The sequence below is a fragment of the Lissotriton helveticus genome, chromosome 4_2 (genome assembly GCF_964261635.1).
Source record: "Lissotriton helveticus chromosome 4_2, aLisHel1.1, whole genome shotgun sequence".
Taxonomy (NCBI): Eukaryota; Metazoa; Chordata; class Amphibia; order Caudata; family Salamandridae; genus Lissotriton; species Lissotriton helveticus.
In genome coordinates, this window is record NC_136064.1 from 121,231,464 (window position 1) to 121,303,552 (window position 72,089).

Consider the following 72,089-nt stretch of genomic DNA (forward strand, 5'->3'; position numbering starts at 1 on the left):
TTTGGTTTGGTGGGGGTATTACTTACCGCACACATGCATGAATGGGTGACTCACTGTATGTATGTGTTTTGAAGACAGCATGTGTGAAAGACTGTATGGGTGGATGAGTGTGTGTATGGGTGTGTTAGTGATTCAATCACTGTCTCAATGGTATCTTTATGAGTAACTACACATGTTTTAAACTAGTATATGTGACTATTGATGTATATACGTGAGTATATATGAGAGAAAGAGATTGTAAGAGTTCCTGTATAAATACGTATGTGTCTCTATAAGTGATTCTTTAAGAGAGTATGTATGTGTACGATTCTGTAGAAGTAAGTTTAGAGGTGGGTGTATAGCTGTATATGCAAGTAAATGGATGTTTGATAGTTTATTTGCATGTGTGAATTTGTGTGTGAGTAACTCTATAGATGAGTGTTGGTGTGTAATAAAATGTATAGGTGTGTGTGTACATATGATGAGTGAGTACATGTATGAGTGCCTATATAGAACTGTTAGTGAATGACTGGATGTGTATGTAGATTTTGGAATTACTGAATAGGTTGTTCTAACTGGAATTGGTATCTTCATTTTTTTGAAAATTTTAGTTTCTATTTTTGAATGTGTGTATCAAAGGTTATATTTGGGTGAGAGGAGGTCTTCCACTCTGTCACAAGGATGATGTCATCAGTGATGTCATGAGTGATGTCATGAGTGATGTCACTGACCATGTCATGAATGATGTAATATGTGACATCATCAGCAGTGCATTGCGGGCGTGCGAGTTATAGTTAGCTGAATTAACTATAACAGGGGAATTTCAATGGTTTTGTATGAGTGAAATGTCCAGCTAACATGTGTGAAAACTATGTTTTTTTCTGTGAATTTCTAAGTTTTTTTATATGATAATTCCTAACTATAACTTGTGTGAAACCTATGTTTTTTTTTAATGAATTTCTAAGGTTTTTTAAATGCTATTTTTTAACTATAACGTGGCTGAAACCTATGGTTCTTTCAGTGAATTTCTAAGGTTTTTTAAATGCTAATTTTTAACTATAATGTGGCTGAAACCTATGTTTTTTTCAGGTGAATTTCAAAGGTTTTGTAAATGATAATTTTTAAATGTATTAATTGTTATATTTTTTTATACTGATTTGCTACATTATTTTAAAATATTTATTTTTAGATATTTCATGTTTTAAATTACATTACATATTATTAATATAAATTGAAAACAAATGTTTTTAAAAATATTAAAATTGTAATATTATTTTTTTGTATTTAATATTTTTTTAATTTATATATATTTTATATAGCAGGAAATTATATCCTATGGAAGGAAATTCAAGTTACTGGTAAGTACAGTTACATTTACTTTTCAGGAATAGTAGTGAGCTAAATAGGGGAATTAATTTCTCTTCAACCCTGAGGTCCCCTGTGAGCCAACTAGCCCACCAGGTACCTCCGGTATGCGTCAGGCAGCTGTGTTGCAGAGAGGTGTTCAAAGGGCACGCCCCCTTTTTACAACACTCTGCAACACAGCTCCGTGGCACTTACTGGAGATGCCTGTTGGACTAGTTGCCCCCTAGGGGACCTCTGGATTGAACAGGAACGTGCCTCAGGGCATGTTTGCACTCACATCACCTCAAGCCCCGCCCCCTACCTTCACCACTGTGCTAACGCACCCTGTAGAGTGTTCTAAGTTGGGGGATTAAGTCCCCTTGCATACTGGGGATCCCTGGGGGCCAACAGGCCCACCGGGAACCTCCAGTATGCACCAGGAGGCTGCGTTGCAGAGAGGTGTAATGAGGCCATGCCCCTTTTTACACCTCTCTGAAACGCAGCCCCTGGGCGTGTTTGCAGAGGGGGAACTAATTCCCCTTGCATACTGGGGGTCCATGGGGGCCAACTAGCCCACCAGGAACGGCCAGTATGCGCCAGGGGGCTGCATTGCAGAGAGGTGTAATGAGGCCACGCCCCTTTTTACACCTCTCTGCAACGCGGCCCCCTGTAATGTTTTCAGAGGGGGAACCAATTCTTCTTGCATACTGGGGGTCCATGGGGGCCAGCTAGCCCACCTAGAACCTCCAGTATGCTCCAGGGGGCTGCGTTGCTTTTCCCCGGGGGGAGGCGGTCCCCAGGGCAGTGTGGGGGGATTGGGGCCCCTCCACACTTCTTTTTTACTATGCCCCTGGGATTTGGTCCCCCGGGGGGGTTATTTGAAAAAAATCAGACTGGGTTTTTAAATTTTAGGGTGTTTCTACCCTGCCCCCTTTTTGCGTTCTACATGTTTGTTTTTCTGCTTTCTTGTACCTCAGTCCACCGAGGCACGAGATGGCTGCCAACACTTTCTGGTTTGGAGTGTTGACAGACCGTTGACAGCCAATCAGCATGCAGCTCGTGCTCGGAAAGGTACGCGTACGTACGCGGACCCGTATGCATACTGTACGCGTACGGTAAGCGCCTATAGATATACTTATGATTTTGCTTATGATTTTGTCAGGAACTACTGAATGGATTTACACCATTTATCCAAAAGCATATTCTGTGAACCAAACGTGATCTTTTTGCCAAATTTGGTGTAATTCCATTCAGCCATTCGGGCTGTAGCCCTGGCTAAAGGTCCTATGGAAAAATGCATTGGGTAACCATGTTTTGGGACCCCCGTTATTTCTTGGCCCCCGCTTCACGAATCACCCCCCAAATTTCAGGTAAGGAGCGGAGCAGGCCATTTTCTGGGAGAAATTCACGAAGATTCGTCCACCGGCGCCAAAGTAATTCCAAATAGAATGTTGCAGATTTCCTATGGAAACTAGGTTTTAACTATAACTACCTACTGGCGGCCGCCAGTAGGTAATATATATTTACCTGGTGTGGTTCTCCTTTCATTTGGTCATTCACAAGATTATAGACTGGTAAAACAAGCTGCTTTACATTCCTTCAAGACTTCAAGACTTAGCCTGAAGGCTGCTCTCCACAGCTACCACTAGGATAGCTTTCTATTAAGGTTGTCTTTAACCTACCATCAATAAGGGTCATTTGGACTGGTGCAAGGTGCCCACTAGAATAGTGGACAGCATATACCAAGCCAACTTCTCACACCAGGGCAAAGTGCAGAGTATATCCATGAGAAGCTGCAGAGGTAAGGGGCACACATCAAGGCCAGTGGCCAGTCAAATGTTCAGAGTTGATGTATGAGATCCTGCACAGGAAATGTGTGTGACTGTACCCTGCCATGGTCAGCAACACAGTCAGGTTGGTAACAATGGGCAGTACAGGCACTGCTGTCGGAAAGTCAGGTGTGTGAGGGGGACTTCCACTCAGACCCCCTGATTCCCCACTCAGTCCAATTATTTTCAAAACCTATATGATGCCTCTCAATCAATCAATCAATCAATCAGGGAATTGTAAGCATGTTACTCACCCGTGAGGGTCTCAAGGGACTGAGGGGGGGTCAGCAGATCTGTTTAGCCATAGAGCCAGGTCTTGAGGATCTTCCTGAAGGTGTTCAGGGAGGGGGCACATCTGATGTCTGCGGTAGCTCGTTGCAGGTCTTGGCTGCAATGCGAGAGAAGGATCTTCCAGATGCACTGGCTCTGTAGATGGGCGGGGTTTTGGCCAGTACGAGGTTGGAAGATCGGAGGTTTCTTTTGGATACGTGGAAGTTGATTCTGTCATTGAGGTATTTGGGTCCATTGTTGTGTAGGCATTTGTAGGCATGAGTGAGGATTTTGAAAGAGACTCTTTTCCCCATGGGGAGCCAGTGGAGACTTCGTAGGTGTTAGCTGATGTGTTTGTGTCGGGGGATGCTGAGGACGAGTCTGGTGGCGGTATTCCTTATTGTCTGTAGTTTGCGGAGTAGGGACTTGTCAATGTTGGTGTAGTGTGCATTCCCATAGTCCAGTCTGCTGGTAATGAGTGAATGGGTGACTGTCTTCCGTGACTCAGGGTGGATCCACTTGAATGTCTTGCAGACGATGCGGAGGGTGTTGAAGCAGCTGAAGGTGATGGTGTTGACCTGTCAGTTCATGGTGAGTGATGAGACGAGTATGATGCCAAGGTTCTTGGCATGGTCTGAAGGGGTAGGTTGGCTTCCGAGGGCGGTCGGCATACAGGTGCTGTCCCATGCAGAAGGGGTGCTACAGAGGATGAGGACTTCTGTCTTCTAGGCGTTGAGCTTCAGGCAGCCGTTGGGCATCCAGACTGTGATGTCTTGCATTCCGTTCTGGAAGTTGAGTTTGGCAGTGGTGGGGTCTTTGGTGAGTGAGAGGATGAGCTGGGTGTCTTCGGCATAGGATACGATGTTGAGGCCATGTTGTCGGACGATGTCTGCAAGGGGGGCCATTCAGATGTTGAAGAGGGTGGAGCTTCACAGGTGCTTTTTGTGGGGTCAGAGAAATGTCAATCACGCACACAACATTAACATACTCGCCTACACTATAACAAACACAGCTGGTTTGTCCCTCTCATACAAAACAACAAATAGCAGGAGCAACTTCAACTCACACATGATGAATTCCTACTGCCTCAAACTCACCTTGACCATGACAGAAGTGGTGCTTTTTTAGAAATGATACCTCACCATGGGACCCTCCCTGGTGGACAATGGACCTAGGACCACTCTGAACACAAGCAAGAAAACAGGGGGTCATCAATAACAGCAAGTTGGACATGTCTGCCTACATCAATGCTCTCATCCCAACCTGCTTCCATACCTTGAGAATGCTGAAAAGGATATTCAAGTTGCTACCTAAGAACACCAGACAACCTGTCACCCAGGCCCTCATTGTCATCTAATTAGAACATGGAATACCTCTATGAAGCACCAAACAACTTACAAAAATATTTCAGACTCTCTAAACTGAAGCAACCAAATGGATCCTGTACCTCTCATGATGGTCAGCATCACATCTCATCTAAGGGGACTACACTGGCTCCCTATACATCACTGTGCACAATTTAAGCTCCACAATCACACATACAAAGCACTAGATGAAACGGGCTCAGCTTAGGTGACCTCTCCCCTAAATCTGAAAGGAAAAGATTTGAATGACTGCAGCCACTATTTGCTCATTTTATTTCAGCCTGATATTGCATCTATGTCAGTTTAACCCCAACCGTGACAATTTCTAGGCTTTTTTATGCTACAGGTATAGAAAACTCATATCTCTAGTTCTATTTGTTCTATACTGATTATTTTGAAGTATTTCTGCTCACTAACATTTTATTTATTATTCTATCTACATTGTTTTGAAACTGTTATTGGGTGTGTTATTTCATTTGAAATTGTTGGTGCTGCTTGAAGTTATAACACATTTCTTGGGGACTACCTACCAGGAGATTTTCTCAGCACTATATTTTGAAATAAGGTGTTTCAGTGATTTGGTAAGGGTACCCTCCCAATTATTAATCATATTTTTAAAGAAATATTCACAACTTGGTAATTTACTATATTGGAACATTCAGTGGATTATGAGTGACACTCATAAGAAGCACAAGATTACACTTTGATGCTAATTAGTTCATTGCTTTAAAAAAAACTGAAAAACTAAAATCGGAAAACAAAGCTTTTTTCATAAAATAGCAAGTGCATGTCTTTTTTGTTAATTTTTCCAAATGTCCTATTCACTGTAGTAGCAGAATTGTGACATTGTGTTGTTGTTTCTATTTGGCTCAATACTATGTTTGGCAAACAGGTTGAAAAATATTCAGGGGATTAACTCAGATGACATAAAAAAAATTGAATTTGGAATGAGTGTTGGAGCATCTGCGTATCACATTGGCTTCTATACAACAATCATTTAGATCAGTTAGTATAAGAATAGGTGCACGCACAGAAGAATTTGAGCCTAAGAAGATTTGCGTAGTTGAAAATGGCATCGTTCTCTGCTCTGAAAGAGCTCCACGATCGATACTTAGATGCAAATATAGTGATGGATACATATACTGCAAAGGATTCTGCCTTCTTTGATAATGTAATTACACTGATATTACCTCTTTTCAACAAAATCTTCACATCAGGTAATATTGATATTCATTTATGTATTTAGACATGTTCTGTTTTCTACTAATCCTGTTACCGAATTTAAAAGGCATGGAGAATCATTTTAATCTTACAAATATATTGTCTATGTTTATGCGTTGAAATCTGAAAATTATTGTAAGATCTTCTTTACTCTTGATGAGTTGGTTGTTTAATCAAATCTGGTCATTTCAACTATGAACAAAGTGTTTAGTACTAGTTGATGTTAGTGTAATCATAAGCAGAAAGAGAGTATTGACAAAATGATCAATTGTTAATGATTGTGCTTTTTGCAAAAGCACATTGATAATGATATGGTAAAACATATTGTCATTATTTACCAAATACCCGCAGCTGCTTCCACATTGTGTAGTGATTGGCCAGATGAGTGGCAATGATACAACAAGTTTTCTCTGATCTTGTACTGAATAGTAGAGATGTTGAGATTAGACAATGGATTAAAGCACAGTAGTCACTATAAAGAATGCATTAGAGACTTAGTTGGAATCAATTATAAGGCAGATGGTGAAACCCTCACGACTTTCTGTGCTATCAAAATATTTCATTGATTGGTCTCATTATATACAAGTGACATTGAAATTCTGCAGATTCACAAATTCCCTAATTGTTTTTTTATCAAAAAAAAATATATTCGACAATTTTATGATGATGCCACCATACCAGAGTATAGGTGTACAGTATATGTGTACAGTTCCAGGTCTTCTCCAATGGATTATACAAAGTAGCATTAATCACATATCAGACATAAAACGTAACCCCCATTCTCTATAGTTTGCCTCCCTAGTATACATAGTGCACATTCAGGGGTTGAATTGAAAAGGAAATCTGCCCACCACATTTCTGTAGACTGCGATTGAATTTCTATTTTCACAAATTTTAATTTTGTAGTTAATTGGGATCCTTTCAGGGCTACTCACATGTGTGAACATAGATTTAACTTGTAAATGTACTCTTCTAGTTTTGAATGATTTTAAAGTTTGGGCTACACACAATATCCGAGTTTAGAGGTACTCAAAAGTGCAGACTTGTAAGTCTCCATCTCCTGAAACAAGGGGTTGAGACACATTTTCAAGTTTATTGTTTAAAGAGGAGTAGTAAGCTGAGCATCATATATGACCAATCACTGATACTGCAACACCCTCCAATAGGAGATACTGACTGTAGAGTATTAAAATAAAAACGCATAATAACTAAAGCTGAGTGAATCTACATTATTTCATTAAAAAATAAAGAATTTTATTTTGATGATATAACCATCTACGAATCAAACATATTTTGCATTTTATTCCAAAATATTGTATGGTTTAAAAATGATAGTAAGATTTTTTTATTAACATATAGATTGATTACTTTTAACTAATCTTATACCTTTAATAAATATTAATGCAACATATTTGTTTATGTTAGATTCAGGAAAATATTGCTAAATTACTTTCATGTATTTAAAATGAGGTAGTAGCCTGTCCAACAAACTGATGGTTTCTCCAACATATTCATGGTTGAGCAGATCCACAGCTTTGCATCAACCAGCCCTGCATTATCTGAAACCTGCCGCAACGGGTTGTCAGAAAAAGCACCTTACATAGTACAACTTACATAGGGTGGATTGTGTGATGCTTTTCATTTTGTTTCTCACTGCCAGCTAAATCTAATTGTAGAGAGTAGCAGCAAAAACAATAATGACCTCACATCTAGGGAAAACACATCCTGGATATTGAAGTAATTATTTTGTTTTTGTTATGCTCCAGGGCCACAACAGGTTGCAGGGTGCTGCGGTTCTGTCAAACATTGCACGTACTGGCATCGATCAATAGACCTTACGCTCTTAAACATTTGCAGATCCCACATTGACAGTAGACACACAAAGTTGATGGGATTAATGCTTGTAATTTGTGTAATCTTACCTTAGCCATAAGGGTATACTGAAGAGGTCTTATTTTAGGTGGAAAAATAGTCTGAGTGGGTTCAACCTGATTTAGTTCCTGACAAAGTCAAGGCTTGCTTAGATTACGTTGAGAGTTAGTGAACATCCTACATAGTCTATCTTTTTATTCATTTTGGAGTATTTATTCATACTCACTTTTAAAGCTTGCAGGAGCTCAGGATCTTAGACTTTGAGTATTAATCAATATCAATACGGTGGTTGAATGAACTCCTTAGTTTTTTTAAAGTAATGTTACAAAATACTGTTTTAATTGTATTTGACCTTTTCACAGCACCTGTAGAGTGAAAATTGCTTTTGGGCTGGAAACTGAAGGAACTTACTGCACTTAATTTCCTGCATGTTCCATGCTTAAATACTGGGCACAGTACATTGAGGGCTGCCAGGTCAGTGTGGGGTAAATCAGAAAAAAATTAAATAAAACATATACGTGGGCCGAGGTTTATGCTCAAAGGAGGAACTATAAGAAAACAACCAATGCGTCTTCAGAAGTGAGCATTGTGTCGGATAAAGGTTCAGATTCATACAGAGCATCAAATACAGATACTCAACAGAACAAGACATCTACAAGTCTAGCACCATCTGAATCAGCATCTACCATAGTGCAACCAAACTTTTTATCCATTCGTCATGATTCTGTTCAACAACCAAATATCACCACCGCAAATCCAACAATTAGAAAAGAAAAAATAAGTGTAGAGTAAAAGGAAAGACCTAGAAAAATTCAAAGAGCCAGGACTTTATGCATGAACATTTCATCTGTGACATTAACAGAACAACAATTGCCAGTTTTGAATAATGGTACCTGATTTGTTTTTACATATAAAGTGAAGTAGCTATTTTTTTATTCATGAGAACATTAAGGCTGAGACACTATTTCATCAATGTATTACCTCCCAAAGAGAATCTAAATAAAAGTGAATACATGGAGTTCAAACCGAAAAGTACATTCAAAGCACCAACATCTCATAAATTGTTGGATATTTTTGAATTATTAGCAATGTGAACCAATTACATTATAACCCCAACAAAAAACAGAATCTAAAAAAAGAGAAGAATATACTGAATTTTTTAGCAACTAATAAAAACTTGGTGTTTCAATCAGCAGACAAATGTGGCGCATTGGTTCTTATGGATGCAATATTCTACATATCTAAAGTTGACGAACATGTGAATAATCCCACTATTGAGTTGACACAGGTTCTGGCAACCATACTACAAAATGAATAAGGTTTGGAATGGATTAGTGCATCTACTAAATCATTTCTAACCACATGACACCGTAAAATACCACAGTTATACATGCTTCCTAAGGTACACACAAACACCATAGATCCACCATTTCAACCGATAGTATCAGGATGCAACTTATTTGAACCACTGGGGAAATATTTAGATGCTTTTCTACAACCGTTCTTGCAAGCATGGAACACATACATTCAATATATTACATATGTTCTCACTAAACTAGAACATCTTCCACCAGACAACATAAAAAATTGGATGTTATGTACAATCGATGTTTCATCATTGTACACCTCCATTCGCCATCAAGAAGTTCTAGAGACAGTGGAATAAGCACTATTGGAGCAACCATCCACAAAGGCGCATAAAGTGTTCTTATTAGAAATGTTACATTTCCGTTTTCACCACAGCCACTTTAAATGGAATAGGAAATTTTACTCTCAGCTCAGAGGATCTTCTATGGGATTTGTTGGGGCTCCAGCACATGCTAATACATTCATGGATTAGTTTGAATTATACATTTTTGGGGGAAATTGCGACATGGTAAGAACATTTGTCAATGTCCTGTCGATATATAGATGAAATTTATTTAATTTGGAAAGGTACACTAGATGAATTACATCATCACACCGAAAGATTGAATCAAATTGAAACAAGAATTAAATTAACTAGTAATATCAAGAACACTGAAATATCATTTTTAGAGACAGGATTAAACACCGGTGTTTACAACAAACCTACAGATAGGAACAATTCGTTATTGTACCATTGTTTTCTCCCTCCCAACTTGATTCAAAACGTACAGTTTTCCAAGGTTTTGAGAATCAGAATAAAATCTTCTGACTCAGAAATATGCAAAAACATCACGCAAGAATCCAAAGCAAATTCTTTGGAAATAAATTACCCTTCTGAATTACTTGAAGACACTGAAGAAAAGTTCATGAAAATAGACCAACAATGTTTGCTGAAAAAACAATCTAAAGTTGAATCCAACAGACTGTTGTTTTCCACAAAGTCATTTACCATCAAAAGGATTATCAATTAAAGATGTTAATTATTACAAAATTGATCAGACTGAAAGTATTATTCAGACAAAAATTACTATTTGTTTACACAAGGACAAAGAGTTTTAATGAAGAGCTTAGGTTGAGTAATACAACAATTTAAAACAAACGAGATAGGAACCAAGATATGTCATAATTACATCCACTGCAATAATGTAATTGTAAGAAGTACCATTCTGCACCCTTGATCAGTAGAAACCATCAAACTTCAACATTCAACAGATTGTAATACACAGAATGTGATTTGCAGCATTACATGTCCATGCAGCTTGCTTTACATCGGCAAAACTGAGAGAAACATTAAAATTAGAATTACTGAACACAAAAGCATGATCCGCAATCAAAATGTCAATTTAAATTTACTTTCACAATGATTAGAACTTTGACATACCATTTTACAATTATAATTCTAAACAGTGGAATCTGTAAAGATCCTCACTGGAGGCAACAATACTCAGGTTCTGTCGCAGACAGATGTGTATTGGATCAAATGTTTAGATACAATGGTTCCCAAAAGGTTAAATAACAAAATCAACATGAGTTGTGTTTTATAAAGATCATTCAGAATACAACATGTGACTGATTTGATTTATAACACTGAGTTCCTCCATATATAGGAACTAGCACTGTAACATACGCATTTAGGTATATGTTTTGCTCAATCTTTTTAATGTCATCTTTTGTTTCATATGTCAGGCATACAGGTATTACTACCTTGGGAATACAGGTTTAGTTCACCTGTTTATTTCTTACAAATTGTTAAGCAGTGATTGGAGGGTCAAAAGTTTTTTATGCATTGTTCACTCTGCAACATGCTGATTGTGGTTGATTAGTCTGAACATTTGCTTTACTTTAGTGAATTTTACATCAGTATGGGTATGAACATAATGCCTTCTGGTATTTTATGTATTATAATATGCCGATCGAGATTGGGTATCTATTAAAGTTTAATGAGAAGTCCTGTTTATATTTTTATAACACTGAATGCGTCGCCTGTGGGATGCATTGCACAATAGTTGATTGATGAAATACATTTTTGAGACATAGGTATAGCTTGCTGGATATGAGTACATCATTGTCAAGCAAAGTTCAGATGCATACAAAATAAGTTGCCTGTGTTTAGGTGTATTTTGGTGGTTACAAATACTGTAGCATGGCGACTATGATCTGGTATTTTCGGGTCTAATGTGTGGTTCTGCTTCAATTTTGATTTTATAGAACATTGTCACCACAGATCGGATATTAAATAAGGTTATTGTTTTATTCATAACACACCTTGGTGGCACCCAAAGCACCCACAACACGCACAAATAGGTTTTGAAAAGTATTGCGGTATGCATATTTCAATTTAGAAGGTTGCTATACTTTTTATGGTGTGAGCGATACCTAGTTGTCATTGTTTGCCTTATTCGTCAGGTTGAGAAGCTTGAACAAATGATTGCAGTCATGGAATGTTTACCACGAGGAGTTCATTACATAGTGGGTAGGTTTGAGCACCACTGAATATGCATTAGGTATATAAATGTATAAGTAATATTTCTCATTAAATAACGGAGATTCTTTACAGTTTACTTTCAGCTAAGTAAACTGGAGTATGTTGCCAGCACTTGAACTTAGTAAGTCTGTGATATATCTTACTCTTAGTGTTCAGTATTTTTTCAGGGTTTGTGCTTGAAACAATAAAATAAAATTGGGTATTTGGGTTTAACATGTTTTTTTGGGTAGTTTATGTGCTTTTAATTTCCTGTCATCAGCACACGGTGGTTTGATTCTATTCTTCATTTGAAATTACCACATGCATCACACACTTTGGAGTTTGATCACATTTCAACATAAACCCCAATCATTCACATAGTTTTTAAATCAAGCAAAAGAATATATACATAATAGTTGTTGCTGAGTCAAAGTTCAACTTTTTGCTACGTAGTTCGCAAGTTGTACCACACCCCCATGATGAAGCATGTCACCGTGGGGCAACCCTGGTGAGTGAGGGGACACTAAGAAAAAGAAAATGTTTTCCTTTTCTTCTACTATACACATTATTCCAACCCCAATGAGTGTTGTGAATGTGATTATAGTAACATAGCTAGGCTCTTGACCTCTTGTTCAGAGGTTTTCATGACTTCAACATTGGTTTCACCCAGCTGGTCACCAGCCCTACACACAGCCCAGCGACAGAGTCCACTACAGCCAGGTCACCAAGCTCAGCTGGACCGACTATGCATTTGTCCACTTTACCATCACAGGGACCCCCAGTACCACCACTAAGCCCCTGAGCTCCACTCACCACTACTGGAACAAAGTGACAGAGAACCAATTGATGGATATCTTCAACATCTCCAAGCCCAACACCACAACCCACCAGGAAAAGACTGTAAACACCAGATCACTCAACAGGCCTTTGTCACACAGGCCTTTGTCACTAGCCATGTGGACTATGGAAATGTTTAAACCAGTACTATCACCCTAATCCTCAAGAAACTCCAGACAATACAGAATGCAGAAGCTAGACTCATCCTCAACTTCCCTAAATATACCCCCATCACTCCTCACTTTAGGATCTTCCACTAGCTCCCTGTCTAAAAGAGATGTCAGTTCAAGATGCCAACACATGCCTATGGGGCCCTCCACAATCAAGGTACAGCATACGTCAACCACTGCGCGAATTTATACCTACCCACAATACATACCTGTTATGGCCTTTTTTTTAACCATTTTAGGGACACTCCTCTATATGATGTTGCAACATTGACCGTATCTTTACAACAAGTGTTGCATCTGTTCAAGTTTTTGATCATCTACGCTTTGATCCATACGGTATCCTTCCTCGTCCCTTTTTTTGTAATACATACCTGTGGAAAGCTGTTATCCTTTTATATCCTATACGCATGGATTGTGCCCAACTAATCTGAGTACAACATTCGGTGGTGGAACTCCTGATGAAGGCAGCTTGGTTGTCGAAACGCATGTAGAGTCTTTATTTGGAAACCACCTAAAAAGAACTATATGTTCAATAACCCACCATGTATTTGCTACATCAACTGTGAATTACATTAGATAATGTTAGGAAGATCGTATACATCAATATGATCTTCTGAATGTAGTATGTGTGTGTCAAGAATGAATGTAGTTAGAATGTTGGTTATGTGTCAGTCTCTGTAGGACTTTTGTCTTCAGGGTGACTTTCTCTGGGAAGGATGGTACATCTTGAAGTTAGCCAGCGGAGCTCTTCACAGCATAGAGTTAATGAGTGGTAGGAGAGGGGGCTGGTTCTGACTGTTACAGCAGGGTAAGTTAGTGTTCTTGAAATGTTTATTTTGCACCTTCAACTCATTCCTAAATTGGACCAGGGTTAGAGCTGTCCTGATGAATACACGCATGTTGTTCGAGATCATATCTGCATAAATGGAAAGGGATATGTTGTGCCTATGTTTTTGTTATGATTGAGATTCACAAAATGCTGAATAGTGCGTTAGGGGAAGGCTGATGGAGAACAAACCTACAGAGGACTTTACAAAATTTGTCATGCATTATATTGTGGAAAGATGGCCATTTATGAGGGTTTGGCTAGCAAAGAAAAGGTAAAAATGCATGTATGTGACGAATATTTAGAAATGCATGTTTTGGGATTGTTGGTTGGTCCAGAACTGTTCAGGACATAGGGTTTTGAGTCTTACTCATGAGCATTACATATAGACTAGAGCCATGAGGTAGAGAGTTAGGAACTATTTCTTGTATGGGCTTCTATGGGAATTCAGAAGGGCATATTATCAAGCCCATTATCGCCGCTTTAGTGGCAGTTTCCTGCATATAAAAGCGGCGATAATGTATTGCCCTTTCTTGATAATATGGCCCTTAATCTCTCCGTACCTAACACAAATGAATGAGTCTGTCTGCAACACAACTACTCAAGTAAAACACTATGATACCATTGGGTCTAGTTTGCACTATATAAAACTCTGGGGAAAAAAAGCTGCTGCACCACAGGAGAGGATGCTGCACGAATGACAAGTCAGACATAAAGAGAAATGGTTCATTTTAGCTACAATAAGAAACAACCATGTTAATACCTCTCCATTGTTTAAACAATTGATTTCCCTCCACAGAAGCCATTGAATAGGGTTTTCAAAGAGGTGGAGCTCATGTTAAAAGGAATCCAACACGCCGCCCAGCTACAGCGTAAGTGAGGGTACACACTCAGTAGGAAACATATGCCCATACACTCTAGCATCTGAAACTACAAATACATCGCTGGAATGCAAAGCTCACAAAACACATATTGCTTTCACACAAAATCGCATTTACAACATGTTTTCCCTCCTTAGTGTAGGAGAGTAGGATCTGCTTGCTATGGTTCCCCCCACTTTTTGCTGGTGTTTCATTGTGTTTCCACTTTAATCTGGCTGGAGCCCTGCTATCCAGGACCCCAGCCTAGCTGCTAACTCTTTAAATTGATTACATGTACTTTAGGTACACTCCAGATTGGTTACTGGGTTACCCGTGTGAGTCCCTAGTATATGGTACCTTAGGTGCAAAGGGCATAGGTACCCCATAGGCCTATCAGGGGCTGAAACATGTATTATGCCACCTCTGGGAAGCCTTCCAAAATGGCACCACAGGTCTACTACTGCAGCCTGGGTAAGGTGGTGCAAGCACCCCTTACTAAGATATAGTTTACCTATATCTACCTTTAATCACTGACACATATAAACCTAAAATTCACTCTTATAGCAGGCCTTATCAATCCTGAAGGCAGAGTGCTTGGTTCTGTTTGAGAGGGTGCCCAGGCATGAGCAGGACTCCTCTGCAGCTTTCGGAATCTATTCTCTGAGGCTGTTCTGTGATGCAGCCAGAACATATACTCTTATGTGCATTATAACTTTGTGGTAAATGCTAACTTTAGAATGGCTGCATTGAAAAATGTTTGGTGTCAAACACTTTGGAATCCTATCCACCCTGCCAGTCCTGGCGGTGGGGGTAGAATTCCATCCTTCTAGAGGGAGAAGACAAGTACACACTAACCTAAACGGAAATAGTTTAAAAGAGCCCCAGCATCACAAAATGGATGCTGCAGCCACAGAAACAAGTCTGACTTCCTGCTGATGGATGAAACTCCAGCAGAGGAGGCCTGGACAATAGGTTTCCTGTCACAGGGAGGTGTAACCACCTCCCAGACTGGCTTTAGTGTATTGGGGCTGGGTGGGTGCATTCATAGAATGCTTTTCAGGCAGTGCTGGAACCACACTTAGTGTCCCTGTGCATACCCCCGTTCAAACCAGTTGCAGGGGCACTCAGCCCCTGCTCTGGCAGAAAACTGGAAAAAGAGAATGGGTGTAACCACCCCTCTTCCCTGACCCTCCCATAGGTGGGTCCCCAGAGTATGTCCAACACCCTAAATTAGTATAGGTATGGGAATCCAGTCCTTAGGACTTCAGATTACACCTGGACGAAACTCTACAACACATATCCTGGAACTTTGACATTCTATTTCGACTAGAAGATGGAATAATCTCCCTTGGCATCAAGCAGTGACTCCCCTGTTCAAACAGGCACCAACAAAGCATCTTGCTGGTCTTCATTTCCCATGCTCCCTCTGGATCCGAGCGATGTGGAACCAGAACTCCTGGACACTATGCACATTTGCAAGTGCATAAAGTTTCTGAGCTTTCCCAAAGTTGTCCATTGGGTTATTTGTAGTCCAAGCCCCAAGCACCATTTGCACTGAAGATTGCGGGCCTACACTCCATGAGTCTTCCATGGGCCCACTTCTAGCATTTCCGCTCGAGGCCCCTTCGCGATCCCTGGTCCATCGACTGGTGGGTCCCCACAAAGGTAACTTTTCTATTTCTTGGGATGTCTTGGTTGTTCCAGATATATATTGACTCCCCACCAAGTGGCGAGTCCCTCAGACCTTGCTGTTCTGCACCAAAGCCAATCTTTGTTTTCTGCGTCGGTTGCTGTAAGGCATGTTGGTTCCAATCCGGATACCGATGCTGCAGCACTCAACATCCTTTGTGGGACAGCTCAAATCTAGCTCCTGGTTGTCGTCGACGCCTACTGGTCCTCCTGGCTGAAGAATCAAGCTTGACCTTCTTCATCTGAAAGCACCCGACATCAGTGGGCATGCGATCATCGCCTTTCTGGTCACTGGCTAGTGACCCAGACTCTGTCAACTCTGCTTTTAAGTTCTTCAGATCTTCGATCCATCCTTGGATCCACCCGGACACTTTCTACTTGGTCGCCAGCAGCACTTTGCAGCAGATAGCCATTGAAAACGACGATGAAACCCGACATCAACAGACACCTATTCACCCGGCTTTCCTGGGTGAGGTAACTCGAATACTCCAGTGGTCCCATGTGGATTGACTCTAGAACTGCCTAGTTCTATAGGGGTTTGCTCCAAGTCCTGTTCCAAGTGTCAATAATCTTTAAAATTCCAACCGCGACTTTCCCCATAGAAGTTAATGGTGATTTGCAGCTGTGTTTAGACACTGCACGTGTCCCCCATGGGTCCCCTGTGTCACTACCTTGGGTGGTTACTGGTGACCCCAGCGGTTCAAAAGGCTCTAGGTTTTGTATCTATGTCAGTTGTGGTTATTATACCACTTTCGTAATATATGGTTTGGTACGCCCCTAGGCTCAACGCATATTGTGCTAATTTACTGTGTGCAAAATACATTTACTGTATATACTTTTGCCACCAGCCTTATAAAGAGACTAGAGGGATGTGTTTAGAATAAATACATATATTTTATATATATATATATACCTGGTGTGGTTCTCCTTTCATTTGGTCATTCATGAGATTATAGACTGGTAAAACAAGCTGCTTTACATTCCTTCAAGACTTAGCCTGAAGGCTGCTCTCCACAGCCACCACTAGGATAGCTTTCTATAAAGGTTGTCTTTAAACCTACCATCAATAAGGGTAATTTGGACTGGTGCAAGGTGACCACTAGAATAATGGACAGCAGATTCCAGGCCAACTTCTCACACTTAGCACCAGGAGTGGATTGATTTCCAGCTCAGCCTTATGGCAACACAAATTTGGGGTGCCTACCATTTAAGGAGGACTTAAATATCTGGATGAAAATTAAGACTGTTTTGCTTATTATCCTAAAAAACTCCATGATTCAATGCCTCAATGAGTTTCTTCTTCTCTCCCCTCTGAGTTTAATTCTAATTAGTGGCTGAGCTCTACGCAGCACCTCACAGTATATGCAAACAGCTACGTTGTGGCATATTGAGTAACTAGTGAACTAAAGAAAGGTACATGATCATGCAGGGACAAATGTAGTTAATATTTACCATGACAAGCACTCTGGTTATTTAAATCTAGCCTTTCTCAATGTTCGACTTACAGTATTCCCTACAACTTCAAGCTCTGAGTAAGACTTCTATGAAAGTGATGGGCCCATCCAGAAAGTCAAAACAGATGAGCCTCATTTTAGGGATTTGAGGGCACACAGCATGTGCTGAAAGGAACACACATATATAGAAAATATAAAAAAATAAGAACATCTAGAACAGTTGGACTTTATAGTTCCTTAACCCCTTAAGCGCGGCGTGGAATCCACCGCCATGCATCGTTTCCGAACGCGGGCGGGGCCACATCGACCAACGGACTTGTGCAGCACTACGGAGGTAGTGCTCGCGACGGCCGTGGTCCGACGCATGCAACAAATGGGTTAAACGATGCGTGTGTGCCCCAATCCTGGGAGGGCCATACAGCTGTGGGTGAGAAGATCAAATAAAATATATAAACACTAGGGTATGAATTTATTGAAATTTTACTATGTATGGCATACCCTGTCTATATGTATGTTTGTTATTTAGTCACTAAGAAACAAAGTACAATATATACGTAAGAAAGAAAGAATAGTATATATGTTGGACACTTTTCTATGTTGTTATTGTTGAATAACTTGTAAATATTTATTAATTGTTACTCATTTGAGAGTCAAAGTCCTTAACCCGTTTTGAGTCATATCAGTTATATATGCGTATAATATTGCACTGTATTTCTGTATCAATATAATATTTGAGGACTGCATGTTTCTACATACACATTCAATGTGGTTCTGATTGCAAGAAAGTGCAGTAAACTAGTAAAAGGTGTTTATATACATACAAGATAGAGTAAACATCTTCATTAGAAGTTGGAATTGAGAGGTTTGAAAATATAACATAGCCTACTCAGAAAATGTATTGTATCTATATGGTGAGGGGTTTTCTTTGATTGTTGCTCAATAAATTATCCCACTCCTCATTTCCTGAACAGGATCGCTCCACGTTTTGTTACTGATCAATTGCAAGGAGGATTGCAAGGGAAGCATGAAATAGACCTGAGTGTCATTAGTGTACAGGTGGTCCTTGAGTCAGAGAAGGCGGCTATGGGCCATATTTATCAAGGGTTAGAGTTGCCCTTGCATCAAACAAGGTGACACGAGGGCAACGCAAGCACTTACGTTAGATGTGTTTTGCCATGCACGGTCTGCATGGTATAGTAAATCCAGAGTAACACAATGCAGTGCATTTCACTGCCTTGCATTACTCTGCTCTGGGAAGACATATTTGGTGCATTCCCAGACTTGTCAATGCAATTATTCCTGGGAAATACATCAAGCTGCTATGTCTTTCTAGCAGAGGCGTAACAAGGCGAAATATATCATATTTCCTCATTTGTTTCCTCTTTCAACGTGTGCAGCATTGTGCCTCAGAGGATTGTGTTTGGGCAGAAAAACAAACCAAGCTGTATCACAGGCAACCGTGTACCATGGGGCAAGAGTGGCTGCATTGGCTCCGAGCAGTCATAGGTGTGCCAGTGCAGAGGAGAGCTTAGGTGTTGTCTTGGTCTTTGAATTCTGCCAAATATTAGTAAATGTGCTCATATCTGACCAGGGAGAGGCACATACAAGAGGTCCCAGTGCTGAAGCTTACGGTAGACCCAGGGTAGATGCTGAGAGGGAGTGGTAAACCCTTTAGTCGCTGCTGGATTCTGATTATGCTCTTATTATTCCTTGCTTGGTGACACGTCAATCATTTACAATGTCCTAAACTCTTTATCAAGACATTCTGCATTGCAGTATCAAAGTACCATGAATACATTTATTTTTATTTATTTTCAGAGTTTTGTATAGCGCGAACTAGATCCTTGCAGATATCGGAGCGCTTTACATTCATATGAGAGAAGAACGCAATACAAAGGTCCTGTACAAATGAGCGGCAAACTTAGAGTAGAACTTAATAAAGCAATATGTGCAAGGAACGAACAATGTCAGGTAGTTCAGAATGATTATGTGGTCAAGTACGGCATTGAGATATAAGGGGGAGGCAAATAGGCAAACAGTAAATGGGTATTTGACGTTCAAGTGAATTTAGCCATAAGGATAGATTTTATTTCTTTTTTGAAGGATGCAGTGGATGAGATGAGTCTCTTTTCTGGCGGGAGGGCATCCTGGGGGACATCCCTGAGAAGGAGCGCTTGTAAGTTTTTTTCTTGTGGAATGTTTGTGGTTTCAAAAGGAGAGTTTCTGTGCTTCTTGTAGATCTTGATCCTCCTGAGAGTGTCAGTTTCTGAGCAATGTAGCTGGGCGAGCTGTGATGTAAGGCTTTGTGCGTAATGCATGCGATTTTCAGGTGTATTCTGGCTTCGAGTGGTAGCCAATTCAGAGATTTTAAGTCCGGAGAGATGTGTGAGCGTTTTTTTGATCCAGTTATGAGTCTTGCTGCAGCATTGATGGAGGCTCTTAATGGAGCGGTTGTTGAAAGAGGGAGACCACAGAGGGCAGTGCTGCCGTAGTCAAGCCGAGGTATGACTAATGCTTGAACTGCAGTTCTAAAGTCGTTGGCTGGGAGGAAGAGTTTCTACGTTCTCAAGATATCTATTTGGAAATTGGCACCCTTGGTTGCATTGCTAATATGTTGTTGCATATTGAGATTGGGGTCGAGGGTGAAACCTAGAGATTTAGCTGAGTCTACAATGATAGGTTGGACTTTGAATGCAGTGAGGTATTTCAGCCAGTCCTGAGCGATGAGGATTTTGGAGGGAGGTGCAATAGTACTGATTTCCCAATGACAGAATTGCCTGATGAAGAGTCCTACAGTGTAAAAAAGAAAAACGAGAACAATTATTTACTCACTTAATAACAGTATCACCCTTGCAAGATGGGAATACGTCAATATGTTGTCTCACTAGCCCTGTAAACTGCTATCTTTTGAAGAAGCGATATTGATGTTGTGACCATTGCAGCTACCAAGATAGGTTTGTTGTTCACAGAAGAACAGTACCTATCATCTTACTCCGTCTTCATTCACATTTCCATGTTGCTCTTCAATGCGTCTTTTACATTATCCAAATTTGAATCTTTTTTTAGCTCAGTTTAATACAATTGAACAATAATATTTTTGTTAAAGGTGTGGAGATGCTCCTCAGAATGGGACTAAAGCATCATTTAATTTGAATTTAAAATAGATCTAACGGGGGAGACCTCGAATGTCATTTCTTTTGAAATAATCAATTACCCAGTTCTGTTCATTTTTCTTACAGGTGTTGTGAAAGGAAAGCTGCTGATTAACCTGTGCTTTGGTCCTTACTTTGAATGGATTTTTCCAGCCTGTGAAAATTTCACAGACTTCATTCTTGGAGCATCGACTGATAAAAGCATCGCAGAGATTGAGAAGTGGCAGAAAAATGAACCTGGAGCTTTGGACTGGAGTCATGTAGCAAAGGCACTCTGTGAGCTTCAGGGCAAAGGGTATGTGTTCTGCACCAGTTGATATTTTAATAACAATGCTAACTTTCATGACACTAATTTCAAAGGTTCCAAAGGGGAGCAACATGTTCCTATAATTTGTTGCAATGAAACAAGTGAGGTGCAGGGCTTTCAACAAGATTTTCTCCATCTTTAAGTGAGCTAGCATGAAAGATTGGCTCTTACCTTTCCTTGAAATGCATCAACCAATCAAACACGTGGAGCCCGATGAATAAAACATTATGTGAGCACACATTCTGAGGCAATTTTATGGAAGTGCCCCAGGGCACAAAAGATGATTGCACCTCCTTTGTGCACCCATGGGTCAATTTGGAATTAGAAATTGGGCTGTAGTAGCTTGTGCCAACCTCTTCTGCAATACTAATAGCATAGGTGCACATAAAGTGCCAGAGCTATCATGACAGGGCATTACCTCATTTGCATGAGGGAGTGGCATCCAGCTGAGTAATAGCGGCTCCGCTGTTGGTTAGGTTGAATTATGAGGTTTGGGTAAGGGAGAAGGAAGTGAGTGGAAGGTGTCTGGTAGGTATGGTGGAAGTTTAGGCATCAGTTAACGTGTGCTGGCCATTTGTTGTACAATGCCTTGTAAGTTATGGATCAGCTTCTTGAACTGGCATCTATTCTGGATTGGGAGCCAGTTTAGTTTCTTAAGGTGTGGGTCCTTCTGTGGAGGTTGAGAATGTGTCTTGATGCTGAGTTTTTTTAGTGTCTGGAGTCTATTCAGGAGAAGTGCTTTGAACCTTACATAGAGTGTGTTTCTGGAGTCCAGTCTTTTTATAATGAGGGCTTATGTGATGTTTCCTATGGTGTTGATTGAGAGCATGCAAACGGTGGGGAAGCAGGCACGTGTGACTGCATTGATTAGTTTCTTCATAGATATCTTGCTATTCAGCATGATGCCAGAGGGTGGTCGAGTTGTGTAGGCCACCAGATGCTGTTCCATGGAAAGGTGTTGTTCCAAAGATGAGGACTTTTGCCTTGCCCATGTTGAGTTTGATGCAGGTTTTCAGTCTGCAAAGTTCATCATGCATCTGTGAAGTTGGCTTTGGTGGTACAGGGGTCTTCGGACAGTGAGAGAATGAGCTGGATGTCGTCTGTGTAGGAGATGATGTTGAGTCCATGCGATCTGAAGTTATCAGCCAGGAGAGTCATGTAGGTGTTGAAGAGGGTGGGGCTGAGGGTCAATCCTTGGGGACCTTTGCAGATGATCTTCTTTTGCTTCGAGGTGAATGGTGGAAGATGGATCCTCTGGATTCTACCGGTGAGGTATGAGGTGATCAATTTGAGGGCATTTCCCTGTATGCAAATGTGGTTGAGTCTGTTGATCAGGATGTGATTGGATACAGCATCAAACATGTCTGACAGGTCCAGAAGGATAAGGGCTGTCATTTTTGAGAGGTCAAGGAGGGCGCTGATGTCATCATTGGCTGTGATCAGGGTTGTCTCAGTGCTGTGATTTGCTCAAAATGTATACTGGGAGGGATCATAAACATTGTGGTATTCTAGGTTTTGAGTGAGTTGCTGGTCAATTGCTTTCTTGAGGACCTTTGCTGGAAAGGAAAGCAATTGCTCAGTAGTTCTTTGATTCAGCTAGGTCCACCAATGTTTTTTTCGGGAGGTGCCTTACTTCAGAGTGTTTCAGTGTCCTCAGGGAAGAAAGATGATGGAGGTGTTCAGGACTGTCTCGTCGGCAATGTTATGTTATGTTATGTTAATTAATTTATAGAGCGCGTCTGTTACCTGAGGGTGTCCTGGCGCTATCTGCTATCCTGTGGAGAAAAAATGAGTAGCACGGTCAGGAGTTGGTTCTAGAACAGCTAGGTTTTAAGCATTTTTCTGAATGGAAGCAAATCCGTGCAACTCCTCAGATAAAAGGGGAGCTGGTTCCACAGTTTTGCTGCGCCCACCACAAAGCTTTTACCGCCCCAGTGAGCTTTTTTCACTGGTGGTACTCTCACACATTTTTGAGCTGATGAGAGCAAAGGTCTAGTTGGTAAATACCATTGAAGTTGGTCCTGTAGGTAGCGTGGTCCCTGGTTCTGAAGTGACTTAAAGACAAGGCACATGGATTTGAAATGTACTCGTTGTCTCACAGGCAACCAGTGAAGTTTACGGATTTCACTAGAAATAGGAGAGAATTTAGGTATGCCTGAAATTAGCCTAGCAGCTGTGTTCTGCAGCATCTGTAGCCTATGCAACAGCCTCTCTTGGATGTTTAAATAGAGGCTGTTGCAATAGTCAAGTCTAGACATGACCAGTGCCGTAACCACCGTCTGTCGACTCTCCTTAGGCAGGAAAGGGAGGATTTTCTTAGTAGTTCTGATAGTGGACATCGTGGATGACACCACAGCATTAAACTGTTTTCCCATGTCCAATCTGTCATCCAAATACACTCCCAAGTTTTTCACTTGTGTGGAGGGTACAGGCAGGGGTCCCTGGGGTTGTATGACATCACAACGCATGCTTTTACCACGCTGTGGAGAGATCCAGCATAATCATTGCTGCTTTGCCCCCCTGATCCAGAGTTTTCCTAATTTCATCAGTAGATTTTAAGACTGCGGTTTCTGTACTGTGACCCTCCCGGAAGCCATATTGCGTACAGTCAATCACTTCAGCGTCCTGCAGGTAGCTGCTCAGATGTCTATTAATCCATTTCTCCAACATTTTGACTTGAAAAGGTAGACGAGAAATAGGTCAAAAGTTGTGAACTTCTGTTGAGTCCAGATTTGTTTTTTTTAGCAACGGGATCAAGGAGGCCGTCTTCCAATACGCTGGGGTTCCTCCACTGGTTCTGGGGGTTCCTCCACTGGTTCTGCTTGGGAGTGCTGTCCCGGTTGTCGGCGTCTTTTCCTGCCTTTAAGCCACGCCTCGCGGCCCCCGCTCCGCGGGGGCCGCTCGCAGGCTGAAGACTTTGGCTGGGTTGTTTCCCTTGGACCCTCTGAGTGCATAGGAGCACCAACGCCCTCATTGCAATCTTCGTTTCCACCACAAGACCAGAGGCGGGACTGCGAGGACCAGCCTGCTGAGCGGCGTTGATCGGCCGCAGCTGGTCCTCTTCCCGCCCCCTCCACCAGTCAAAAGGATCGCGGAGTGTTAGCTGACTGGGTTCCTCCACTGGTTCTGCTTGGGAGTGCTGTCCCGGTTGTCGGCATCTTTTCCTGCCTTTAAGCCACGCCTCGTGGCCCCCGCTCCGCGGGAGCCGCTCGCAGGCTGAAGACTTTGGCTGGGTTGTTTCCCTTGTTTCCCTTGTTTCCCTTGGACCCTCTGAGTGCATAGGAGCACCAACGCCCTCATTGCAATCTTCGTTTCCACCACAAGACCAGAGGCGGGACTGCGAGGACCAGCCTGCTGAGCGGCGTTGATCGGCCGCAGCTGGTCCTCTTCCCGCCCCCTCCACCAGTCAAAAGGATCGCGGAGTGTTAGCTGACTGGGTTCCTCCACTGGTTCTGCTTGGGAGTGCTGTCCCGGTTGTCGGCGTCTTTTCCTGCCTTTAAGCCACGCCTCGCGGCCCCCGCTCCGCGGGAGCCGCTCGCAGGCTGAAGACTTTGGCTGGGTTGTTTCCCTTGTTTCCCTTGGACCCTCTGAGTGCATAGGAGCACCAACGCCCTCATTGCAATCTTCGTTTCCACCACAAGACCAGAGGCGGGACTGCGAGGACCAGCCTGCTGAGCGGCGTTGATCGGCCGCAGCTGGTCCTCTTCCCGCCCCCTCCACCTGTCCCTTACCTTGATAATCTTTGACAGTCACGCGCACGCGGGACGCGCGCGGGGCCAAGGCCGGGGCGAAGACCGGGCAAAGAGCGGGCCGTTTGAGGCCGTTCGAGGACATAGAGGACTGGCCTGGCCCACCCCCCTTGGTCCGTGTTATCTGACTTGTCCCTTCCCCAGCAGTAAGTACTTTGTTGGTATTGCAATCCAAATATATCATGAGTACACGGGGCAGTCGCAGTAAAACTGCAATGGGGCTGAGTAAGCCTAGCGGGACATTGGATGATTTCCTTGTAAAGACTAACCTAGCAATTGATGCTGAAATTACCAAATTGCAGAACAGGGTGTCACTTGAGCTTGACGCAGCACGTAGGCTTTCTCAGACCTTTGCCAATTCCAAAAAATCTTCCCTAGGGAAAATTGCGTCTGCTGCATCTCCACAACATGCTTCTTGCCCTCACCCACTGATAATTCATGCTGATGTTCACCCTGTTCCCCCACCTCTTTCCCTTCCATTAGAGTCTGTATCCACCTTAACCACTGTGTCACCTAAAACCTTTGAGGGAATAGCGCCCACTGGACCTGGAACGGCTACTATTCTGCCGGACAGTTCTAATCCCGTCGACCTCTCTGCCCCTGTAGTAAAAAATAAAAACAAAGATGGTCCAATTTTAAAACAGAACATCAATGCAAGATCTGCTTATGCCCGCAAAAGATCTGCTCATGCCCGCAAAAAAGCAAAAATTGCAAGGCTGCAGTTCTTTAACAATAGGCGAAAATTACCCACTACTGGGGAGACCATACAAGCGCCAAACTTGGATAACCACCCAAAAGGGGGGGACAGGGAACATAGTAACCTCAACGTGGTCCTTGACCTTACTCAAGGGCCTTCCCCCACTTATGGTGAGAAACCCATAGAGGGAGGACAAAGTGAGACAGGGAAGGGCAGTGACAAGGGGGATGACGATGAAGATTTTCTTAAGATAGTCTGGGCCACACTAAAACAATTACTGTCACCTCTGGAACTCAGACTTTCACGCATCGAGAACAACCTACTCGAGATGGATAAGACCCTAGTCTCCCTGGCCACCCTTAGCCTAAAACAACTGGAAACAAGTTATCCTCATATCGCTGAAGGTACTACTCAGGATGATGACGATGGTATCCACCCGGCTCCAGAATCTAATGTCAGTTCCCTTGCCCCTCAAATACTGCCCCTGGTCTTGCCCCTACCTCTACCCCCACCAAAACCGACCCCAATAACTAAACCCCGGTCTAAGTCAAACGTTCCTTTTCCCCTAATACCAAAACTCCCAATACCAGTGGTAAAAGGCCCCGAGAATCAGATCTTATCCAAATATATCACTAAGGCTGTCCATAAGCCCAATAAGACTAACATCCCCCCTACTGAGCGCTTAACCAACCAGTACCATGGTCGCCAGAACTTTCGTGGGGGCTATATTGATCTCCCTCCTGACGCCGGGCCCTATGTCGCCATACTGGCTGGTGTACCACCACTCGACCCGCATTCTATGGAGACCCAATGGTCCCTAAAGAATAAGGTGATTCACTGGCTCAACATCAATAGACAGCTTCCCAATCCTGGTAGGACCGGGGTTTTAATGGTCAGGAGAGTGCCATGGGTGGGTCGTACCCACAAATCCATCCCTGGAGACTGCATAGTAGTTTCATTTGCAGACCCCCACACAGCCCAATATATCACTAGATGGGAATCACAGGATACCGACCATTCTATTGTCACCAGACCCCTTACTTTCTTCTATCCTCCAAAACAGTCCGTTGAGCCACCTGGGGCCTGGTCAATAGTCCATAATTGTAGATGGAAAGGACATGGGGACGGTTGGCAACCCACTAATAACTGGTGGGAAGGAGCGTCCACTAGGAACAGGTTTGAGTGTCTGGATCAGGTGGATTGACTGGGAATTAGTGCCGCTCCAACCCTCACCAATGCCAAAAACCCCCCAACAGAGACTGTTCCGAGCAAAAAACTAAAGCCCATACCCCAAGTTTCAAGCTATATGGGGATAGATTTAAATCCACCTGAACAGCACGCTCTCCCTGCACAGGCCAGACGACCGGCAGACCTTACATACTCGCAAAAACTGAAAGGTACAACGGGGAATGGAGGGCATCATTCACATCCACAGGAAACTGGAAACCCAATGCACTCTCTCCTTTCCTGGAACGTAGCAGGCCTCGGTAGCAAGATCACCCACAAACCTTGGCTGGAGATTGTGCAGAAGTATGGCATCATATGTCTACAAGAAACCTGGCTTATACAGGAAGCCCACATGCTGGGCTACCGAACCTTCCATTCTCCAGCGGTGCCATCTGTCCAGGGGCGCAATAAGGGGGGTTTGTGCACATACATCTCGAACACAGGGGATGTAAAAGTTTGCAATTTTAAATCTAACCAGTACTTCCAAATTACACTATTTAAATGGGGCACCTCGCAAAAGGTGATTCTTGTGAATTTTTATAATAATTTGCCAACTAGTGAAGTGGAATCAAATTTGAATATTATGATCCATCACAGGCCCGGGGGATCATATAATGTTATGGGTGGGTGACTTCAATTGTACCGTCTGTCCGTCCTCTGAGTCAGGTTTGTGCGGCCTGTCAGATCTAGGGGAGGACGGTCCCTTGCACTTCTCCCACTCCAACATGGGGTCTTTTCTTAACAACGTTATATTCACCTTTGACCTCACTTTTATCAACCAGGCATGCTCCCCCCCGGTTCCCTTCGCCCCAACGTATAATGGAAGTGGCTGTAAATCTACAATCGACTTTGCCCTTATATCATCCACTTACCCTGACTTCATAACCTTTTGGGAAACGGGGGATGACCCTATGAGCGATCATTATCCCATCACTTTCGGGGTAAACCTCATGGAAGGCAAGGTAAAGGAACCTAGTGGGGCTCTATATCCATTCGAGGTTACCCTAACTAAGACCAATGGGTATGTAATTAAATGGGAGAAAATGAACCCAACATCCTTCTTTCAAAACTTTATATGCTCTTGTTCCACGGACATACTTGCTTGCTTAGAGGAAGATACTGACCCAGAGAGCATCATGGCTGCCTTTTCTAACATTCAGCGCCATATAAAAAATGCACTGACCAGGAACTGCAAAGTCAATGGGAGGCACACTCGGGGGTGGTTTGATCCTAGATGCACTTCCACGCTGAAAAACTTAAAGAAAGCTTTGTCCGCTGATCCAAAAGATAGGGTTCAAATTCGCCAAGCGAGACACGATTATAAGCTGGCAATTAAACAGCGGAGGGCGAATTTGAAGCAGGAGGCCTGGGAAGCTCTGGGGGAAGCCGCCAGGATTAAGGATAGCAATGCCTTCTGGAAAGTCATAAGATCTGTTTATAACTCAAAAGACAGAGATAACTCTGTAGAGGTGGCTATAACGGCTGAGCTCTGGGTAGAACATTATGGTAACCTTTATTCTAACAATACACAGGGTAATGCCCCGAACCCTTGGAAGGCGACCTCACCCACAGACAGTATAATTCAGGATAACCAGCTTACCGTCTTTCCAGCATCTCCTTATCCGATTGAACTAGTATTTACCACATTAGAAGTGGAAGATGCCCTTAGAGAAAGTCCTTTAGGTAAAGCCCCGGGCCCTGATCATACCCCAGTGGATGTCTACAAATCAGAACCGGACTTCTGGGTTCCATTGTTAACTAACGTATTAAATATGGGAAATAAATGTGGCTTCATTACCACCTGGTTGGATGCGATCGTAGTTCCCATATTTAAAAAAGGGAATAGGGACGACCCGGCTTGTTACCGTCCAATATCTTTATTGGACGGACTCATGAAAGTAGCTGGAAGGATTGTCCTTAAGAGGATACAACACTGGGAAGAAGAGAAGAAGGTTATTTCGGAATTCCAATATGGGTTCCGAAAGGGACTAGGGACACTGGAGCAATGTCTAAACTTGTCCCTATTAGTCTCCAAATATACGCAGGCCAAAAAAAGGGACCTTTTTGTCACCTTTGTCGACCTCAGCTCCGCATTTGATTGTGTGGACCACGCGCTGCTTTGGTCGACACTGGAAGACATTGGGGTGGACTCAACTATCCTCACATTCATCAAAGAACTATATAGAGATGCAGGGGCCAGAGTAAGATTTGGGACCCAGGGGCAATGTTCACAAAAATTCGCCATAAACAGAGGGGTGAGGCAAGGCTGCATACTTGCGCCCTTGCTTTTCACATTTTACATAAACTCTATCGCTGAGAGCTTAATAACCCTGTCAAGCGATTTCCCGGCTGTTAATGGTAGGCCTGTACCCATCCTTTTATATGCCGATGACGCGGCTATCATGTCCAGGACCAATGTAGGTTTGCAGAGAGCAGTAAATGAATTTTCATCCTACATGGGTAAAAGAAGTTTAAAGGTGAACATATCCAAAACTTTCTCCATGCCCTGCTCCCAAAAGAATAACAGACCACCATGCTCAATATATTTAGATCAGCAAAAGATTGCCATTACAGACTCTTTTTGCTATTTGGGCATCGTGTTTGACAGGTGGGGAAGGTGGAAACACGCAGTGTCAGCTAGGAAACTCGCTTTTACCCGTGCCATAGGTGCTTTAAGAACCTTTGCAGCCAAAATTGGGGGCAAACCCACTCGAGAAATGCTTCAGATCTACCAGGCAAAGTGTATAGCTACGGCCACATATGGTGCAGGTATCTGGGGTTTCGAGAATGTGTCCTCATTACAAACTTGCGAGAACACTTTTATTTGTTATCTATTAGGTGTGTCCAAAACCACGTCGACATTTATGACTCACATTGAGACCGGCGTTAAATACCTTAGTGACATCGTAAAAATATCACCCTGCTTGCTTTGGCATAAGATTTGGACCACAGAAGAGTGCAAACTGAATAGAAACCTCATTAAAGACTGCATGGCTCTGGACGGGGCAGCAAAAGTCAAGTGGTTGCGATACGTGCAAATGATGTTTTCTAATATTGGACACCCTGAATTTTATGATGATCCAGAGACCCTACAAACTTTGACCAGACCTGCCCTTAAAAAACTACTATCTATACACTTAGAGAGCGCAAGATGGGACATTGAGAAACTCAGAGGTACTACCCTGAGCTATCAGCAAATTACTCCCACTGAAGGCCTACAACTTTACCTTGGGATCGAAAAAGCACCCTATGCTCGCATGCTTTTAACTAGGCTGCGCCTAGGGATCTTTTTCCGCTTGGTCACTTTGCCGAAACAGAATGATTGGGCATCACTGAATTTAATATGTCCATGTGATGACCAGTCAACACAAAGTAACATACACATCATGTTCTTTTGTAAACTGTATACCACCCCGAGGAAATTATTCCTTTTACCCTTACTTAAACGTTGGGGGATAAGAACATGTAAACCTGCATATTCAAAATTATTGCTTTTAGAAGATGTGGACGTTATCTTTGTTGTCTCTCGCTTTTTATTGGCAGTACGCAGATGACGCCGTGCTTTTATCTAGGACCCCACTTGGCCTTCAACGGCTTATAGATAGGTTTGTTGATTTTATAATGGAAAGGATGTTGCAGATCAACAAGAGTAAAACATATGTTATGGTCTGTGGCCCAAGCCTTTTTTATGGAAGGACAGAAAATCCAGACGGTGGATACATTCTGGTATTTAGGGATAACCTTTGCTGGGGACGGTACATGGTCTCAAGAGATGCTGAATGTCCGGGCAAAGATGGCCAAAAGCGTCCATGGTGTTTTTAGATTTGCAGCGAAGCTGGGTGACCACCGAATCAGAGACATGATACATATTTATTTGTCTAGAAGTACCTCAATTGTACTTTATGGTGCGGGGTTTGGGGTCATTGTTCTAATAGTAACTTACAAACCATGGAAAATATGTTTCTTAAACAATTGCTTAGTTTACCACCCTCAACGTCAACAGAACTCATCCACAGGGAAGTTGGCATCAGCCATCTGTCAGATTTAATAGCATTTAGGCCCCTATTGATCTGGAGATCAATGTGGTGTAAGGAGGAGACTGCTTTCAATAGAACAATAATTAAAGATTGCCTCTGCCTTGATAACTGATCTAAGATATCCTGGCTGAAATACATTGTACATAGTTTTAATGAAGTTTTTAAATTAAATATTTTGGATGACCCTAACGCCGTAGCAGAGTTGCCGAAACCAGAAATTAGGAATTTGTTCTTGTTTCATAGGAAAAGAAGGCACATTAACAATTCTGAGCATTTATCTACTTGCCAATTTTATAATTGTTACTCAGATTTGGAGGGTTTCCAAACTTATCTGAGCCAGGTAACCAGAATCTCACACAGATATGTACTTACCAGATTGAGATTCAGGCTTGCTCACCATTTGGTAGCGTTTCCACGTATAAAAGATTACCCAGTTTCCCCTTGTCCGTGTGACGGCCACACCAAACAAAGCACCTTGCACTTTCTCCTGATTTGTGACTTGTGTATGAATTTTCGTATAGCGTTTTTAAAACCACTGTTTTTAAAATATTGCACTTTCACTACAGATGCTGCTATGAGGTTGATCTTTACAATACAAGAACCCTATATATGTTTTTTTCCCGCCTTTGTATGTCGTTGTTTTTTCTGTATGCTCTTTTATGGTTGTTTTTTAACGAACCGAATAAAGCTTATTGAATTGAATTGAGTGTGACAGTGTTTGATTAAGTGGCTGTGGGGCTGTATTTAGGAGAGTAAGAGCTGCAGCACAGTAGAAGAGGTATCCCGCCGCAGCCAGGGCAGCTGACTCTGGAACACAGAGCTCATGGTTCGATCCCTGGTGCCGGCGCAAGTTAGTCCAGCACCATGTGACTTTGGGCAATGGTTTTCTTAGTATTTTTGAAGGCCCCCAGTGCCTTGAGGTCCTTAGAGATTACTTTGCACTTTACAAATACTGTGTTATTATTAGCACTGTGTAAAGGGTTGTATTGGTGTGTCTCTGCATGCCTCAGTGGCTGTATTGCTCTGTGCCTTGGTATGTACCGTGATGATCTAAGATTTTGAAGAACAAAAAACAACTAATTTATCCAAGAGATGTTATGATTTATCTATATAAAAACCTGTACATAAGTTAGTGTTACAACTTACAGAATTGCTAAATAAAATTTCAGTAGGTAGAATGAAAATGTTCATATTACATGCAAAAGAGAAGACATTTCTTATGCTCTAATAGTATTCCATATTATATTAAAGCATTTCAATTTCCTGTATTAACTGTTCTCAGCTTTATTAATTCTTCCTTATAAATAGTGATCTGTAAGTAGCATCACCTTCAAACAGTGGGGGAAAAACAATGGATTACTAAAGAATAATTCTGCACAGTATTTCACTAAGAATGAGTGTCAGAATGCATTGTCGAATGCCAGGAAACTGGCCCTTTGACGTAACGAAGCAGGCTGGATGTTCCTCTTGCATAGCATCATGTTGGGGCATAATCCAGATGGGAAGTTCTATTATCTTTTGTAGGTGCAACACTCTATCCCTGTCCCAGAAAACAACACTTTATATGTTGGTCCTACAATCTTGGTTGTAGCTGAAACTCCGGCAAGTTATATGCCACACTACTCTATTGTTTTATCATCTTTCTAAACTGCTGAAGATGATATTTGGCATTCTTACTAGATGATCATCTAAAAACGCACTGCCCTCTGAACAGACTACAACATACAAGGAGGGGTAAACGACAGAAAACAGGGAATACACCCATTGTTCCGGTGTTTAAGACATTACTTTTACCCTTTTCTTGTACTGCTGCATTGCTTTATTTTTTGGTTTTCATGTAATTTTACACACTAAAACTACACTGCTTTATTTCTATTTAGGGTGTCTGCACCCTGTGTATGTATCCTGAATGTAACTTGCTCATATGTATAGGCACCATTAGATAGCCAGGTTAACCAATGTCCGAAAATGTACTATATAAAGATACTCATTTCAGGCAGGCACCCTGCGTTATCATAATATTATCAGCAAATTGCCTTGCCTCATTAGGGATTTTGAATCATGTCATTTTAATCTGACTAATATGATTGCGTACCTCCATGTCACATGATCCATATTCATAGCATTTTTTTAAATTTCTCTTCTAATAATCGGTAATTATGGGCTAATTACCTATTTTTACTTCCATATCTCTGGGCTATGATTTTACCTAGCGTTGTTGGTTCATCAGCCCTTGATGCTTTCACTTATGGGCACTCATTCCACCCAACTCCTCAGGTTTGGAGGCTCTTATAGCATATTTTTTAGATACTCCCCAGACTTTCAGGAGCAGCGCCAAGGAAACCACGTAGCACATTTAACAATGTAACGATTGTGAGATACTCTTTATAGACACTCCCAAGCCTCCAACTCGGGTGTGTCCCACGTGGCCACGCTTCACATTCTTTAAAAGACTTCTGCGGTCGTGTGGCCATCATCATCATTGAATAGGATGCTAACACGGACGGGCCTGTCCTCTTGTTGGTACGGTAAGCAGGGGTATAACTCTTACAGGTCGTATATTGGGAATCGTGGGGTTTCCCTTCCATGATGGTCATTCCCTCAAGGGAGTACTTATGCCCTGGCACGCTTCCAGTTGACACAGATAATTACAAGTGTGACTCATGTGGGCCTTATGTTTTTACTAGTGGGATTTACAGCTAAAGGCATTGTGGAATTTTAGTTCGTGTACTGAACATCATCTACGCCATCTTGCAGATTCACGTACGAACATACACGACAGCCATTTTAGGTACCATGGTCTCCCTGTTCACAATCGCCCCGTCACCGCACTTACCTGACCTTGCAAGCCTTCCCCGCGCACCCTGGCTGCCCCCGCACTCACATGCACAAGTCATGAACCCTCCCCTCCCATGACTCTGTCTTAGGGAATCACACCCCGCGCCTGACCAACACCTCCTTTCCGTCCATGAATACCCCTCCTTTTGATGACCCCTTCCTCTGAGCCTGACTGCCTGTACGAACCGCTGGTCATCCTTTAGCCCAAGGATACAGTTTATTGCCCATTACTGTATGCACTCGCCTTTCCTGAAAGGAGCCACTATTGATCACGACCTCCCCATCCCCTGAGACTCGATCAGGCGCACACATTCCAAAGGAATCGGCAGAACACTCAGCTGCGTGATAGCCCCCTCCCAATCATATGAGGGGAAAGGGCCCCTACTGTTGTCATGTGTTGGAAGGGGCCGGAACTGGGGGGGTGCCGGTGATGTCGTTCTCATACTTCACAATGTCCCTGTTGTAATAAAGGACGTTCACATGTCTTAAACCAGTGTATAAAAGACCTCAGAGAGGTTGAGAGAGCACCTCGAGACGATACCTTGTTGTCCGATCTGATGTGTTCTCCTCCGTCGGAATAAAACTTGTTTCCTGTCTTCCTGTCTCCAGCGCCTGCCTCTTCATTGAATAACTTCGTATTGTATTAGAGGCGTTTTTCGCCGGGCAAATTTAACTTAGGAAACATCTACTGAAATCGCCTGACCATTTTGAATTGATCTTTATCAATTGGCGTCCCAAACGCGGGGTCCATCAGCGACACGTGGATCCAGTGGGAGAGGTCCCGACGACAGGGTGAACGACTGCAACGATCGGAAGAGCTCCTGTCCGATAGACCCTCGTCTGACAGCCGATCATCTGAACTTCACTGATTCCGAGCAGACCTCTCCCGAGTGATCTACGGTCCTGACTGGGAACCACCAGGAATGCCGCGATAGCAACAGAGAGTAGAGGACGATCGGGCGCTGGAAGCGGAAGACGAGAAACTGTCCATACGGTCCGGATAAGGTCGTGACACACGACAAAAATTGCGAAATTGATTGATTGATTGTTTGAAAATACTAGTATTACTTATTGACTGTTTCTGAGAAATTCTCTATTTGCAAACAAGCACAGAATCGCCATTCTCTGTTTAGTCTTTGCAGATAGTGAAGGGTAGGCAACGCAAACCTTTAACACGTCGTGCCTACTTTTCTCCTCATTGATTGATTGATTGAATTGAGCATTGAATTGTTCGAAGTTGGTTCTCTTAAGGATCTTCTCTGCCCGCAAACGGGGAAGAATAGGAATATTCTCCCTCCCTTTGCCGGTAGTGAAGGGTAGGTAACGCAAGCCTTTAACACGTCGTACCTATTTCATTCCTCATTGATTGATTGATTGTCCGAACATTGACTGTTTGGAATTGGTTCTTTTTGGAGGTATTCTCTGTTTGCAAATAGCGTAGAATAGAATATTCTGTCCAGTCTTTGCAAATAGTGAAAAGATAGGTAGTGCAGGCTTTTGCCCCCATTGTAATCCGTCATGCCTATCTTCTCCCCATTGGTTCATAGTTGGGTCAACCCGGACCGCTTATTAGAGATGAACCATCCAGCTCCACTGGAAGGCACCCCTAATAAGGACATGTTTACTAAGCAAGGACTAGTCGCTATAGCTTATAGTAAGTTATGGCATAAATATACAAAAAAGGATCCTAAAAGCCAGTGGCCACTGATAGGTTCTTTTGACGAAAATAAAATAAAAACACTAGAAGCAGCTGTAAAAATAAATAAGGTAACGCCCACTATGCTTGATAATATTGCCATGTGGCGCAAAGAAGCAGAACATCGCAGGAAAAGAGAGGAAGCGAAAACAGTGAAAGAATTACGAAAAGCAGCCCATCTGGCCGCAAAAGAACTAGATGAAGAAATAAGAAGAAGAGAGGAAGTTAAACAAACGCAAGAATCAGGACTGGCAGGCCAATGCCCTGTCAGGACCACCTCTGCGCTCTACCCGGAGATTCCCTCCAAACAGCGGGCAAATGACGAGTTACTACTCGGTCCTCCAATTATCTACATGCCCCTCCTTATGCTCCCTGCCAGCCTCTAGCACAACACTCACCAGTTCAAAGTGCAGGTGTGGGTGACCCTAGCGCTAGTGCCCCGGCTCTTACGGCCTTCGCACCAGCCGCATTGGTAACAACAGCAGATGAACATGAGACTAGCAGGCACCTAACAGCCAGACCAAATAGATTGAGCAAAGATGAGCGGGATGGAATCGACAAGATAGCAAAAACATTGGTAGAACGGAAGGAGAGCGAAGAATATACGATGAATATGCACAATTCACATGCCGGTAGTCACAGACGGCATTTCATTTTACGGTTCAGCTACCACACCCTGAACGCATATGAGGATAGGTACCAGAATAAGGGTCCTGCAAAACTGACGACTCTATATAGAAGGGTCGATGTTGGAGATGGGACTGAGAGCGATGTGACGGACCTCTTCATGCAAACGCTTGAGGTCTTCCGCCACCTCACGGAACAGAAACCAGAGGTCAAGATCACAGTCCCTGAGACGATTGAGCCCTCATTAGAAGCAGCCAACACTATGATGCCTATCAGAGAAGCCGCCCCCTATTGGGTTCCCCCAAGAGGTCAGGGAACAAACGATGATATCAACCACGCAGATGCAAAAGGGAGGGTTGTGTACAACTGGGTTTACCAACCATGGGATCGGCAAGATATTTTAACTTTTAGACAAACCCTGCCCGATTTAAGAAAGAACCCTACAGCATTTTATACAGAACTAGGCACAGCCTTGGGCTCAACCATAATGACTCTATCGGACATGGATTTGTTTTTCGGGTTGTGTCTGCCGGCTGATGTGTGGAAGCAAATCGACCACACGGATCTGTTCGGACACACCTGGACAAAACTCGATGAACTAGATAGGCAGCGAGAGCCCAGAAAGAAACCTGTAAAAGACATACTGGAACTCCCTGACAAAATAGCACAGAAGCTAAAGACGTTGATCCCAGAAAAGAAGGTAGACTGGTCGGTAGTCATGGCTTGTCGTCAGAAACCTCAGGAAGATGTATCAGAATATTTCTCCCGATTTGAAACAGTGTTCTCCGACTACAGTGGTCAAGACATGACCACCGCTACCGGACAACACCTATTCGTGCAAAACTACGTAACAGGGCTATCGCAAGAGGTCTCCCAAAAGTTACAGACGAGTGAGAGTAGTTGGGGAGCCTCCAAACCTGCAGCTATCCTTCAGATGGCTCAGTATTATGAACACCAAAAGAACGAGAACGAGAGGGCGAATGAGAAAAAGAAAAAGGACTTAAAGGAACGAGTGATGATTGCCCATTTGCATGAAGTAACTACAGGCGAATGAGAAAAAGAAAAAGGACTTAAAGGAACGAGTGATGATTGCCCATTTGCATGAAGTAAGTACAGGAAGGGAACGATATAGGGGAAACTACCAGTCGAATGCCCCTAGGAATTCGGCCCCTAGAGACCGCAACTCCACACCTGGCGCTCCACGAACCGACCTCGATGAGAACCAGTGTGCATTTTGCAAAGAATTTGGGCATTGGAAGTCTCAATGCCTGGCCCTTCGGGAACTGATTAAAAATAAAGAGACAAGGGACATGACAAATGGTTCCAAAACTGGAGGGCAGGGACGAGGGCAGACCCGCGACACTGCCAATGACCGATCTGGCAGACCAAACACATTTGACCGCCCGACAGAATCAGTGCCAACAATCCGACTGCGACAATGCTCACGACTCTGCATAGGACTGCCAGGGGCAAGGGAGGGATCCAGTCGAGCTCTGTGTTGACCAGCAAGGTCCTTACGTCACTGCTAAGGTCCTGGGTACAAAGTCTCAATTTTTGGTAGACACTGGAGCGACACGTAGTGTATTATCAAAACGACTGATTCCAAGGGCACCCTTGTCTGGCTCACACATTACCTCGATAGGTTTCGATGGAACGCCCTCCACTAATCCCCTGTCTGTACCTATCTCCTTTGACCTAGGAAACAATCCCACTGACACAACATTTCTGCTCTCCTCCAACTCCCCTGACGCCATTATGGGTATTGATTTACTGAAACATTTCCGAGCTACTATTAGGTGTTCCCCGGATGGAGTCCGAGTCATCCTGTACGACAACCCGAGCATGTCCAGACCCTACCCCGCACGACATATGTACGCCATAACAGATACTGACCTATCCTTGCTCGATACCCTACCCCTGTACCTATGGGCCAGAAACGACTCGGATGTAGGACGAATGATGATCGATCCTGTACACATAACTGTTCGACCAGATGCAATACTCCCGAAACTCCCACAGTACCGGATATCGCCCGAAGGCGAGAAGGCATTGGAAGCGATTATTCAGTCCTTGGTAGATGCAGGAGTGGTAGAGGAAGTGGTTAGTAATGTCTGCAATAGCCCTATCCTACCCATTGTTAAGAAGCAAGGTGAGGGAGATGAGAAAGCGTACCGCTTCATCATCGACCTGCGAGAAGTCAACAAAGTGGTGGTGCCACAGTACCCCGTAGTCTCAGACATCGCCACCATCCTGATTCTCATCCCGTCCACTGCCACCACCTTCACCGTTATTGATCTTAAAAACGCATTTTTCTCTATCCCCATCCATCCAGACAGCCGTTATCTCTTCGGCTTCACTTTAAAAAACCGTTCATACCGATTTTGTAGAGCTCCCCAGGGCTACACTGAAAGTCCCAGCATTTACAGCCAGGCCCTCAAAAGACAGCTGGACGCCGTCCAGCTACCAGATGGAGTGGTGTTGATCCAATATGTTGACGATATCCTTTTGGCGGCCGACACCACTCCACTTGCAATCACAGCCACTATCCAACTCTTGCACTTTCTCGCGGAGAATGGCCACAAAGTCTCCAAAAAGCAACTGCAGTTCTGTCAGCCCCAAGTAACATACCTAGGCCACCTCCTGTCCAAAGAAGGGAGGAAACTTACGCCCGACCGAATCCAAACCATCCTAGACACCCCCATTCCAAAAACGCAGAAGCAAGTCCGTTCATTAGTGGGCCTTACTTCTTTCTGCCGACAATGGTTACCAAATTTCAGTCTCATTATAAAACCCCTACTTTCCCTGTTGGCCAAAGATGTTCCGTTCCCACTCCCGTGGACTCCCGAATGCCAAGCATCCTTTAAGGAGTTGCGGGATGCCCTTTGCTCGGCACCCGTTCTAGGAACACCAGATTACTCCAAGCCCTTCTCCCTCTTCACTCACGAGAGGGAGGGATGCGCATTGTCTGTCCTAACTCAGCCCATCGGCGCCAAACAACGCCCTTGTGCCTACTTCTCTGCCACTCTTGATCCAGTCGCCAGAGCTCTACCTGCCTGCCTTCGAGCAGTAGCCGCTGCTGCTGTCTCTATCCGCCAGAGTGAGGGAATTGTGCTTTCGAACTCTCTCACGGTATTAGTGCCCCATGCAGTTGACACCCTTTTGAACCAGACCAAGACTCAACACCTGACTAGTGCACGACTGACAGGGTATGAATTGACTCTACTTGCACCCCACATCACCCTGAAGAGATGCACGACATTGAATCCTGCTACACTGTTACCCTTGCCCGAAAATGACCCCGATGTGCCCCCTATACACGACTGTGTGACCCTCACGGACGAACAGACTAGGAGTAGAATTGACCTCCGAGACATCGCTTTTACAGATCCTGATGGAGAACTATGGGTAGATGGCTCTTGTATCAAACTCCCAGACGGCACCACTTCTGCTGCCTATGCGGTGATGACAGCTCGAACAGTAGTTGAAACAGCTCGCATCACACAACGATCCGCACAGGCAGCAGAACTAATTGCCCTCACACGAGCATGTATCATAGCAGCAGGAACCACGGCAAACATTTACACGGACAGCCAGTACGCCTTCGGGGTAGTTCATCATTTTGGGCTCCTGTGGAGGGAAAGGGGATTCCTGACGTCCCACGGTTCGCCCATCCTTCACGGAGATTTAGTCTCCGCCCTGATTGAAGCAGTTCTTCTCCCCAAACGATTAGCAGTGATCAAATGCCAGGCACACAAGAAAGTGACAGATTTAGTTGGACAGGGAAACGCACTAGCTGACATCACTGCCCGAACCACAGCTGAGAATAGGACAACGACACGCATGTATGTGACCAGGTCACAAGCAGAAAAATGGACCGACGCTAGGGAAACGATCAGGGACATCCAATCGGCCAGCACACCACACAAATTGACTGAGTGGGCGCGGGTGGGTCTAAGGGATGATGAAGGCTGCTGGCGGACAAAAGACACGAACAAATGGTTGCTGCCTGATGCATACTTGATCCCCATACTGACAATGGCACACTCCCCTGCACACATAGGTTCTGCCCCCATGATTGAACTCATTTCCAAAGTCTGGCACAACAGCAAGATCCCCGATTCGGCCAAACGCCTAGTCCAGCAGTGCCTTATCTGCTTACAACACAACCCCGGGAAAGGAACTGTGGTACCCCGGGGAGGGTTTGGGATCCCCGACCACCCCTTTGAGGTCCTCCAGATGGATTACATCCAATTAGAGAGGTGCCAAGGCTTGAAGTACGTATTGGTCATTGTATGTGCCTTCAGCAAATGGGTGGAAGCCTATCCGACCCGTAATAACACTGCCATGACTACTGCCAAAGTACTACTGAAAGAGTTTTTCCCTCGCTACGGCCTTTGTCGAATTTTATGGAGCGACAATGGCCCCCACTTCATAGCTGAAGTTATCCAATTAATCCTGAAGGGGTTGGGGGTAAAACAAAGATTCCACGCAGTCTTCCACCCCCAATCCGCTGGCCTGGTTGAACGACACAACGCTACACTGAAACTGAAACTGTCAAATATAGTGGCCACCACAGGACTTAAGTGGCCAGATGCCCTTCCACTGGCATTACTATCGATGCGCTCCACTCCCACTAAGCACCACTTGACCCCCTACGAAGTTGTGTTTGGGCGGCCTATGAACCTCTGGACTGCCCCTAAACCGACCTCCATTCACGACGTCCCCGACGTCCTGCTGTCAGACTATTTATACAAGTTAACTAAAACATTGTCTGCCATTCATCAACAGGTGCAGCAGGCCATCCCCGATGCTTCCAGGGGTCCCGATCACGATATCCAACCGGGGGACTACATCCTGATCCGGAACTTTCAACGAGCGAAGAGTCTGGAACCCCGGTGGACGGGCCCCTGGCAAGTACTGATCACCACTCGGACGGCTCTTCGAGTGGAGGGGAAAAGGAACTGGCTACATGCGCACCACTGCAAGAAGGTTTCCTCGACCCTGGCCACGACAGACAACGTCAGCACCCAAGAAGAGCTCCTGAACAAAGACCGACCATCACTGAACTGCTATCCTGATACCGAGGCACTTGAACTTGCAAAACACTCTGATCCCACTGTGCCATCTCAAGAAGGGTATTTCCTGCGTCGAAAGGAGGGAGCTTCGGCTAAGTAGGCCACTGACTAAGTTAAAAATCTCAGAACGGTGACCCAAAGCAACCAAGGGTTACCCGGAGAGAAGCTAAACAAAGTCTGTGGTTCTGCCCACTACCGAGCACCTTGAAGATGAAGATGATGGAAGCGCCAGACAAGAAGATGATGGAAGCGCCAGATAAGAAGACGTCGGAAGCAACAGGAAATACCCACTACAGGAATCCAAAGACTGACAATTTGCACAAATCAAAGACAATCGCTTTCTTCATTGTCTTCCTCTTTTGCCTCCTCCTCATGACTTCCTTCTGGATCTTGGAGGAAAGTACACCCGCTCACCAGATGTTGCCAACCACTGTCCAGCCAACCACCATGAAAGAGCACCACCTGTTCACCCTTTCACCTCAGCTCCGAGAAAGGCGTAGGGAGTTCTGGAACAATTCCTTCGTACAACTGTTGCACCAGCACAACCTTGCTGCAAATGCCACGAACTGCTGGATCTGTGGGTTGCTCCCACATGCTACCGGACACTCCATCCCCTTCATCCCTTCTCCTTTCTCAGTTCACGGCTCCTGCCTCGCCTGGTTGATCCTCATGCAGGAAAGCCACAAAGACAACGCCACTTCTGGTCAGACAGTGTCACACTTCTACTATGGGTTCTGGCTTAACAAAACAGGAAAACCCTTTTGTCCTGCAATTTCAGGTTCAACCTTCCTTACGAACATCCCTGCCAAAGAAAGGGTCGAAATGCAAGTGCTCCACAATCCAGCCAAACCCACCTTCTCCCACCTGCGGAAACAAACGGCTGCCACCCTGACCGTGGCCCTGTCTGTCATCAATGTCACAGGACTCGTATGCCTCGAAGGACAAGGAACGCAGCTGGTGGGTCACAGTTCTTGCCGCATCACCAAAACATTGGTCTCAGCCGACCCCCCCTCCTTTGTTGCTTCCCCGAATATGTACTTTGTTTGTGGCACCAAAGCTTACACTTGGCTCCCAAGAGGCTGGAGGGGTACGTGCTACATCGCCTTCATTCTTCCTTCCACGTATGTGGCTCCAGCCAACCACCACCGGCAAAAGCGCGCCGGAGATGTTGAACAAGCTGACTCCACCGGAGCACAGTTCCTGGATGCAGCAAAGGGACTTGTTCCTCTGTGGGGACCAATGGCAAATAGCCGCGCTATCCGACACCTGACTCAGGCAGTAGAAACAACAATTAACATCACCGCTGGCATCCTTGCCAACAACACGGCTGAGCTTCAGGCAGTCCGCCTGGTGGCTCTTCAAAACCGTCTTGTTCTAGATGTGGTTCTGGCCGACCGTGGAGGTGCATGCCGCATCATCGGCTCCAGCTGTTGCACCTACGTGCCAGATAACTCACCTTCAGTCTACAAAGCAATCGAACACCTCCACAGACTGTCTTCAGAGGTTCACCAGGAGCAGGAAGGATGGTCGCTTGGAGGCTGGTTCTGGGACACTTTGAAGAACTGGGGATGGAGACTGTTTACGTTTATATTGATACCAATCATGATACTGTGTGGGTGTTGCTTAGGTATTCAATGTTTACCACCTTTATGTGCACTTATTTCCAACTGTATGTGCCCAATGACTTTGAACTTTAAACCTGAGCACATGAGTCCCCTATACGAAATAGAGGTGCGTGGTCTCATGGGGATTGATCCGAACTGACAAGCTGGCGAGACATGTTAAAGGGAGGACTGTGGAATTTTAGTTTGTGTACTGAACATCATCTACGCCATCTTGCAGATTCACGTACGAACATACACGACAGCCATTTTAGGTACCATGGTCTCCCTGTTCACGATCGCCCCGTCAGCGCACTTCCCTGACCTTGCAAGCCTTCCCCGCGCACCCTGGCTGCCCCCGCACTCACATGCACAAGTCATGAACCCTCCCCTCCCTTGACTCTGTCTTAGGGAATCACACCCCGCGCCTGACCAACACCTCCTTTCCGCCCATGAATACCCCTCCTTTTGATGACCCCTTCCTCTGAGCCTGACTGCCTGTACGAACCGCTGGTCATCCTTTAGCCCGAGGATACAGTTTATTGCCCATTACTGTATGCACTCGCCTTTCCTGAAAGGAGCCACTATTGATCACGACCTCCCCATCCCCTGAGATTCGATAAGGTGCACACATTCCAAAGGAATCGGCAGAACACTCAGCTGCGTGATAGCCCCCTCCCAATCATATGAGGGGAAAGGGCCCCTACTGTTGTCATGTGTTGGAAGGTGCCGGAACTGGAGGGGTGCCGGTGATGTCGTTCTCATACTTCACAATGTCCCTGTTGTAATAAAGGACGTTCACATGTCTTAAACCAGTGTATAAAAGACCAGGTCTCAGAGAGGTTGAGAGAGCACCTTGAGAAGATACCTTGTTGTCCGATCTGATGTGTTCTCCTCCGTCGGAATAAAACTTGTTTCCTGTCTTCCTGTCTCCAGCGCCTGCCTCTTCATTGAATAACTTCGTATGGTATTAGAGGCGTTTTTCGCCGGGCAAATTTAACTTAGGAAACATCTACTGAAATCGCCTGACCATTTTGAATTGATCTTTATCAGCATTTGGCATTTAACTGCTGTGGCGATTATTTGTTTTAGCATCCTCCTCTAACACTCAGATGGGCATGAATATGACCACATGTGATTTACGCAGGCCATGGAATCTCTCATTGGGAGCTTTCCTCGTAATGACTCCCCTCTTTACGCTGTCTCGTGATTGACCCTCTTATGAGCGGGCAGACTTGGGAGCTTTGTTTCCCATTTTGGTTTCTGCCTTTCCTATGTTCTGCAGCTACGGCACCAGACACTTACTGTGTTTGTATGCCCACCTCTCTATCACTGATTAACACTTCCCTTTGTTTAATTCTTTCAAATCTCTCATAGTTTTTGTTTAACATATGTTAGCATTTATGTTCAAGAGGTTGGCTTTACACCTACAAACTGCTATAATAGACGCAATCCACTCGCTAGCATCAGGTTTATTTCTCATCATTGCTTCCTATCTTTCTTTAAAGGCACATGAGCCTTTGTGGGAGGGAACAGTTGTCACATAGGACTATTACAGATCCTGTCTTTAATATAACGTTTTAATGATCTACTACTATAGACGATTATACTGACTTGCAAAGGTATGTTATCCAAGTAAACTTGCAAACTCTTGGGCGGCACCTTGTTTCAGATTATGGATGGATATTTGTTTGATCAAATTATGACTTGTATACACGTGGTTTGGTGTTTCACTTCCTCTAACTATTTTACTTATCTATTTACAACTCTGTTCTATTGTGCTGTGTCCTCAACTCGCTCATTTTCCCTCAAATGGTATGATACCATGAACACTAATTTAATGATTTTTATATGTTTTGTCACCAATTCTCTGTCTCTTTCTTCAATAAGGAATTGTTATTGTGACCCTGTCAAGTTGGCTTTTTTATATGTAATGTCTTCCATTTCGGAATTTTTATGGGCACGTTTATTTTGCCCTTCTATGTGTTAATATGTGTATGTTGTCATGTGTCAATGTCCATCTGTTGTTATTTATGTTGTATTATAAATTATATGTTTTATATATTTCACATCCCTGATGAAGTCCACACAAGTTGGACAAAACGTGTTGGCTGTTTGTCAGTTTTTATTTCATTGAATTCGAAGAATAAAGAAACTTTATAGAATATCAACAGTGGATGGACTTAATCTTTCGTGGTGTCAGTGGTGCATTCCACATATGTGTGAATTTGGACATTAGTTTCGGAGACTGCTCCTTTGAAACAATGGGAAAAGTGGATATGCATACCGTTTGAGCGAAAACGCTCACAATTTGGGACTTTTTTATGTGATTGTTGTGTGGGGAGAAGCGTCACTACTACACAGTTGTATATTTGTCTGGGCTTGCTGTTTTGAGTTTGGAAATGTGTCAAATAACATCAAAGTTATTAGCAAGCCAAATGATCAATTCCCGATGAACGCCTGGGTCTAAATGACAAAGGTAAACTTATACTTTTGGGTGAGTTTATGATTGTTTGCTATTCACAAAGTGGTTTGTATAGGATGGTCCTATCATTTTTTGTGAGGAGACTCTGTACTCATAAAGATACTACTTATAAATCCCTTTGTGAACAGTAAAAAATCATAAACTTCCAGAAAAATGTATGTTTTCCTTTGCAAATCATGCCCTCTATAATTATTGTTTCTATAATACTTTTGCCACCATTAGACAGGTTCATAGTTCACACAGAGTCCCCCACTAAAAGCAGTTTTTCTGAATACTTTATAAAAAAAAGCATAAGCTCCCTTAAGTTAAAATGAGGCAAAACCCATCCCATCAAGACAGAAATTATTTAGAATTCTAGAGGCACATTTGATTAGCTCAAGAGCCACGCACTATCAGAAGAACCTTCCATCAAAGAGTTTGATGGCACTAAAAATGGTGACATTTTACTCACAAGCTTACATAAATAGAGCAAAGAAGACACATAGCCCAATCATGAGCAAATGGAACATTAATAAAACGTTGTTGCCACTGCAAGGATTGAGTCTATGGGGGCACTACCCACTGGCCAGCTCACTTGCTAAGCTCAGTTAAGCAAGGCCGATATCATCCGCCCTTTACCTGGACATGCCACACTAGGCTTGACAGGTGCCCTCTCACACTGTTGACTCCAAAACACTCCATACTGTAAAATGGATCACTTGCAACTACCAAAGCAAGGCTTTCCCAGCACCTACAGTTGAAGGGACAATCACAACATCTATATGACTGCAGGGCCAAGTCCCAACACCTCTAGGCAACCCTTGGAAAGTGGTGGACCTCAGCATCTAAAGAGTCAGCCAGCAAAAAAATGGTTAACTGGCCATATACAGTAGAAACCATTGTGTCTGATTTGGCCCCAGTCACAATGAAGTACACATCCTAGCTCAAAGCAAGAATCAAGGACCAGGAAGGCAGAGCCAGGAGTAAAAACATTAGGCTTGTGGGCCTGCCAGAGAACATTGAAGGCAGCTCCATGACCACTTTTCTGGAGTATTATCTTTGGAAATGGTCAAAGATGGAGGCCTATCTGTGTTCTATGCCATTGGTAGGGTACCCATGGTTCCCAACCAGACTGAGTGCACAACCCAAAAGACAAACTATATCTTTTATGTCTCCACTGTAGCCTGGAATTGGCTTGACTCACTATGTTAAGCTCCAGCTGATAGGGACCAGGCCATAAAAGCAACAGCGTTGTTCAGAAACCTAACTGGAAATAGTGGTCTTGGTACTTCATCCATCAAGGAATCTAGCTCTGACTTCAGCATGTATCTCCCTAGTACTGCTGATGACATAAACTGTGATTTCACTCACCTGGCCCAAGAGTGGTGATTTGGCTTTTGGGACTTTTCTTCTGCTCTTTTGATCCTTATGTCCTTGGAAGTACTTATTTTCTGTGTTAGGCGAGTCTGGGGTAGGGGGACTTGAACTCTGTAATGTATATCCCCCCATTAACCTTGAGTGTTTGTTCCACTCTGACCCTACTGAAGGGTTTAGTGCATACTAGATACAGGATGGAGCTCCACGAAACAATTGTCCTTGAGGGATTTGTTGGGATATTTTTGTTGTTGTTCACCCACTTATAAAGGCTGTTGTCTACAGTTCCCACTGAGGGGCACATTTTGTACTTGTTTGAACCATATAGCTGGGTGGACTGGCTTCAGATAACAGGGTGACCCCTTTATGGACTTCACTCTGCTCCTTTCATGAGGATATTAAATTGGATTATTCAAGGTATAATTTCCCTGAACAAACAATGACAGTGTTCATGGTCTTGTGTTCTTTGACCAGGAGAACTTAGACCCTGGCACTCTTATGGATATTATTGCATCTGTTTGGTGACAGTGTTTGGCAATGGAATACACACAAATAGGATAGTAACAGGATCCTTGAGAGGTCCTAATGAAAGCCTGCTAGCAATGTGAGGCATTTGAATGATGACAGAAACATGTTTACCCATGGATACAGGGTATAATAATTTCCTCAGTACATTCCCACAAGCTTTTAGATTAACCCTCAGGACACCCTAGACTATTTTAAATCAAGGATCCCACCCAATAACCAAAGAGCTCCCTTGGCTACCAAGGCTGTGCCTGTCCAGACACACCTACATTAGGGGGCATATTTATGAGCCCCTTGCAGCATAGGAGCATCACCTTTTGTGATGCTTTGGCATTGCAAAGTTCAAAATCAAATGTATGAGGTCACTCAAAGCCGTTTTGCTTGCCTTTGCATGGCCTTATAAAAGCAAAGTAAAGAAAGGCAGTACAAATTGCTGTGTTGCCTTACTCTGCACCAGGGAGAAATTCCATGGGCGTTGTTGTGGTCTTTCTCACACAACGGCAAAAACAACAGGTGATGGACTGAATGCAGAACATTGTCATACATTCACTCCAGTACAGAGATCTGGGACTAAATCCATCGTTTTTTTGCACTCCACACCACCCCAGGTCAGACATGGTCATATGCAAATTAGCCTTTCTCACACAACACCTATGGATTTTGATGCTTCCGTTGATTTACAAAACCATGCAATGCTAGGGATTCACCAAAACCTCATGCCTTTCCAGGGGAGGTGCAAAAAGGAGAAATAACTTGTTTCTCCTTATTTTTTCCTCTTTCCTTCTTCATCACACAAAGCAAGAGGAAATAGTCTTACTGCACATAAACAATCCTGCTGACAACACAAGGAGCATGGTGCAAGTGTGGCTGCATTGGTGCTAGGCTTCCAAACAGTGCCAGTGCTGGGAAAAAGGACAGGATTAAACCAATGCAATACATTCCATTTGATGTAGGGCAGTGACATGCTGTGCAGTCCTACACCAAAACCCCTAAATAGGTATGCTACTTGGAATGTCAGTGGGTAAAATTCCTCCAAATACCATAGGGTGATACCCTTGGGGTAGTATTGAGAGATAAGTTAAGCATGGTAGGGGGTCCCTCCTGTTGTTTTTGTATGTTTAGATGTTTGTGAAAGTGAGCAAACCCTATATCACTTGTCACTCCCTTCTTCTTGGAATATAAAAGAAATCTGCACTAGGACTGTGGATACAATGCATTTTATTCTTTTCTGCAAGCACCTGACCGTCATCAGGAAGCGATTAATCCTCCCAATCCTAGCTAATAAAGGCTTTCTCCAGGCCAAGCCTGCACTTCTATATCTCCAGCTGTTATCAAATGTGTGGGACATTTTTAATGTTGCTACCTTCCTCACCGCGGCCGTATTATGAGAACATTTAGGTTAAGTTTAATTGGCTCAAATGCACTTTAACTGAATTAAATGAATGTCTGCAACGTCTCAGTTTAGTAATAAGGTTTTATGAAATTTGCCCAACGTGAGTTTGAATATATTGTACTGTGTTTTAAATTTTATGTAAATTGTTACCATTTTTAATATGTAATTAACGATTTTACAATTTTTTGGTACAACATGATAGCATGCTTTTATGGTTTTAAAACACTTTGACTGACTGTGCGGGTACAAGAATTCACCCTCCTTTACAGGTCCCTTCTTTCCCAATCCAAATGTGAGCTCTCCCCTCTACATTAATGCTGACATGGGATTGAAACTCTCAAATGATGACTGGACTAATGTCCTGACTAATATCCCTCATGCTACTTGCAATGCTCCTTTTAAACTAAAATAATAAACTACCTTTATAGTGTGTCCCTGCGAATAAAAAGAATGTTCCCCTGTTTTCTCCTTTTTTAAGTACAATAATCATGATATTCAAATCAGAACAGAGAAAAGAACAGAAAAATAAGAACAAAGTACAATATCTAAAACTGGAGAGACAGATAAAAAAGAAAAAAAAGAAAAAGTGAATACATATTTATTCACAATTAGTGCTTGAAAAATCCCAGCAAAAATTAATCCAGATCTTATCAAACTTTATTAATGAGGAAGAACCTCTGGCTTTAGCCAAGGCTAACTCATTCTCATCGATATGATGGATGAGCGTGCACCATTCAACAGCTTTTGAGAGAATCACAGGAACCCATGACCGTGCAATAGAGAGCCAGGCACAGACTAGTATAATCATAATTAAGATTTGGATTACTGCCTGATACTTATATTTGACGCCCAACACTAACTCTTCAGTAGATAGAAAAACTTGATGTCCCAAACTATAAGACATAAACTTAATCACCCCAGAGCAGAATTTTTATGAGGCGGGAGATAGCATAAGCATGTGTATAAGCAGCTGGGAGCTTCACTTGGGGCATCTGGTCCTATCTGAGATAGTGTTCATACAGAGATTTTAACTGGAGGATAATACAAAAAGCAAACTGTTTGCAGCTGTTTTAACTTAAAGTTAACAGAATATACAGAAAAATCCAATATCTCTAATGCCCCCATAACCTCTGAGCCTTGGAAGAGAGCAGCCAACTCCACTTAGCTGAGAATGAAACGGGACCATCTGTAACAGAGTGAGTGAGGCCTTGTTAAACTGTACTAATTGATGGTTTCCTGCCTATTTTATAGTAATACAATGTAAGGTCTGAGCCTGTCAGTCAAACTAATATGCACATCCTACCAGATATAGGCCCTCACTTGTGAATACTTAGTGACAGGGAAGCTCATATGTATCTTGTAGTCCTGAAAAAGAATGGAGGCCATTCAGGTCATATAGTTCACCATCTGAACCTCGTACCGTGCCCGAGACTCACTGGTTGAACCCTGAAAAACGGATGGAAAGGCAGGATTGTCCCACAGTGGTGTATCTTTGTTTAAAATGGCTATTGGAATATTTAGAACAGATCTCTTTTCAGATATAAACAATATCTGTTATTACCTTAAAATTAACCATCTTATAGTAGTTAAGGTCCCCCAACCTGTAAACAAAAAGCCAGAACTTCACCTCCAAAGCTAAGAAAACTAATGTATTTGTATCAGACATGATTAATAAGCTGCATAAATGACAGGAGTTTCATGAAGCAGATGGCTCATCTTGCACACCTATTCCCCCATATGAAACTTCCAACAGGACAGTCAAAATGGCTAAAAAAGGAATCAGGGACTCTGAGTGGGATTACCTGTACAAATAATACATTAAGGAAGAATATTCATCTTCATAATATTGATTTTCCTGAAAATAGTAAGCGGTAGCTTATTTCAGGATTTCATCTCAGAAACACCTAAAGATAGAAAAGGTTCATCGTTTACCTTAACAATGTTTGAGATCACAGAACTCAATTTAACCCCAAGGTAAATCACAGTTGCAGTTACTCCTAGGGTAGGGGGGGGCTGGCTTGAAATTCAAAAGAACCTGAGTTTTAGATAGATTACTTTTGTACTCAGAAACCTCAATACACGTAACTGCTTCATTAACAACCTATGCAATTACTACCAAAAAAAAGCCGCAACATTGTCTACTTAAACAATCGATTTAAATTGTTGACGACCAAACTTTAGCGGACGAATACCTGCTTTTTTAAGGAGTGACTTGCGTAACGCTCGATGAACAGGAGAGGGGAGAGTGGCAACCCTGATGGGTACCTCACCAATCTGAAATAGATTGAAGTAATTTCTGCCATAGCCTACCCTGGCCGAAGGGTCTAATACAAGACTTGGGTCAATTTAAGACCTTGATCACCTAGGCTGTACGTGCCCATTATGACCCACATACAGTCCCAAGCCTCACAATTGAATAGCCAAGCTTTAGACTAATAGGATCATACCTATGTTAATGCTAGGTTTCCAAGCAATGTCGAAAGCTGCAATCACAGTAGCAGTATGGCTAGTGGTGTTCCTTCGTTGGACAAATCAGTGTTGGTTTTGAGAGACCAAAATCAAATTACAGGGCAAGATGCATAGGCAGGATTTTTGCAAACCATTTTGCATCTATATTATTCATGAGATGGGTCGGTATAACCCCATATACTTTGTGCGTTTACTCTTTTGGTAGTATTACAAGTATCAGGAACAGCCCCATCTGTATAGGTTTATTGAATTACTTTTAAGAATGCAATCACTATTATGACTTTAAATACCTTTTAGAATTCCAATGGTATGGTGTCCTCGCCTGCTGCCTTACCTTTAGGAAGAGCCACCAATACAGCATCAATCTCAGCCATAGAGAACTCGACGTGTCGCTGATCTGATCTTCCCCAATCCGGCAAAGACTGCAGTGCCTGATGTACTTCCCAAGTTCAACCCAACCTGATTGGTTACCTGAGGCCGGCTATGTAACTCCTCAATAGAATCCAGAATGGACACAGGGCTTGTATGAACCCTTTTATCTGTACTCTTAATCCTCTAAATAAGACACTTGGGCCAGTGATCTGATATTTGATGGGCTAAGACTTGGCGTAACCTTTCCGCATACTCATATTTTAGCATTCTGTGTTTTACATATGTAGCTGCTACTTGATCATTTAGCCTACGTCCAAAAAGGAACCATTTTTCTATTAATTGAAGAAAACCTATCCCTCTTCTGCCTCACCTTGAGTAATGTTTGAGGCGTGTACTATTTGAAGTTGGAGGATCACTTGGCGCAAGCAATTACATCCTCAGAAGCAGCCCTATTTTTCCTATCCACATACTGAAGAGTTATTTCCCAAATATATGCCTCCATTTTATCCCATATTCTGATGCTGTACCATAATTGATAAGCAGGAACTCCCAAATTAACCCTGAAATATGTTTCCTATACTTGTCGTTAGACAGCAAATGATGAGGAAATGAGGACTTGTAGCATTTGGATCTATTCCCTGTTTAGGTCTGCCACAATTCTGAGATATACATCCATTTTTAAGCTATGCGTCAGGGACTTCTTAATGAAGACCGGGTCGATCCTAAAATGTTTCCTATTTGTGCATGCATAGAAGATATACCGAGGATCAACCGATATACCTAGGATCAACCGGATGAAGAGTCTGCCATATGTCACATAAATCAAATCTTTGAGTGATGCCTTAGGTGTAGCGTTGAATAATCACTCAAATAAGTAGAAAATGAAGTTTCTTTATTGGCAGCACGGCACAAATCTTCTTGCATCAGAGTCCAGAATTAACTGTCCTCTAGATGTAAAACATAACAGTTCCACCAACATGTGGAATGTGGAATTGTATTAAAGAAAAACATGTCGCATGCAATGGCATGCGACCATCAATACATTTCTTAAAGAGATAAAATCAAATAAGAGAATGTAACTTCTCCCTTTTTTACAAAAAGAAATTAAACCATAAAAAAACACAGATGTGAAAAATCATAAAAAAATTATGTACAGCATTTACACATCGTTAATATATTTTTTAGGTAAATTAATAACTCGTTTCGCATCTTTGACTCTGTAAGCAACAGTATCATTTTTGTCAACAAACAAATCTTTGTCAGAATTCCCATTACAAAAATTGGAACATTTGGCCAATCTTCCAATATTCCAGATTCTACCATCTTGAGTCATACCACTGTCGGTAAATACTTTTTTTATTACAATGTGATCACTAAATTCACTAGACCCTTTGGACAACAGACCTGGTTTAAGAATTCTAACCCATTCTCCCACTTGAAAATATTGTTTTTTTGCATTCCACTTTTTGTCATACCATAATTTCGTTTTTAATTGCTTGTCTTCCACACGTTTGGCAACATCAGTAACAATCTCCCTATCATCTACTAATACATTGTTGTATTTCTCCTTTAACCACCATGGTAACACATTGGATGCCGGGTTGCGACCTTTAAATAGTTTAAAAGGACTCACCTCTGTAGTGGAATGGGGCGTAATGCGATAAATCCATAACCTCTCCCTTAACGCACTTACCCAATTTTTTTTCACATTTGAGAGATTCTACAATAAAATTCTTCAGCACCCGATTAAACCTCTCTACCTGACCATTTTCATGTGGTTCGTATAAAGAAGTTAACCTGTGAACAACATTACATTTTTTAAGAAAATCAGACATTTCTGCAGATGTTAATTGCACACCGTTATCAGTAACCATTATTGCAGGACAACCTTCTCTAGTAAAAATTTCTTTAAAAAACCCTATGACTGCTTCAGTGGTAGCTTTGGGAACAAACTTAACTTCCCGCCACTTGGAATGATAATCAACCATAACCAAAGCATAACGTGCAGACTCTGGTAGCATATGGTAAGGCCCAGAAATATCAAATGCGACCTTCTCCCAAGGTTCAGATGGCCATTGTACCATTTTAAGCGGTGGAGTAACAACCTTCAACATTCTCTCACTAGATGCACATTCCTGACACTCTCTGACTGTTCTATCAATAAATCTATCAATTCTTTGTTAAACACAAAGAAGTAAGAGGAGTATACAGGATACTAAGGTGTTATTGGTATATTTAATTTTTTTGCTTGTAATATTTTAACATAAGGCAATTTTCAAGCCAAGTGTTTAATTTACAGAATATATTACAATAAATATGCAATTTGATCCGCCTGCAAAATTTTTAAAAACTAAGGGTGATCCATCTATGCAATGGACAAGGTAGAAAGAAGAATTTATGACCTATATGAACGCTATCGATGGTGAAAGGATGGGCTCTGAAAGAAAAAAAAGTATTCTTCTACATTGCCTTGGTTCTGAAGGTCAGGTCATTTTTAGATCGTTACCTCAAATAACTACTCCAAGTGAAGGAGGAGGTGATTCCATGAATGTTTATACAGAAGCTTTAGCGAGACTTAAGCCAAATGTTAGTATTGCTCTCAACCCCTTCAAATTTTATACCAGGAAACAAAAGGAGGACACATCCTTTAATGATTTTTTAACATCTTTAAGATCATTAAGTTTACATTGCAACTTTGGAATGATGGCGGATGAGATGATACAAGATCAGATTATAGTACATGTCAAATGTAAAAAAATGCAAGATAAGCTGTGGGTTATGGGTGATCCCAATTTAACAGAAACTATATATTTTTTTCCGGATGATTAACGTTAGGTTTATGTGTAGATTCTGGTAATTCCAGTGATGGTTCAACACCAAAAATGTAGTCTGATTCTGAGATTTTGCATCATGAGGGATTGCATTAATTACAGAAGTCGTTTTGAATATTGATTGGTGGGCAGGTGTGTTGTTTGTTACAGGGTGTATTCCCCTCTATAGATACTCCAGTGTTATTTTGATCCTTGTTGAATGTTGCTGTAGTGGAGCGTGATGAAGACGGTTTATTCCAATGGAGTCCCTTCAAGCAGGAAACTGTCTCTGAATAATACTTGAATTGATTTTTTTGTTAGTCATTTTAAAGGTAATGTATCATTTTCCAGTGATCATTTTGGGTGGCAATGGCAGATCTGACTTATGGTCAGTGAGTTGGTTGACAATAAGGTTAGCACTTCTGGTGCACTCTGTGAGACTATAGGGGGGCTGGGAAGAACCTATCTAGTTATCCTCCTTGAGCCTCTAATGTCCATGTCTCCACTGATGTGCGCCTTGATCTTCTATGAATAGTCCTTTGGGATCTGGCTTCATTATTATGATGACACAATGAGTCACAGGTCTTGGGATGGACCAATGTTCTCCCTGACCAGTTCATGTGTAACTTACTTTGGCTGCAGAGATGAAGCATGCAGTTGCAGCAAATAATGAAGGTGGTTCAATGAAGGTAATATGCACTGCCATCAGCAGCCACTAGCTTATGGGAGATGGCAAGGTCAGTAGCCAGCTACTTTAGTAGGACAGCTCAACAACGCAGCCCACTAATACTTCCCCACATTTTCTGTAGCCCTTTTTGTGCTGCTTTGTGTTTCTTCCCCAGTTGCCTCTCACTGCCTCCAACTAGCAGGCGAATAATCGGCCAGTCAAAATTAGCAACCATATATGCTCTGTGTCACTTATCAGAGGTATCTCTATTTGTGGCTACCAGACTTTCTGATTTGAAGTGCACTCCACTTGTGGAGGAGAGAAATAATAATATGTGGTTTACAGCAAAATGAGAGGCTGACCAGTGTCACTTTGTTCCTGATTCCACTACACCTCTGAAGATCTTCTAAATGTTTGACCACTCACTATACTTTTACCGATCAATTTCGCCTTCCAGATCTTCTCACTAATTTATTTCCATTCCACCTCATTCAGCTCTTTCTACAGTTATCATGAATGCTATAAAAAGATTGGCCGAGCACTATTTATGGTTGACTGTACACACTCCATCTTGATGGTGCTGAGTGCAGTGTAAAGTCGATAACTCATACTTTTTTTATATCTTAAGGTATTTAAAGGGTGTTTTGAAATGCTTTAATCCAGAATCATTTACTTTCATGCTTGCACTACATACCTCAGTATCAAAGTGGGCATGGGGCTAGAATAGGAAATGTGCACTTTGTGCAAGTTGATAGTTAGCGCATATATGTAGTCACAATACAAAAATTACTAATAATTGTACACTCAATTTTTTTAACATGCTACACTATGAAGAAACACATTTTAGCCAATAATAACAACAATATTAATTGTGTTTATTTCTTTTTTTAGGGAAGATTGGCAAGAGAAGCAAAACATTTTAAAACAAAAGATCAAAAATGTTCTCAAATACGATGTCAGCAAATGTAACCCGCTGTCTCCCACCGTCCTCCCCCAGGCTGACTGCCTGCTCCTCACACATTGTTTGGAAGCCCATTCGACTAATAAAGAGGAGTTCCACAGTGCCTTAAAAAATGTCTCATCACTTTTAAAAAATGGAGGGCATTTACTAATGATAAGTTGCCTCATGCAGACATTTTACATGATTGGAACCTTTAAATTTCCCCATCTAAGTATTGATGAGAGTTTTGTCAGGAAAGCACTAAGTGAGGGTGGCTATGTCATTCAGAAGCTGCAGGTGTTTCCTAGGACACTTGATCAATTGCATGAAGTGGCAGATTATGAAGGCTTTATAGTTGTTCTTGCAAGAAAAGAAATGCCTGTTTGATCTACATGTGAATTGTAATTGATTGACATATTCACTCATTTCTTCTGCATCCTCATTGGTGCCCCCATTGCTGCTGACACCAGTGTTTTCCTGGTTTTGTCGCATATTTCACTCTTGACAACTGAACTTGGCTGTCCCAGGCTCAGTCTCAATCAATGTTTACTGCAAGATCAATTGGAGTGTGACTGAGGGACTAGAGCTGGGAGGAAATGGTCACTGCAATCTTAATAAAATAACTGTGTATGTTCTCAACAAATTAAAGTGGTTTTGTGTTCTGATCTGCAATGCTCCATCTCTAATGGCCTTACTTGCATGGTTTAAATAATGTCAATATTTTCTATTGGATACAGCTCTCTGTCCACTGTTTATTGTTTGCCAATATAGATTTTATGATATTTGAATACAGCAGTAAAAACTCACATATAAAATAAACAGAATTATGTTATTATAATGTTGTATTCTTATTGTGCACTCAATTTTTCAGATGTTCACATGTATGAAGCAACATCCAATGTGACAGACTCATGTCATTGACTGTGGATGGAAGCACACCACTCCACCACCTTTCCATTATGTTCACACTACACAACCACCACATATACCTACAAACACACATGTGTACCTTGCACATGTGCACACATGTGTTAACATGCTTGTGGGGACTTTGTGTGGATACTTGATTCAGTATACTGCTGTACATATGCAAATAAAGCTTTACTTTATCATGTATTACTAACCTTATGAAACCTTACTTTAAAATTGTGATTAGTGGTTGAATATATTCATATACAAACAGCTGAATGTTATTTGCAATACCTAAAGTGCATAATTGTTTAGTCATATACCAATAGCTCCTTGTACCCCAGGGGCACACAGAAAACTGATTTTGCTTATAATATACTTCTCATCCAAAAACTATAGCATATTAATTCCATGAAAATGAATCACTTTAGCTATCAAAGTGCGTTTGCCAGGTTCTTAAAGCCACCTTGCTACCTCAACCTCGGAATCTCCATGCCAGGACCTATTGCGTCCTAAGGATTTATATTGATGGACATGGGGAATACAGAAATATATTCAGGAAAGTCCTGTGTAATTTATGAGCATGAGCTTTTTAATATTTAAAAAAATGATATCCAAATTTTTCTAAAAACTTGAGGCGGTTACCTTTTACCAAGGGTTATCCTGTGACAGACCATGAAACATACTTAAATTCAACAAGCCTCACGGAAACTATAGAACATTTTCTGTTAGAGAGCGCTTAGTGGCATAGCTTGAGTCTCCAGAAATTACCATTCTAGTATAGAGTGGGTTACACATAGATATTGCTAAGGTTTATCTAATCACTTTCACCGCTAACTTTATACACCATAATAACATCTTACTTAAGATATATTTGTGCCTTTTAGATATCCTTAATACCCGCAGACATTCTTTCTCAGCCAAAGTGAAGAGTTGCAGTGGTAGAGTTCTGTGATTTTTTTTCTCACTTATCCGATTCTCCTTCCCCCGCTTCTACTACTGACTCTGATGTGATTATTTGTGGGAGTGTGGAGAGAGAGAAATGATCTTAAAGCAAACAAGAGAAAGCCCAATGATTCACTTAATAGCAGAGGGTAAATAGTGTGGTATTCAACATTTCCTGAGAATTATTAACAAAGATGAGAAAACATGGCATAGTATTAGAAATACTAAAAAAAAAATGAAAACAATGCTATTTCAATAATAGATTTTATATTTAAAATGGCCAAAGTAAAATAGAAGCTTGGTGCATCACTGAATAGAATATCACATTGCATAGAGGGAGTGACAAATGGAAAAAAGAACCAGACATATTGTTATACATCCTCGGATTCTCTCACCTAAGGCAGGCTGCCAAAGGGTAGGGCTCACACAGACGTTTATCTTGTTTTCAGTGGTGGGTCTTCCGTACGGCTCTAGTCTGTGGGGGAAATTGGAGTGCTGGGGATGCTAGTGGGCAAGAATCAGGCAGTTGCAGCACCATGATGGTTGGGACTTCCAAGCTCTTAGCCAAATCCACTATGGACATCATGCTTTGCATTTAATGAATACAATATATGAGATCTGCAGGAATATCATCTATTGCACTGTAGTGCTCTCTGATGGTTGGTTCTTTTTCTTCCCTTGCTTGCCCTTTTTTTCTTTTTAAAAAGGCAGTTCCCTTGGGCAGATGTGCAAAGCATTTTTCTAGTCACAAACGGCCTGAATCATAGATGTTTTTAAATTATGTATTTATTTATGTGTGTTATAGAGCTCAAACTTGACCCGTTAGGGTATCAGAGCACTTTTTACAGAAGAGCAAAGCAATATACAGACAGGCTTAGACTCAACCAGTAACAGTTCGAATAGTAGGGGGGCGGGGTGCCGAATGCATCAGGGAAAGAAGAGCATGTATTTACAGTTACATATCCAATTACTCAAGACAAGATAAAATGTTACAGATTGAGTCAACAATTATTCAAGACAGGCCGCAAGTTTCTGATTGGGTGACTAGGTAGTCCAAAGAGAGGCAGTGGACGGCCATAGATTTGGCCATTGTGGTGGTTGAGGCAATATTTAGCCGAGAAATGTACCCATAAGGAAGGTTTTGGCATTTCTTTTGAAGCGAGTCAGAGAGGGGATTCTTCTGATGTCAGGTGGGAGAGAGTCCCATATTCTTGGGGCAGTCCCAGAGAAGGCCCGATTGTATGTTTTCTCGAAAGTGTGTAGGTTGGAGAAACAGGTCTCTGGCAGATCTGGAGTTTCTGGTTCCTCCAGAGATCACAAGTTTCTGTGCAAGATCGGCAGGGGAGTTAGAGTATGAGGCTTTGTGTGTGATGCATGCTAGTTTGAGTTGTTTTCTTGCCTCCAGGGGAAGCTAGTTGAGAGCTTTCAGGTGCGTCGAAATATGATCGTATTTCCTTGTGCAGGTAAGTAGTCTGGCGGCCACATTGAGGCAAGCTTTAAGAGGTGCCAGGGAGATCTTGGGTAAACCCGAGATGGTTGAGCAGCTATATTCCAGTCTAGAGCTTGGCAAATGCTTGGACTGGCATTTTTAGGTCAGGATCATCGAGGAAGGGTTTAAATTTCCTAAAGTATCTCAGGTGGAATCTGGCTGTTTTGGCCATTGAATTGATGTGGTCCCGCATGTTAAGGTTGCTGTTGAGCGTAGTTCCCAGGGATTTGGCCGAGTTCACAATGGTCTGTGAGCAATTTAAGGCTGTGATAGCCATAATCTATGATGAATATCGATGTTGGTATTGGGCGAGGAGATCTGGAGAAATTATGTTTTCTTTGCATTAAGTTTGAGTTAATTGAATGCAAGCCATTATACGGTGAGTTTCAGGGCTTTGTTCACGGAGAGAATCTCTTTAAGAGATGAGGTTTTGATGTAGATCTGGGTATCATCAGCGTAGATATGATAGGAGATATTAACTGCACGTAATACTTTGGTAAACGGTTCTAAGCAAAGGTTGAAAAGGGTGGGGGACAGGGTTGATCGTTGAGGGACTCCAATCGTGACCAGGGTTGGTGACGATTGGTTGCCATTTATTAGGAATCTCTGTGACCTGTTGTGAAGAAAGAACCTAAACCATTCTAGAACAGTGCCATCAATCCCATCCTGAGTTTGAGGCATTAAAGTAGTTTTTCATGATTGACCGTGTCAAAGGCCGAGGATAGGTCCAGGAAGATTAGGAGACAAGTTTTGCCTTGGTCAAAGGCTTGGAGGGCATCATCCACGAAGTGGAGCCTGGTGGTTTTGGTGCTGTGCCCTGGTGTAAATCCAGATTGGAAGTCATCAGGCAAGTGGAAGTTGTTGATGTGTTGGCTTAGCTGCTGTTGCACATATTTCTCCAGCCCTTTAGCTAAGAGGGGGATGCTGGACATGGGTCAGAAGTTGTCAGGGGAGACTGGATCCAGTGCCGGCTTTTTCAGAATGGGGAGGACTTGCCGGCTTTTAGAGAGTCAGGCATCATTCCTGCTGGAGGGAGGCGTTGATTATTGTAGTCCAGCTAGGAATAATGGATTGGGCAATGGCAGCTAGGCAGTTTAAAGGGAGCGGGTCATTAAAATGGTTATTCAGGTTTAAGGTAGATAGGATTTTTGAGATGGAGTCTTCGTCATAGTCTTTGAAGACAGTCCAATGAGCATGATTTTTGGGTTGAGACTGTGGGTGCATTGCGGTGGGAGGAGGCAGGTCAGGAAAAGGTTGAGGGTGCTGTGTTTGTTTTCAAGGGCTGAGATTTTGTCAGCGAAGAAAGAGGAAAATTCCTCAGAGGATATAAGAGATTTGGTTTTTTTTCCAAGGTTTTGTCCCGTTTATTAGATTGGTATTTGACCAGTTTGAAGAGCTTTTGGGGTCTCTTCTTGGCTTTCTCTAGTTCACTTCTGAAGGAGCGAGTGTGTCCGCCATCTTGGGTGAGGAAAAACGAGGTCGCAGGCTAGTGGTTGCTGACTCACCTGCCTGGCCACCTCCGGGGTTCCTATAAATGACCACACTTAGGCGCCCACGCAGCCACCAGACTCCTGAGGCGTGAGCCGGGAGCATTGATCGCGCTATACTAAATTTCTGCCCGAAAATTGTACTTGTGCTTTTTACTGTGGGGAGAACTTATTTTAATTACCTTTTCTTCATCGGGCCATTTTTTTAGAAATTGTTTGCGCTGTTGCTGCCATTAAGGATCCACTGCTCGGTGCAAGGGAGGGAGTGTGTCAGCCATCTTGGGTGAGGTCGCAGGCTAGTGGTTGCTAACTCGCCTGCCTGGCCACCTCCGGGGCTCCTATAAATGACCACACTTAGGCGCCCGCACAGCCAGGGGCAAGCCCGTCTGCGCCCGTCCGTGCCGGGACGCCGCCAGATGCCAGGACCCCTGCATCTCCCAAGGGCGAAGATGGAAATGGAAATGGAAATGGATGTAGATTTATAGAGCGCGTTTTGCTTCCCAGGGGCGTCCAAGCGCTAATAAATAACAAGGGAGCCCTCCTAGAGAGGCTAGCTAAGACTTAGTGAGGCAGGTTGAAGAGGAATGTTTTTAACTGCTTGCGGAACGCGGAGAGATTGGAATTGGCTCTGAGGTGAAGGGGAAGGGTATTCCAGGTTCTGGAAGCATTGTGAGCGAACGTCCTGCCGCCAGACCTGGTCTTTTTTATTCTTGGAGGCATTGCCAAAAAGGTCTGGCTGGAGCGGAGGTTTCTGCTGGGATGGTAATGGGTGACTAAATCACGGGTAATCCTGGGGCCTGTGTCCCAGAAGGCCTGATGGGCAATGCACATGGCCTTAAAGAGGATTCTCTGGCGCACTGGCAGCCAGTGAAGGCTGACCAGCCCGGCCGACACTGATTGTCTGCGAGGGAGCTCAAGCAGTAGGCGGGCCGCACAGTTCTGCACTGTCTGGAGTCTGCGCAAAGTGTACTCTGGGGCGCCGAGATAGAGCACGTTGTTAAAGTCTAGGCGCGACTGTATTAGACCCTGTATAGCTACCTGCTTGGCTTCCATTGGTAGAAGAGGAAAGATCTTCTTTAACATCCTAAGGAGGCCAAAACAGGTAGCTGAAAGTTTTGTGGCTTGAGTGTTGAATGAGAGGGATCTATCCAACCAAACCCCAAGGCTCTTGATGTTGTCTTTAGGGGTTGGAGGGGGGCCTAGACAGGGGGGCCACAGAGAGTTAAAGAAACAGGGATCAGAGGGGCCTAGGAACATCAGCTCCGTTTTGTCCCCAATTAGTTTAAGGGATGATGAGGACATCCAGCTTTTTTCTTCCTCTAGGCACTCTCTAAGTCCGCCTGACGCAGGCCTGTTGGTCTCCTGCGCCAGTGAGACCACCAGCTGTGTGTCGTCCGCGTAAGAAATAATCTTAACCCCAAATGGGCGGACGACCTCAGCCAGTGGCCTCATATAGATGTTGAATAGGGCGGGACTTAAAGAGGAGCCCTGGGGGACTCCGCACTTTAACGGTCTGCTGGTGGACACAGACTCACCATCGAATACTCGAAAGGATCTGTCCTCTAGGAAGGATTTGAACCAGAGCCAGGCTTTATCCTTGATCCCGGCGCTAGACAGGCGGTACAGCAAGGTGTCGTGGCTGACCGTGTCAAAAGCCGCGCTGAGGTCAAGGAGGATCACTGCCACTGATCCTCCTTGATCCAAGATTTTTCTGGATTCCTCAGTGACCATCAGGAGGGCGGTCTCGGTCCCGTGTCTGGGTCTGATGCCCGTCTGGGTGGAGTCTAACAATTGGTGATCTTCTAAGAAGTTTACCAGTTGGAGATTAATATATCTTTCCAGGATTTTGCTCACCCACGGGAGCAGGGAGATGGGCCGGTAGTTGCCAAGATCTGACGGGTCTAGGTTGGGTTTCTTTAATAATGATCGGACCATGGCCCGTTTCCAGACAGGTGGGACTGTGCCGGAAATGATAGAAGCGTTCAAGACATCTCTAATAGTTGGCAGAATAAACTGGGATGCTGACATTATGATGTCTGGCGGGGCTGGGTCGTCAGGGGAACCAGATTTTACTTTATGAGCTATGGATTCAAGGGTTACAAGATCTAGGAGGGGGAAGTGAGTCAGAGTGGGTTGAGGCTGAGGGGAGGGGGATGCTATGCCTTTATTGATTTGGGCTGGGGAGGTGATGCCTCTAGGGGGGAAGGATGAGTAGATTTTGGTCACTTTTTGATGAAAAAACTCAGCAACATTATTGCAGTGAGTAGTGGATTTTGTATCATGCAGACTGGGAGGGGGATTTGTTAATTTGTTCTCAATTTGAAAAATGTCTTTAGGTTTTGATTTGGCAAGGAGAATTCTGTTTGAAAAGTATGTAGCCTGGGCAGCTTTAATTTCTGCTTTGTATTCCCTGATTGATTCTCGGTAATGAGTTTTATTACCTATAGAGTAGTCTGAACGCCATCGTCTTTCAGCTTTTCTGCATTGCCGTTTCTTGTCCCTGAGGGCCTCCGTGTACCAAGGGGCAGTTTTGTGGGGGCGTTTCAGCGTGATTTTGTTTTTAGGGAGAGTGACTTCAAGGGTTTGTGTAATCTATTCAACGTAAGCCTGGTTGGCTAAACCAGGATCCTCGTTGTAGCGGGGTTGGTTACTGGCAAGTTTGATAGACCAGTCGTCGACTGAGAGGCAAGACCATGCTCGCGTGAATCTTGTAGTGGGTCTCGTCGGCGGGGGTTTACGTGCGGTCCAACTGACGGGGACCAGTAAGTGGTCTGTCCAAGGGAGTGGAATTGGCGGTCCGACTACAAGATCTGCACAGTTGCTGAACACAGGGTCCAACAGGTGGCCCTTGGCATGGGTGGGAGTCTTGACGTGTTGAGTAAGTTGCAGAGCAGCTAAGTCATCTACCAACGTGGTGATTGTGTGATCCAATAAGGAATCAAAGTGCAGATTGAGATCACCTAACAGTGTAAATTTGGACATGGTGCTGACGCGTGCCACCACACTCGAAGGTAGAAGATTGTGGAACTGCTTAGGGGGGCCAGGGGGTCGGTAAATAAGAGTACCTGAGAAGCAGTTATTAGGGGAGAGATCGATACTGAAGGTAAGGCTCTCACAGTCAGGGATGGTTTCAGGAATAACTTGGCAGTGAAACTGTTCCTTATAAATGATTGCTAGGCCTCCTCCTCTCCCCTTAGGTCGGTCTTGCCGAATGATTTGGAAACCTGGAGGGAGGGCGGGGACTAGGGCAAAGTCGGACTCAGTGGTGAGCCATGTTTCCGTTAGGAACAGTATGTCAGGCGTGCGTTCCTCTAATAATAGTGCAATTTCGGTACTATGTTTCGGCAGGGAGCGGCAGTTTAACAAGAACATACGATAGTCGTGGGTAAGTTCAACAGCGGGCTTGGGTTTGAGGGGTGACTTGCATTTGGGACAAGCTTGTGGAATAAGATCAGCGTAATAGAGATGCCGTGGGCAGATTGTGACAGGGGGCCTGAGGCTGTAAAGGGTTTCAGCACTGTAATACCTGGGCTCTGGTGGCTGTACAACAGGGAGTATGGCCCTAGGCCAGGACTCGGCGCGGACGAGCGCAGACGAGCTTGCCTTAAGCGCGCCTTCGGCGCGCAAACGTCGCGCCCGCTGCGCTCGTCTGCTGCGCCTCCGGTAGATGCACATACTTTATAGGTAGAGGAGTGTGTAGGAAGGGGGCGTGGCCTACACAAGAAGGCGTGTCTCGTGTCTCTCCAATGGCGGCAAATTTAGAAACAATCGCCCGCTTCAGCGCTAGATCCGCTGTACAGGAGATGGCAGTATTTGGAGTGAATAGTGCTCAGAGGGTGAGTGACATTCTATTAAAATCAGAAGTAACACACAAGTTTTAAAAGTTACAATCAGCTCTCGCAGCTCCCGGCTTCCGCCTCAGGAGGATTCTGTTGCTATATGGCGCTTGTAGTCAGCGCACTATTTATTTACCTCAGTCACGAGGGGGCGTGGCCTACACAAGAAGGCGTGTCTCGTGTCTCTCCAATGGCGGCAAATGTAGAAACAATCGCCCGCTTCAGTGCTAGATCCGCTGTACAGGAGATGGCAGTATTTGGAGTGAATAGTGCTCAGAGGGTGAGTGAAATTCTATTAAAATCAGAAGTAACACACAATTTTTAAAAGTTGCAATCAGCTCTTGCAGCTCCCGGCTTCCGCCTCAGGAGTATTCTGTTGCTATCTTAGGTACACCTGTGATGAACTGTTGGGTCTGGCCACTAGGTGCCCATCAGCACCGTGAACCTTTCAAGAGCCTTTCAAGAGCCATATTTTGTGTGTAAACTCTGCGGCTTTAAGGTCAACTCTGAGGTGCAGGCTATTTGTCCATCTAGTTACTGAAAATGTAACTTCCTTAGCTTAAATTGTCGTTCTCTGGTGAGTCATCATGCAGATGTTTTTGATCTTTTAATGGCTGAGGCCCCTGATGTCCTGTTTCTCACAGTAACTTGGCTAACCCAGGATACAGTGGCAGAGCCAGGGCTCGCCCTCCCTGACGGCTATATGATATATTATATCAATAGAGAGGGAGGAAGGGAGGGGGGGCATTGCGGTGATAGCTAAAGTGACATTTGCCGTCAATTTGGCGAAGGAAGAAATTGCGGGCTGTGAGAGTGCTCTCTTTAAAATAAAGCTTATCTGCAACCTGACCATGTCCGGTCTTCTAATCTATAGAACCCCTGGGCCTTCTGGGAATTTTCCCTAAGATCTAGCGAATACAATTGGACTTATGGCTAGCAAAGCGGCTAATTTCACCATTCTGGGGGATCTTAATCTGCACCTCGAGCTGGAAGGAAAGGCAGAGATCTCTAATTTTTTAGCGGATGTAGAAGATTTTCAGCTGCCGCAGTTGGTCTCGGAGGGCACACATGTGGCTGGGCATCTGCTCGACCCCATTTTCTCCAATCTTGGCTGCTTAAAAATCCTCTCCCCGGTCCCGCTGATATGGACTGACCATTCAGTAATTCCATTCTCTCTACCGTGGCGGAGTAGAGTTGATGTGGTTGGTCCTGCTGTGGTGGCAAAACGGCCATGGCATAAGCTAGAGCGGGAGTTGCTTGCCGCACGGTTAGCGGAACTTAGACCTCAGCTTCCCATAGATATCGTGGAGGCGTATGCGTGCTTTCAGGACTGGCTGATAGCTGGTCTGGATAGTTGCATTCCAGCAAAGCAGGGAGGTAAGGGTCTTGGGCCATCTAATCCTTGGTTCACAGACCTTCTAACGCAGGCAAAGAAGGGGTGCAAGCAGCTGGAATGTGCCTGGCATCGCTCCTATGAGCCGTCTGACAAAGCTGTATATCGTAGGGCAGTAAAGGATTATCACAAACTTATCCGCAAAACACGGGCATAGTTTGTCGCTGATAAAATCTTGACAAGCTCCAATCCCACAAAAAACATTTTTAAATTGCTTAAAAATATGAAGAGTGCAGGTTTGACCAGTATTTCCCATGTAGCGTCAAATCATCATTGCCAGGCTTTAGCCCTCAACTTTGTGGAAAAAGTGGAGTTGATTTACCAGGGCCTCTCTACAGGGAACACCCACATTGAAAACGCTGTGCAAGTAGGGTCAGACAATGGGATGAATAATGGCTTGCTATCCCTGCCATTGCTGTCGCCTGAAGAGTTTGAGATCTTAAGTGCTAAGATCAAGTCGGATTCGCCAGCTGACCCGCTGGCGGCGAGTCACTTTCGCCAGCTTCAACCTCTTATCTCCCCGGTGGCTCTAGAACTGGTTAACCTCTCACTGAAATCAACCTCCGTCCCAAGGGCGTGGAAGCATGCTAAGATTATTCCATTGTTAAAAAAGCCATCACTTGACCTGGACGACCCAGGCAATTATCGCACCATATCTCAGCTCCCTTTCATGGCGAAGGTGGTGAAGGCACATGTAAATTCCATCTTATCAAACTACATTGATGAGCATAACATCTTTGACCCATCCCAACATGGATTTCGCCCCCGCCACAGCACGGAATCCACTCTTTTGGCGGTCACGGAATCCATCCATAGTATGTTGGATGGAGGTGATTCTGCGACCTTGGTCCTATTGGATCTAAGTGCCGCATTTGATACGGTGTCTCATGAGATTCTTCTTCAACATCTCTGGATGGTCGGCATTAGGGATGATGCCCTGGAATAGATCCGGTCCTTCCTGGCTGGGCGGTCGTTCCAAGTGTCCGTGCTGCCGTTCCATTCTCATGAACATGCCCTGGGCCGTGGGGTTCCTCAAGGTTCCATCTTGAGCCCACTTCTATTCAACCGGTAAGTGGGACCCTTGGCGGAGGTGGCCAGAGGCAGGGGGTCGTCCTTGGTGTCGTATGCAGACGACACCCAGCTGGTTATCGGTTTCTCCCAAAAATGCCGTACCAACCTGGAGAATTTTAAGGAGGATTTATCGATTATCTCGGACTGGATGAAGGCTAATTGCCTTCAATTAAACGCCAGTAAGTCCGAGATTCTATTGTATGGGAAGGACCAGGTACTCTGATCAGAGCAATGGTGGCCTGATCATCTGAAACCCGAGCCGTTGCCGAGGGAGACGGTAAAGAACCTGGGAGTTTTGTACGACACGGACTAACATTCGATAAGCAAACAAGAGCTGTAGACGCAGTCTGCTTTGGGCTTTTGAGGGGATTGAGGCCCTTGCTTGGCTTCTTCCGTCCCAGAGTATGCCAGACCATCCTGCAGGCTTCCATTCTTGCGAGGCTTGACTATGGCAACGCTTTATATCTAGGTGCCAATAAAGCTAGCATCTAGCACCTGCAGAGGGTCCAGAACGCGGCAGCACGTATGTTAGTGGTACTCCCATGATCTCAGTCAGTGGCCCGGGTGCTCTTGAAGCTGCACTGGCTGCCAATCGAACCCCGCATTCAGTTTAAGGTGCTATGTATTGCGCATAAAATTCTGCGGCTCCAAGCCCCTATCGGTTATTAGGTCTACTGAAGCCATATTTGCCTAGACGCGCTCTGCGTTCGGCTAATCAAGGTCTGATCTGTGTCCCTCGAGTTAAGAAAGCGAGGGTAGGGGGTCGTTTGTTTGCTCCCTTGGTGGCCAAACTGTGGAACTCCCTTCCAGCAAGCATCCGAGCCACCCTAACCTTCTGACGTTTCGGATATTCTTAAAAACCTGGCTGTTCCCCACTATTTGATTTTTATCACTCGCTGTGTCTCCCTGTCTCTTGTCTGGTTTCTGGCTGCGCTGGGACGCCTCATCGCTGAGGCAGCCATGCGCATTACAAATCCTTAAATAAATAAAGAAGTCTTTTTTTAATTGAGTATGTTCCTGTTGTAGACATTTCTAGCCTGGTGGAGGAATTTTACTTGTACAGTAGAGGGGTGCTGCCTCCAATGAGAGGGCTCTCCTCTCATTATTAAGGGATCCCGTAAACCAGGGTTTTTTGTCTTTGATTTTGTCATTTTTCAGTTTTAGTAGGGCTAGATCATCCGAGTTATTCGATATAATCGCAGAGTAGTGATCGTTGACGTCACTGACTGTTTTAAAAAAATATATATTTATTTGATTTTGTCAATAATAAACACCCCCCCCCTCAGTCCGGGTCAGACAAGTGGCCCTACAATAATTTCTATACATTATAACCAACTCCCCACTTTGTCAATTTCATAAGCATTTTCATAAGCGTTTAAGGCATTTACTATGCAAATTAACCAAAACTGTGTAAAACAAAGGCAAATGTTCATCATAAATCATAAAGTACAATATTATTTTGGGCTTGACATTAACAAATTCAAAAGCAGTTTACATATTTGCTATACAGATTAACCAAAACCCTGTATGTATGCCAAAGGAAAATGTTCATCGTAGATCATACAGTACTATTTTTTGGCTTGACACCAATCCATTAAGGGGGCCCAAATTCTTAACCCCAATTTGCGTCTCTTCTTACCCTTTCTTTTATAAATGACAATTTCTAAATTGAAGATAGCTAATAACCTCGCCAGCCATTGCTGAAACGAAAGAGCAATCGGGTCCAGCTACGCCGAGGCTATGCAAATCCTTAACACAGCCATGGCAATATAAATGAATTCTGCCCCCGATCCGGGAAGACTGGAATCTACGGCCCCTAATAAGATTATTTCATCAGACAAACTTACAGATCTTTTTAATACAGCATTGAGGAATTTCTCGATCTCATGTATCCATCACATGAGGAGAAAATATGTACACAATCAGAATTGAATAGTTGACATCTAGGGCAACATGTCCCTTTACCGGACCCCCATTTGGCAATTTTATCTGGAGTGTAGTATAAAAAGAAACAAGTTTTATAAAATTGCGCCTGCAGTTTAGTGGACATGAGACATGTTTGTGACATTGAGCAGGTTTTGTAGAATTCATACAGAGATATCCCTATTTTCCCATGCCACTTCTGGGCGGTTTTCTGCAGATCATCTGGAAACATCATATTCACAAGGGAGTATATCCCCCCAATGGTGTTTCTATTACTATGGATTAGAGTTTCTACTAGTGTGATTTACTCGGGCATAGCCCCTCCCGCCGCTCTTCGTATAATATAATCTCGAATTTGGAGATATTTAAAAAAATCCCTCCTGTCCACCTGAAATTTTTCTCTTAATTCTTCAAAAGATAACATCCCCACGGTTGAGAAGAGGCTCCAAAAATGTGTAATTCCAGCTGCATCCCATTTCTTCATACAATTGCCTCTAAAGATATCTAGTAGGTCGGGGATATATCACATAAAGGTGTGTAGTATGAGACTCGCAAAATGCCCAAGATTTTCTCAACGCTTTCCAAGTTTTAAATCCACGAAATAACGGCTTGAATTTCACTTTTTTATGGTAGCTGTCGTGAAGATGTTGACATAGATAGCCGAGGCTTTGATTTCCTATGATTAGTAGAAATATAGAGGGCTGGAAGTCCCCAGAGCGCCCCTCATCCCTTATATTTTGCAGCAATTCCTGACTATAGAGCAGTACAGAAGCCCAATAATAAGCTTTAAGGTTTGGGAGAGCAAGCCCACCTCTCTCTTTTGTAAGGGTCAGAAATGTATAGGCACGCCGGGGTTGTGCGTAGACCCAAATGAAGTTAGAAAAAGTACGTTCCATTGTTTTAAAGCATTGATCGGGGAAATCTAAACAGATAGCTCTAAATAGATAGAGGATTTTAGGGAAAAAAAACATTTTCAAGGCGTTAGCCCTACCTATTAGAGAGAGATGTAAGTTATCTAACCGCCGCAGATCCTGTTGCATGGAATCCAGCATTGGTTTCACATTTAATTCCACTAAACACTCGAGTTTAGATGTGATGGAGATACCCAGGTACGTCGCCTCAGTTACCACTAAAGTCGTTCATCTCTATTTCATTATTCACAACAATCTGAGTCTTCCCATGATTGAGTGCGTATCCCGAAATCCCTCCAAATTTAATCGCCTCACTGGTAATAGCAGACATAGCAGTTTTTGGGTTTGTGGTAACAATTGCTATATCGTCAGCATAAGCCAAGGTTTTGGTGGTGTATTTCTGTGACAAAATTGGCTCTATCTCACCATTCCTTTCCAATCTGTGAATAAAAGGATCAAGATACAGCGCAAAGAGTAGAGGGGAGCATGGGCACCCCTGCCGGGTTCCTCTAGTTATAATCAATTCCTTTGTAAGACTACCATTCACCTTTACCATAGCCCAGGGGTTGATATATAGTTTTTGTACTGCTTGAATAAACCCCTTAGAAATACCCACCCTGGACATGGCAGACCACAAAAATTGCCAGGAGACCCTATCGAAGGCCTACTCGGCGTCGAGAAGAGCCAACGCCATAGGGTCTCCTGCAACTTCCGAATGATCAAATAGGGTAATAACTCTTTGAATGTGATTCACCATAGATCTTCCAGGCACAAAGCCATGCTGGTAGTTGACTATAACTTTGTAAATGATGGGGGAGATTCGATTTGCTAGAAGTTTTGAAAAGATTTTGGTGTCTGCATTAATGAGCTTGATCGGCCGATAAGAGCCTAGCAGTTCTGGCGGTTTATTTTTTTTAGGAAAGATTACTATCTTTGCGTTGGACCATGACTTGGGGGGGTGGCCTCTTTTGAAAATATGAGTAAATAAATCAAGTAAGATATCTTTCAATTGGTCCCAAAAAAAAAATCAGATGGTAAACTATCTAAACCTGTTGCTGACGTCACTGACTGTTGTGATATGCGAAGGGGGGGCGATGCCTCCACCTTTCTTGTTAGATTGTCTGTCCAGCCTTGCGATGTTGTAGTTAGGAGGTACTAGGAGGTCCAGGCATGGGGATGAGGATTCATTGAGCCATGATTTTATTAGAATTACAAAGTTGAAGCTTTTGCAAAGAATTAGATCAGCAATATCTGCGGCGTGCTTGGCTGCCGATCAGCAATTGATTAACAGACCAGCCAGAGAAGATTGGGACGGAGTTTCTGGAGTCTGGGCAGACAGGTGAACATGTGCTAGATTACTCCTGACCACAGATCTGTTGTGAAAGGTAGATGACATGTTCTTCCTTCACATCGAAGGGATAAGGGGTAGCTGGGTAGAGTTGCAGTCTCGGAGGATTAAGAGGATTTCCATTTCAGTGAGGTCTAGTGGACTTGGAGTGGCAAGTGTAGAGTTGTAGGAGAGGACAAGAGCAAGGGTTTCTTCCTCTGAGAAGTGGCATGGTTGCTTACGGTGGCGAAAATGTCTCAAGGCTAGCAGAAGAGGTTGTTTAGGGAGCTCTGTCAAATGCAGGGGTGGGGTTCGGCAGAGGCATGAGGTTGGTGTGGGAGGGTTCAGCGAGGTTCATTGGAAATATGAATGCTCTGGGTTAGTTTGGCAGCTTTGGAGCCATCAGAGGGCGGGGCAGTGGTTGGGAAATCATTCTGTTGGCATGTCTAGTGATATTGCAGACTCAATTTTAGCTGAGCTGGAGCTATTTAACAACTGGGGCATCGGTATTGCCCCCTTTTAAAAACCAGCCTACCGTTTCTTACTTCTGAGCATGACAAGCTCAGCAACAAAGATACACCAGGCACACTCAAACAGTGTACTAAGAGGTGCACGGGGAAGATCGCCAAAAAGGAGCACCAACATCCAATGTGATCGACCAAAGCTATGGTCGAAGGCAGCTGCTCAGCCATATCAAGGTCCAACAAGGGAAGTATTGTCTCGTACAATCATCATATGCCCGAGGAGGACTGATGCTACCTACAAGACAGAGTTCACAGCAGGGGATACAAATCAATCCTAGGCCTATGCTCGTGGAACATTAATGGTTTAACTACAAAGATAGATGATCCTGAGTTTTTGTATTAAGTCTCCCTCTTTGACATGTTAATGCTGCAAGAAACCAGGCTCAAGGACCCACAGCACATCTACGGCTACACATGTTTTGCCACACCAGCTACAAGGACTAGCAGGTCTGGCCATCATTCAGGTGGATTGGCTACCTATGTCTCCACAACAACAATAGTAACCCTCACTCAATGTCAAATACAACACTAGCAGCCAAAATAAGCATTGTCCTTGATGGTAAAGAAGTGGAGGTCTGCATAATCAATGCGCATGTATGTATTCATCGCCCCCAGGTATTTCATATAACAGCAAATATTCCGACATTAATCAGACCAGACACACCTAT

The 72,089-nt window shown here is 43.4% G+C and overlaps 1 protein-coding gene across 1 annotated transcript; it reads left to right on the forward strand.

The window, feature by feature from the left end:
- The first annotated feature begins 5,855 nt into the window (after nt 1-5,855).
- Nucleotides 5,856-55,993, forward strand: LOC144752084 (nicotinamide N-methyltransferase-like). Its single transcript, XM_078640034.1, has 3 exons — nt 5,856-6,003; nt 20,826-21,033; nt 55,558-55,993. The coding sequence occupies exons 1-3, from the start codon at nt 5,856-5,858 to the stop codon at nt 55,991-55,993; spliced, it is 792 nt and encodes a 263-aa protein (XP_078496160.1).
- The last annotated feature ends 16,096 nt before the right edge of the window (nt 55,994-72,089 follow it).

Coding starts and splice junctions, on each gene's coding strand:
- LOC144752084 (XM_078640034.1), top strand. CDS start 5,856: ATGGCATCGTTCTCTGCTCTGAAAGAGCTCCACGATCGATACTTAGAT. Junction 6,004..20,825: donor CAACAAAATCTTCACATCAG/GTAATATTGATA, acceptor TTTTTCTTACAG/GTGTTGTGAAAGGAAAGCTG. Junction 21,034..55,557: donor TGTGAGCTTCAGGGCAAAGG/GTATGTGTTCTG, acceptor TTCTTTTTTTAG/GGAAGATTGGCAAGAGAAGC.